The 72,089-nt window shown below is 43.8% G+C and overlaps 1 protein-coding gene across 1 annotated transcript; it reads left to right on the top strand.

Annotated features, from left to right (window-relative positions):
* The first annotated feature begins 32,377 nt into the window (after positions 1-32,377).
* LOC120034033 (protein shisa-9B-like) lies at positions 32,378-61,668 on the top strand. Its single transcript, XM_038980425.1, has 4 exons — positions 32,378-32,895; positions 35,508-35,623; positions 54,773-54,931; positions 61,250-61,668. The coding sequence occupies exons 1-4, from the start codon at positions 32,378-32,380 to the stop codon at positions 61,666-61,668; spliced, it is 1,212 nt and encodes a 403-aa protein (XP_038836353.1).
* The last annotated feature ends 10,421 nt before the right edge of the window (positions 61,669-72,089 follow it).

The following is a 72,089-nucleotide window of genomic DNA, read 5'->3' as shown; positions in this document are numbered from 1 at the left end:
ATCAATGCATCAGCAGGGAACAGAGCAGGGAAACTGACAAATATAGGTAAGGTAATAAACAGATGATAAGTGAGTCCAGGTGAGTCCAATATCGTTGAAGCACGTGACGAGGTAAGGCAGGTGTGCATAATTAATGACAAGAGTTCCTGATGCAGGGCAGCCTGGCGCCCTCAAGCGCCAGGGGAGGGAACAGCGGGAGAAGATGTGACAGTACCCCCCCTCTAGGGGCGCCACTCGGCGTCTCACCTGGGCGAACCGGCCGAGACATGGGCACTGGGCAAGCCGGTTGTGGTGTGGGAGCCCAACGACCCGGCAGGAGCATGAGAGTCTGGCGAGCCGGCTGAGGCATGGAAGCCAGACAATCCGACTGAGGCAAGACGCCTGCCGATTCTACTGCAGCGAGAGAGCCCGATAATCCGGTGGAGTGTGACGTGGGATGGGAAGCCACAGAGACAACCGAGGCAATGAAACCTCTCGAGCCAGCCAGGGCGTGAAAGCTCGACGGGCTGGCTTAGGCACCCCCGGTTCCATCGGCGGCGGAATCCACCCCGATGTCACCGACAAAACAAAAAACGAACAAACAAAAAACTCCTGGACCGGCTGGGCGGACAAGAACTGACGATCCAGCTGAGGCCCGACGTGGGATGGGCGCCATCCGAGCCAACCGGGGCAAGGAAACCTCTCGAGCCTGCTAGGGCGTGGAAGCCCGACGAGCAGGCTAGGCACCCCCGGTTCCATCGGTGGCGACCCAGAGCCGATGCCACTATACCAACCAGAACGCCAGTGCTTCGTGTGATGGCTGATGCATTCTGTCACATGAGTTGACGCTGGAGAGGCGAAGCAGGTAAGGGGAGTTAAACATTTAATATAGAACGGACATGGAACGAGACAGTAACAGCGTCAGCAAACAGGTAACACAGACAAAAAACAATTAATGCAAAAGCGGGGAACAGAGCTGGGGAACTGACAAATATAGGGGAGGTAATAAACAGATGATAAGTGAGTACAGGTGAGTCCAATATCGCTGAAGCGCATGACGAGGGAATGCAGGTGTGCGTAATTGATGGCAGGAGTGCGTGATGCAGGGCAGCCTGGCGCCCTCAAGCGCCAGTGGAGGGAAGAGTGGGAGCAGACGTGACATGTACAGTGCCTTGACTTATTACACATTTTGTTGTGTTACATCCTGAATTCATTTTTTTTTTAAATATAGATTTTTCTCACCCATCTTCACACAACACCTCATAACGAAAACGTGAAAACATGTTTTTAGAATTTTTTGCAAATGTATTGAAAATTAAATACAGAAATATCTAATTTGCATAAGTATTCACATCTTTGGTTAGCACTTACAGATGTGAGTCTTTCTGGGTAAGTCTGCCATAGATTTTCAAGTATATTTAAGATTTAAAGACACTGAAGCAAAATTGTAACTCGGCCACTCAGGAACATTCACTGCCTTCTTGGTAAGCAACCCGTGTAGATTTAGCCTTGTGTTTTAGGTTATTGTCCTGCTGAAAGGTGAATTCATCTCCCAGTGTCTGGTGGAAAGCAGACCGAACCAGGTTTTTTACTAGGATTTTGCCTGTGCTTAGTTCCATTTCATTTCTGATTGTTTCCTGAAACACTCCCCAGTCTTTAAAGATTACAAGCATACCCATAACATAATGCAGCCACAACTATGCTTGAAAATATGTAGAGTGGTACTCAGTAATGTGTTGTAGTTGATTTGTTCCAAACCTAACACGTTGTATTGAGGACAAAAAGTGAATTGCTTTGCCTCATTTTTTGCAGTATTAATTTAGTAGTGGCTTGTTGCAAATAGGACACATTTTTTTGAATATTTTTTATTCTGTGCTGGCTTCCTTTTTTTCACTCTGTCAATTAGGTTAGTATTGTAGAGTAACTACAATGTCGTTGATCCATCCTCAGTTTTCTCCTATCACAGCCATTCAATACTGTTTTAAAGTCACCATTGGCCTCATGAAATCGCTGAGCGGTCTCCTTCCTCTCCGGCAACTGCAAGGACGCCTGTATCTTTGTTGTGACTGGGTGTATTGATACACCATCCAAAGTGTAATTAATAACTTCACAATGCTAAAAGGGATATTCAATGTCTGCTTTTTTTTTACCCATCTACCAATAGATGCCCTTCTTCGCAAGGCACTGGAAAATCTCCCTGTGGTTGAATCTGTGTTTGAAATTCACTGCTCGATTGAGGTACGTTACAGATAATTGTATGTGTGGGGTTACAGAGATGAGGTAGTCATTCAAAAATCATGTTAAACACTATTATTGCACACAGAGTGAGTCCATGCAACTTGTGACTTGATAAGAATTGAACTTATTCAGACTTGCCATATCAAAGGGGTTGAATAATTATTGACTTCATTTTTGATTAATTTGTACACATTTCCAAAAACAGAAAAGTCTTAAAAGGCATTAGTAATACAGTACATCAAAACACAATAATGAAGTACAGACTCCTGCCAACTAATATCAACACTTATATTTAGTTTAGAATAATTTTTCTGCCTTCTGTAAGTTTAAGAAACATTACCTTGTGCCTTGTAATTCCGTTACCAAAACCCCATATATGTCACGTTCCTGACCTGTTTTCTGTTGTTTGGTATGTGTTTATTGGTCAGGGCGTGAGTTTTGGGTGGGTAGTCTATGTTATGTGTTTTCTATGTTGGGTTAATGGGTTGCCTGGTATGGCTCTCAATTAGAGGCAGGTGTTTGGCGTTTCCTCTGATTGAGAGTCATATTAAGGTAGGTTGGTTCACATTGTTTGTTGTGGGTGGTTGTCTTCCGTGTCAGTACATGTTACCACACGGGACTGTTTTCGGTTTGTCTGTTCCTGTTCGTGTGTTCTTCGTTTCATGTAAGTTCGTAAGTTTAGGTCTGTTTAGTTCGTTTTGTTATTTTGTTTTTCTAAAGTGTTATTTTGTGTTTCGTCGTTTGTCTAATAAATCATTATGTCCACATACCTCGCTGCGTGTTGGTCTGATCCATGCTCCTCCTCATCCGAGGAGGAGGAATATGACGACGATCGTTACAATATATCTTTAAGATATTTTCTAATTTCTCTCCCTCATGGGGAGGTTCACAGAAGTAACAAGGTAGACCTATCAATTAGTTAGTGTTTTTACTGATATACAGTTTGTTAATTAATTATTAATTGTTATCAAATTGGTAAGATCATTTATGCAATTTTATTGGCTACAATGGGAAATCCTAGTAGTCACAAACCAGAGTTGGCTCACCTGCTACTGTCTTACCTTCACTGACATACTGTTATGTTCAGATCATTACTGTTTTCTTTCTCTTTCTGTTATCTGGTGGTCAAAGCAAGAATGTGAAAAGTCTGGACAACCCCCCCCCTCTCTCTTCTCTTCTCTCTCCAATTAATGTCACCTCTTCTGGCTCTTACTGACACCTACCCATGAGCCCCCTCTCTTTCTATTTGCTGTAACCAGCATCCTCGCCCACTGAGCAGCACCGACCATCATCTACAGATGATAAATCCGTACTATGCAAATAAAGTGTGACCAAAAACCTGGATAAAAAAACGTTAACTGACATGGGCTAGTTGATCTGGATAATTCTGACAAGCTATCAATAGCTCTCGAAGGTCTGCAATGACTGATTTGACAAGAGGAACACTGCTGATGCACTACCTAACTTCGAAATGGCACCTTTGCTTTCTGCTATTACAACTTTCAAGAGTAAGTTGAAAGCCTGACTGAGTTTGGGAACCACTTGTCACGATCGTTGGAATAAATATCGGACCAAGGCGCAGCGGATGTTGAGTTCCACATAATTTAATGATAAAGTGAAACTTAGCAAAGACAAAAAAACAAATAAACAATAAACAAACAACGAACCGTGACTACAGAGGTGCTACGTGCACTAACTCAAAACAATATCCCATAAACACAGGTGGGAAAAACAGCTACTTAAATATGATCCCCAATTAGAGACAACGATTACCAGCTGCCTCTAATTGGGAATAATACAAATCACCAACATAGAAAATAAACTACAACACCACATAGAAATGAATAAACTAGATCACCCCCAGTCACGCCCTGACCTACTTCACCATAGAGAAACAATGGCTCTCTATGGTCAGGGCATGACACCACTGCAGTACAGAAAGAAAAGTAGAGTATAGTATAGTACTGAACTCTACTGTACTATAATCTACTTGACTATACTCTACTATACTGAACTCTACTGTACTGTACTCCACTGTACGCTACTGACCTCTACTGTGCTGTGCTTCAATGTCCATACTTGTGAAACATAGACGTCTATGATTGGTTTAAATTTGGTCTGGTTTGGACCAACCAAATATAAGTTTTGTTTGGAGGTTGAGCTCATAAAAATAATAGCCAGTGTGTAAATAATACCCAAATATGCAAAGGAGGATATTGCATATTTCTACTTTTGTGTACCTATTTAGGATACCTCACCATGAAGAGAATGACATTCATATCCATAATTATGCATATCTGTGTAGTACTGATCATAGACCCATGATGAAATTCCTTTATCGCAATTCTGTTGCCGGGTGTAAAAACTTAGCATCTGCACAGTTCTCCCAGTAAATATGTTTTTGTAAAATGTTCTGAGTAAATTCTTAAAGCTGCTATTTTTTGGGGCGACCTGACCAAATTCACATAGAAATTGGAATTATAGATCTGTCATTCTCATTGAAAGCAAGTCTATGAAGCGGTAGATCTGTTCTCTCTGCGTTATTTCTATGCTTCCCGTTCTTAAGTTTCGTTTTTGCGTATTTTACTTTCAGTTTTATACACCAGCTTCAAACAGCTGAAAACACTATATTTTTGGATATAGAAAATATATTTCACAGCGTTTTAGATGGTACAATGATTCTCTACACTATACTTTCTTGTTTTGTCACAGAAACTATTAGACTATTTCTGCATAGTGCATCTTTAAAAGTATAGTGTGCATAGAGTTGTATGGTTTGTTAAACATTGAAATCAATGGTTTTTGTTCGGCAAACATTTTAAGTGAGAAATCTGAGTCTCAGCGTCACCGTGGAATTGTCCATTCACAACAATCTACCAGCATGACCTATTTCACACTGTCTTTGAACCTGTATGCATAACGGGTTCGCTCCCTGAGTGTGTGATGGTGTGCCTCTATAGGATTCTACCTCAAGTAACATCCACACAGGGAATATCCTGATATCTTTATTAGTCCTGGACTAGTCAATAGTGAGCCCCATCAGGTGGATTCCTTGCAGACCACGAATCACATTTCATTTCCTTTTTCAATTACCCAGCAGGCAGCAGTCAAGCAGGCAGGTCAGCCCTGGTGAGTGGAGGGCCAGTTCTGATGATGTTGGTTTCCAGCTCAATCACAGACTGTTTGTAGGAGGGGAGGGAGCTCAGGCTGCCTGCATGCCAGATCAAACACATCGTAATGGCTGCCCTAATGTTATCTGCGGTTATGCTGGGGGAACGGAAAGCAAAACAATAACTATCCTTGGTAACTTTGTAACAGAGTAGAGGAAGAGAGAGAGAGAGAGAGAAAGAGAAAGAGAAAGAGAGAGCGAGAGAGAGAGAGAGAGAGAGAGAGAGAGAGAGAGAAAGAGCGAGAGCGAGAGAGAGAGAGAGAGAGAGAGAGAGAGAGAGAGAGAGAGAGATAGAGGTGAGATAATGTGACTCATGGAACTCCCTCTTCCTGATTCATATGGGGAGCACCTGAAATTGAATTGAATTGAATTGTCATCACTTCAACTGCATTGTGCTGCCAATCACCCATGGCTGTACTACAAGTACTGGGAAAGCATTCACACCAAGCGAGGTTAGGTATTACTAACGTACAGCATTTATAACATGCATTGTTATTGTTAATTGGTGCATTGTCTTAGGGTGTTAGTTGCTTTGTGTAGTACTCTACCCACCATCAGACATGGTTAATCTCTCCATCCTTCAGACATGCAGCAGTCAAGGCCACTGTCCTTCTGCTCTCTGTAAAACATTTTTTTGTCAGGTTCCCGCCTCACAAAGGGCGATCGAAAAGAACATGGCATAATCAAACAATGAGCAGAATGATAATTCTGACTGAGAGATGAAGGTAAAGGTCAAAGCCAAAGCCCGGGTGGGAACTATACCATGCTGGGGTCAGTTCGCTTACAGCATAATTTCACTCATGGAATATTTATCGAGGCAGATGCTTAAATCCAAAAACTTGTGTATGCTCCCTGCATCTGTGTTTGCTCTGTGTGCCATTCTCCATCCTCAAGGTAATGCAAATAGATATTAACACACAACACAGGCATTGTTGGAATTCCAATGTTGTACAAAGCGCTGGTAGCCTGTGAGGAGGAATGGCTAGGTGATGTTACTGAAGTCCTGGAAGTGTATCCGAAGCTCTTTGAAATCACATAATATTGTTTGTTTTATCTTGAAACACCAGATGGTATAGCAACGGTGCATAGGGGAATTGAGGAACAAATGCAATTTGCAGATTTATTTCCCTTCACAAAATCCGCCCACTTTTGAATGAGACGGGCACATGCATGGTGCACTCACCATAGAAATTATTAATTTAAAAACAACATTTGAATGCATGTCACTAGTTCCACAGCTTTGCCAGGTTAACCATAAAAAACATTCAAGATTGTGTGTACTGCAATATAAAAACGCAATCAAAATCAGGGAGATGGCATCAGACATGGATGGAAGGAACCCACTGGGCACAGTTCAACGTCTAGTTTTGATTTTCTGATTTACATTTGGTTCAGTTGTCAACTAATGTAAATTCAATGAGAAATCAAATAATAATGTCACCATGTCATTGGATTTAGGTTAAAAGTTGGGTGAAAAAGATATGAAATGGCCTTACTTTGATTACTTTTTGCAAATCCAATCAGTTTTTCACGTTGATTGAACGTCATCACATTGATTTCTTTGGTTGAAATGACATGGAAAGAACGTTATGTCAACCAGTTTTTGCCCAGTGTGGAAGCTTGAGCAGAGAAGCCTTGAAATTAGGTGGAACCGACAAGATCTCTTACTGTAAATGGGAAAACGTAGCCATGGGAATACAGTGTAGGCTATGGTATGTATTTTTTATTCGACATTTGTAAAACTAGTTTCATACATCAAATTTTACCATCCATTTTTGTGGAGTTTATCTGCTGTCACATTTTGCATTGTTTCTCATGAGTTCTATGCTGTTGCTCTACTCTCTTCTCTACACCAGAAGGCTCTTACCTGACATGTGTCCAACCTAACAACTCTCTGTGCTTCACTTCCTCTACGCTATCTTAAATACCTGCCCTTTGAGTGTTTCTGGGAAAAAATACTCAAATTGCTTTGTTAGGCTTGATGGCATGTAACGGTGTTCCTCCTCCTCTTCATCCGAAGAGGAGGAGCATGGATTGAACCAAGGCGCAGCGTTGTGAAATGACATGATTTATTAAACAAGACGAAAAAACGAACTACACTTGAATAATAAACAAAACAAATAAACGATGTAGACAGACCTGGACGACGAACTTACATGAAACACGAAGAACGCAATAACAGGAAAACTGACTACACAAAACCCGAACGAACAAACATACCGAGAACAGTCCCGTGTGGCGTAACATACAGACACTGACACAGGAGACAACCACCCACAACAAACAGTGTGAAAACACCTACCTTAATATGACTCTCAATCAGAGGAAACGACACACACCTGCCTCTAATTGAGAGCCATATTAGGTACCCATTAACCAACATAGAAACAGAAAACATAGACTGCCCACCCAAACTCACGTCCTGACCAACTAACACATACAAAAACTAACAGAAAACAGGTCAGGAACGTGACATAACCCCCCCCTTAAGGTGCGAACTCCGGGCGCACCAGCACAAAGTCTAGGGGAGGGTCTGGGTGGGCATCTGACCACGGTGGTGGCTCAGGCTCAGGGCGAGGTCCCCACCCCACCATAGTCAATCCCAGCTTACATCTCCCCCTTAGAATGACCACCCTCTCTCTCCACCCACCTAATATAAGGGGCAACACCAAGACAAGGTAGCTCAGGACAGCGAGGTAGGTCGAGATAGAGAGGTAGCTCAGGATAGAGAGGTAGCTCAGGATAGAGAGATAGCTCAGGATAGAGGGGCAACTCCGGACTGAAAGGCAGCTCCGGACAGAGAGACAGCTCTGGACTGAGGGGCAGTTCCGGATTACTGGCAGCTCCGGGCTGGCTGACGGCTCTGGACGCTCATGGCTGGCTGACGGCTCTGGACGCTCATGGCTGGCTGACGGCTCTGGACGCTCATGGCTGGCTGACGGCTCTGGACGCTCATGGCTGGCTGACGGCTCTGGACGCTCATGGCTGGCTGACGGCTCTGGACGCTCATGGCTCACTGGCGGCTCTTGACGCTCATGGCTCACTGGCGGCTCTTGACGCTCATGGCTCACTGACGGCTCTGGCAGATCCTGTCTGGTTGGCGGCTCTGGCAGATCCTGTCTGGTTGGCGGCTCTGGCAGATCCTGTCTGGTTGGCGGCTCTGGCAGATCCTGTCTGGTTGGCGGCTCTGGCAGATCCTGACTGACGAATGGCTCTAGCGGCTCCTGACTGACTAACGGCTCTGACGGCTCGGGACAGACGGGCGGCTCTAATGGCTCGGGACAGACGGATGGCTCAGACGGCGCTGGGGAGACGGATGGCTCAGACGGCGCTGGGGAGACGGATGGCTCAGATGGCGCTGCGGAGACGGATGGCTCAGATGGCGCTGCGGAGACGGATGGCTCAGATGGCGCTGCGGAGACGGATGGCTCAGACTGATCCTGTCTGGCGGAAGGCTTTGGCGGCTCCTGTCTGGCGGAAGGCTCTAGCGGCTCCTGTCTGGCGGAAGGCTCTAGCGGCTCCTGTCTGGCGGAAGGCTCTGTAGGCTCATGGCAGACGGGCGGCTTTGAAGGCTCAATACAGACGGGCAGTTCATGCGGCACTTGGCAGACGGACAGTTCAGGCGCCGTTGGGCAGACGGCAGACTCTGGCCGGCTGAGACGCACTGTAGGCCTGGTGCGTGGTGCCGGAACTGGAGGCACCGGACTGGAGACACGCACTTCAAGCCTAGTGCGGGGAGCAGGGACAGGGCACACTGGACTCTCAAAGCGTACTATTTGCCTGGTGCGTGGTACCGGCACTGGTGGCACCGGGCTGAGGGCACGCACATCAGCACGAGTACGGGGAGAAGGAACAGTGTGTACAGGGCTCTGGAGACGCACAGGTGGCTTAGTGCGTGGTGCCGGAACTGGAGGCACTGGGCTGGAGACACGCACCATAGGGAGAGTGCGTGGAGGAGGAACAGGGCTCTGGAGACGCACTGGAAGCCTGGTGCGTAGTGTAGGCACTGGTAGTACTGGGCTGGGGCGGGGAGGTAGCTCCGGAAATACCGGACCGTGCAAGCCTACTGGCTCCCTTGAGCATTGAGCCTGCCCAACCTTACCTGGTTGAATGCTCCCCGTCGCCCGACCAGTGCGGGGAGGTGGAATAACCCGCACCGGGCTATGTAGGCGAACCGGGGACACCATGCGTAAGGCTGGTGCCATGTAAGCTGGCCCAAGGAGACGTACTGGTGGCCAGATATGTAGAGCCGGCTTCATGACACCTGGCTCAATGCCCAATCTAGCCCTACCAGTGCGGGGAGGTGGAATAACCCGCACCGGGCTATGCACACGTACAGGAGACACCGTGCGCTCTACTGCGTAACACAGCGTCTGCCCGTACTCCCGCTCTCCACGGTTAGCCTGAAAAGTGGGCGCAGGTCTCCTACCTGCCCTTGGCCCACTACCTCTTAGCCCCCCCCCCAAGAAATTTTTGGGGTTTCTTCACGGGCTTCCGTGCTAGCCGTGTACCTTCATAAATCCGGTTTTGAGCTTCATTCTCCGGTTTCCAGCCACGTCTCTTTGCTGCCTCCTCATACCACCGCTCCTGGGCTCGCGCTGCTTCCATCTCCTCACGAGCGCGGCGATATTCCCCAATGTGCGCCCAGTGTCCTTTTCCCTCTAATACTTCCTCCCAAGTCCATGAGTCCTGATCTCTTGGCCGCTGCTCGAACTCACGCTGCTTGGTTCTGGATCGGTGGGTGGTTCTGTAACGGTGTTCCTCCTCCTCTTCATCCGAAGAGGAGGAGCATGGATTGAACCAAGGCGCAGCGTTGTGAAACGACATGATTTATTAAACCAGACGAAAAAACGAACTACACTTGAATAATAAACAAAACAAATAAACGATGTAGACAGACCTGGACGACGAACTTACATGAAACACGAAGAACGCAATAACAGGAAAACTGACTACACAAAACCAGAACGAACAAACATACCGAGAACAGTCCCGTGTGGCGTAACATACTGACACAGGAGACAACCACCCACAACAAACAGTGTGAAAACACCTACCTTAATATGACTCTCAATCAGAGGAAACGACACACACCTGCCTCTAATTGAGAGCCATATTAGGTACCCATTAACCAACATAGAAACAGAAAACATAGACTGCCCACCCAAACTCACGTCCTGACCAACTAACACATACAAAAACTAACAGAAAACAGGTCAGGAACGTGACATGGCAACAAGTACAGTGGGCGGCTTCCGCCTCATACTCTGCATGCATATTAGAGGACATTCTAGAAGGATGCTCTGATTTAGGCATGAGTAATAGCAGAGCTCAGTGGGCATAAACTGGTTGAATCTATAAAAATCAACGTTGTTTCATCGTAATTTGTCAACGTATTCAGGAGCGTTAGGTAACCTATTGCGCTGGGCCAGTAACCGATAGGTCGCTGGTTCAAATCCTGGAGCCGACTAGGTGAAAAATCGGTCGATGTGCCCTTGAGCAAGGCACTTAACCCTAATTGCTCCTGCAAGTCGGTCTGGATATGAGTGTCTGATAAATGGCTAAACTGTACGTGCAAACTGTAGTGTGATGTGGAAATTTTAACCACAGGGTAATTTGATAGATTTTCAGCATAGACAAACCTTGTATAAAATATGTTACATTTGTACCCTTGAAACATCGTCAGATCTTTAACGTTTCATCTATTATCAGAAAAAATAACATTCTGGGCAACACCTCCTACTGGAGAGTTGATTTCTCTACAGCCATTCATTTAGTCTCCCATCCAGGGTTTTAACCAAGCCCAGCTTAGCTTTGATATTTGTCACTGACTACTACCAATGTGCTATCGTGAGAATGATTATTGAGCGATCTCTTATATTCACTGTTGCTATCGAAGTCATTCCAAAGGGTAGGTTTAACAGAGCAAATTAAATGTAACCATACTTTATAGTCAAATATAATCAATGATACTATTTAGGCCTACACTCTTAGAAAAAAGGGTTCCAAAAGGGTTCTTTGGCTGTCCCCATAGGAGAACACTTTTTGCTTCCAGGGGGCTACATTTTGGGAATTGGAATTATATTGAATTTAGCTTATCATGCTATACCAAAATAAACATACATTTAAAATGCAGAGACTCTGAGACCATGTTGAAGTGACAGGTTGGCGCTGTATCAGCGCGATGGACACTAAAGCAAGGCCGTTTTGGTAATGAATATAGGCTACAAGATAGATAGGGTAATTCACCTATTACAAACAACCTATGTGAATGTACCCGTACACACAGTTGTCTTACCAAAATAATGCAAACTAAATGGTGAAAGTATTAGCTTAGTTATTCATGCATGCAAACAAAAATACTGAATAGCATTTTGGCTTATAATAGCGACACAACTGCAAATGCAGAAGAATGAATGCGAACAGAACAAAACAGCGATACAAAGTAGGCTTAAATATCAGATCGATAAAGGCATGACACAATCTATATTTAGGCTAGTTACATTAACAGTAAACAAACGCAGTAAACAAAAGGTGAATGGAGATCCAAATAACCAAAACAGCCATGCAAAGCAAACCAAACAAATAGGCCTATAGGCCCACTTCAAATATTGAAAACCATGCTGCTCATGAGTACAGCAACAAGTTGTGATTTGGCACAATCCACTTCTGTGGATCAAATTCGACCCACGTAATCAATTAAGCAATGTCAGCCTACCATAAACACGTGTCCAATACGTACAGTTCAATTTACAACCACGAAAACCAATAGGCTACCGAGAAAACCATAATAGATTGAAACTACACTCACCGGTCTGATTTATTGGGTAATCACAAAAACGGATCGCTCCTACAGAAAGTGAGTCACGTGACCATGGCATTAAAGCATTCAGTTACTGTTCGATTGAATGTTAGAATGGGCAAAATTTGACTTAAGTGACTTTGAGCGTGGTATGATACTCTGCACCAGGCGCGCTGGAGCCAGTATCTCAGAAACCGCCGCCCTGCTGGGCTTTTCACACTCGACAGTGTCTAGGGTTTCCCGAGAATGGTGTGTCGAACAAAAAACATCCAGTCAGCGGCAGTCCTGTGCGCGTTGATGAGAAATGTCGAAGGAGAATGGCAAGAATTGTGCAAGCTAACAGGCAGGCCCACTTCAAATATTGAAAACCATGCTGCTCATGAGTACAGCAACAAGTTGTGATTTGGCACACAAGAGTACAACATGTTGATTTCTGCACTGCTAGAGCTGCCCCGGTCAACCGTAAGTGCTGTTATTGTGAAAAATAACAGCGCAGTACAAGAATTGTGTGTAGAGTACAACATGTTGATCCTTGTCCCGAACTTGGGAAGCACTTGACACAACTGTGGGAAGCATTGGAGTCAAAATGGGCCAGCATCCACCTGGAACGCTTTCAACACCTTGTAAAAAGTCTATGCCCCGATGAATTGAGGCTGTTCTGAGGGCAAAAGGGGTGCAACTCAATATTAGGAAGGTGTTGCTAATGTTCTGTACACTCAGTGTATGTTTGATTCACGTCTCCATCTCAACCAAAAGTTAAAGAATAAGACTAAATCAGACTTTAAATGCATTTTAAATAGAGTTTGATTTGATTTAGTCCTATTCTTTAACTTAGATTTTTGGTTGAGATGGAGACGTGAATCCAACATATAAATTATTAATTTTTAGACTAACTGGAATTAAAGCCACTTTTGTAATACAGTAAAGCTAACAAATTATACACTATATACATATACAAAAGTATGTGGACACCCCTTCAAATGAGTTTATTCGGCTATTACAGCCACGCCCGTTGCTGGTATGTGTATAAAATCAAGCACTCAGCCATGCAATCTCCATAGACAAACATTGGCAGTAGAATGGCCTTACTGAAGAGCTCAGTGACTTTCAACGTGGCACCATCATATGATGGTGCTTTTCCAACAAGTCAGTTCGTGAAATTTCTGCCCTGCTATAGCTGCCCCAGTCAACTGTAAGTGTTGTTATTGTGAAGTAGAAACGTCTAGGAGCAACAACGGCTCAGCTGCAAAGTAGTAGGACACACAAGCTCCCAGAACGGGACCGCCGAGATCTGAAGCGCGTATCACATAAAAATTCACTGTCCTCGGTTGCAACACTCACTACCGAGTTCCAAACTGCCTCTGGAGGCAACGTCAGCACAAGAACTGTTCGTCGGGAGCTTCATGAAATGGGTTTCCATGGCCGAGCAGCCGCACACAAGCCTAAGCTCACCATGCGCAATGCCAAGCGTCGGCTGAAGTGGTGTAAAGCTTGCCGCCATTGGACTCTGGAGCAGTGGAAACAAATTCTCTGGAGTGATAAATCGAGCTTCACCATCTGTCCGTATGACAGAACATTCTGGGTTTGGCGGATGCCAGGAGAATGCTACCTGACCGAATGCATAGTGCCAACTGAATTTTTGGTGGAGGAGGAATAATTGTCTGGGGCAAAGGTTTCCTGTTTCAGCATGACAATGTCCCAGTGCAAAAAGCGAGGTCCATACAGAAATGGTTTGTCGAGATCGGTGTGGAAGAACTTGACTGGCTTGCACAGAGACCCCATCAAATACTTTTGGGATGAATTGAAACTCTGACTGCGAGCCAGGCCTAATCGTCCAACGTCAGTGCCCGACCTCACTAATGTTCTTGTGGCTGAATGGAAGCAAGTCCCCGCAGCAATGTCCCAACATCTAGTGGAAAGCCTTCCCAGAAGAGTGGAGGCTGTTATTGCAGCAAAGGGGGGACCCTCCATATTAATGCCCATGATTTTGGAATGAGATGTTCACTGAGCAGGTGTCCACATACACTACATGACCAAAAGTATGTTGGATTCACGTCTCTAACTCAACCAAAAATTCAAATGTGGCTCAGATGAAACTACCCAAGCATTAGATATATCCTTTAAGTGTTAATATTTGGTTGCATTGTGAACCAAACACATTTCAATACTTTTGTAATACAGTAAATAGCCTAAAGTTAAGGCTCTTACAAACTAACGTAACAGTATTTATTCAACCTTAAAATGAGTAACACATCCTTGGCCACATGTTGAGGTTAGCCTACTGTAACTATAAACGTCTTCTTATGTAATCATAGAAAGCGTGCATGTTCAAGATAGTATGCAAAGGCCGCAGGTCTGTGGAGACCTTCATAAACTCTATAATAATCTGAGCAGCATCTGGAACAGCATTGATCACTTGTACTGTATACTTGTAATGTTATCTCAACTGCAATCCAGGTCATTTGGTTGTGCTATTAGTGATAACACATTAAGTTGTTGTATAAATTCAAAATATCTGACATTGTGTACACATTTGAACTTTGTTGTGTTTTTAAATGGATGAACGTGTGGTGATAACCCATTTAGACGACAACTTAACCAAAAATGTGACATTGTTTTTCCATCGTAATTTGGTTGTGCTTTTAGACGGTTGAAAGTATACTGATAACACATTGGGAATTGAACAAACGTCTGTCTGTCTTTTTGAGTGGATGAATAAAGGTTGAAATCTCATTGATGAAAGTCTCAACCAAATACGACCCAATTTTCCACCTTGAAATGTCGTGGTGTGCCCAGTGGGGGGGCACTAAGACTGGTGGAGGAAGACGCTAACGGAGAAACATTTATACGTTCTATTATGGTGCTTTTGACGAGGGTAAAGATGTGTCTTGGCTTTGTATGTTCATGTGAGGGTGGAGGTTTGTAAATGGATTCGATAGGGTGGAGATTTGTGTTGTGTTTTCTAATATCCTGTATTTTCAAACATTGTACTTGTAAAGTTGAAGTTGATGTAGCGACAGGTATTTGCACCGTTCAGTCCATCCAAGGAATGAATTTTTCACAACTTCATTCTAATTCTGAACTAAATATTCCAGTATACAGACTGTGTTTCTGTAATCCTGCATCTGTCACAGTGTCTTGTCGGGAATTTTCCATTACAATGTGATCTGACTACATTTCCCTGGCTGTTTACTACTGGGCCCCTAGTGCTACTCTCATTTGAGTTTGGAGAAACAGAGAGTGGATGGAGCAAGCAGCATACGGAATTACTCATTCCTTCCTCAGGCTCGATGATGACACTGCCTTTACGTTCTCCCCAGGGAGCCCCTTCATCATCCGCCTCTTGAATGTTAAACATCAACCAAAGCCTTTTCTGAATAAAATGGTGTATGGTAGATCTCTCCATCACACGGAGATAAAGAAATGAGAGGTGGCACAGAGGGAAGACAGACACTGATGGTTGTTAAAAAGTACCAAATTCTGTGCTATGGAAATAGAAGACTGCACTACTTGCCATTTACTACATAATTAATTTGTAAATGCTTTTTACTGTTCAGTGTAAGGTTAATTAATGAACCACCTATCGACAAGTGTGGGCCCATGAAAGATGTGTAATGAACTTGTATCCAGATTGAATCACTAGAGTACAGTGTTATTCCGAACATTGCAGTCACATGTCCTGTTACTTAACAATCTGTGGTTGTGATGAGGAGACGCCAGCTGTGTCTATGAGGCTCTAATAAAGATGCAGTTTGTTACTCTAAACAAACTTGAAAAGTAACATCCCTGGGGAGAGGCTGAACTATTTACAGGGAACTTTAATCATATGAATAGACAAGAGCAGCAGCCATATTCCCATGACAGCCAATTGTAAATAAAAGTAGGTTTTCGGTGCCTTGGACGAACTGACTTCAAACACCAAATGAGTGAGATTTCTCAGGTGGCAGATGGTACTTTCAAACAAGGCTGATCATAATCTTAGATAAAAGCAGCCTCACTAAAAATAAATTATTAAATCCATAACTTTTTCGCAAATACATGCTTGACAAGACCCCTTCATTATAATTTCTTGGTAATAAAAGACTAAAGAGAGGAGTAATTAGTTGTTAAGGATGCATATATTATATTTACCACACATAGAGAGGAAAAACAGCAGTTCAAGCTGCTCTGAATATGATTACCAAAAACTTAAGGGGAAACTTTTAATGCTATTCAAAGCATTTTCTGAGTTTGAAGCAATTAAGTTATCGACACTACACGCCAGGGACCTAATTTATAACCGTTGCTTAAATTTCCCACTAAATATCTGCGCGTGCCATTTTTGAAAATGAATAGCCTGCGTTAGAATGCACATAATGAGAATGATAAACTTGGCGCATACTACACACACGTATGTTTCCCGTTATAAATCAGACCTGTCGTAAAACTGTGTGCATGTGAACAAGCATCATCACTCCTCCTGGAAAACGCCCTCCATTCACCTTTTATGGTGACAATAACGCTGTATAATTTGGAACTATTGGAATTAGGCCACAGCAGTTTCTAAAAGAAAGAGCAATGGCAAATTTTATCAAATGTTTTTGGAGATGTTGGCAGAATCTTTTAATATTTTGCATTAACTTATGCTGTATTTGGCAAAGGACTGTGACAAGTAAAAACAATGGCAAATTCTTGTGGACCTGTCAGCAGAACGTTTGAATTCAACGATTTATATTGACTGCTCGCAAATTCTGAAACATTGTCTCGGCTCCTCAATTTTTTTTAAATGACAGTACTTATAGTAGTAGCTAGCTGCAGCCTACATACTTCAATGTAAAATATCAACTGTCTGTTCACCTGTTAAATCCGACTGTGTATTATAAGCGTTTCTCTATGGGATTGCATACAGCAAAACCTTAAATACATAGCCTATTTACTAGGCTACTATGCCCAGTTAAATGAGAGATGCGCATAGAAATGTGTTATGTGGCTACTTCAGGAATATTAACTAATCACGGCCAGAAAAGGTGAGGAATTTATTCTGCAATGGCTATGAAAATAAATAGGAAAAAGATTCCCATGTCTAATTATTTTAGATTCCAAAAATAATACACATCGGCCTAGATTTTCACTCTTCTCAATAATGGCAAATAGCTGCATCTTTATATGTGTTCTGTTTTTGTTGTGTTTTTTAATGAATAAGTGTGTCATCAAATCCCCCATTTGCACAAAATACTTACTTGCCTGGTAAGCTGGTAATCAGTGGCAGCTCGTAATTGACTGAATACGGGGCAGGGGGGTTGTCATATTGTCAACAAAGCACAACATAATAATTATGCCAAGTTTTCAAATTACCGGTTGTTTTTTGGAAGATATATAAAGTGATCTGTGCAATTGAACAACAGAAAAAATACACCCATACGCTACATGACCAAAAGTATGTGGACACTGCTCGTCAAACATCTCATTCCAAAATCATGGGCATTAATATGGAGTTGGTCCCGCCGTTGCTGCTATAACAGCCTCCACTCTTCTGGGAAGGATTTAGACTAGATGTTGGAACATTGCTGCGGGGACTTGCTTCCATTCAGCTACAAGAGCATTAGTGAGGTTGGGCACTGATTTTGGGTTGATTTGGCCTGGCTCGCAGTCGGCATTCCAATTCATCCCAAAGGTGTTCGATAGGGTTGAGGTCAGGGCTCTGTGCAGGCCAGTCAAGTTCTTCCACACCGATCTCGACAAACCATTTCTGTATGGACCTCACTTTGTGCCTGGGGGCATTGTCTTGATGAAACAAACTGTTGCCACAAAGTTGGAAGCAGAGAATCGTCTAGAATATCATTGTATGCTGTAGCATTAAGACTTCACTTCACTTGAACTAAGGGGCCTAGCCCGAACCATGAAAAACAGCCCAAGACATTATTCCTTCTCCACCAAACTTCACAGTTGGCACTATGCATTGGGGCAGGTAGCGTTCTCCTGGTATCCACCAAACCCAGATTTGTCCGTCGGACTGCCAGACGGTGAAGAGTGATTCATCACTCCAGAGAACGTGTTTCCACTGCTCCAGAGTCCAATGCCAGCAAGCTTTACACCACTCCAGCCGATGCGTGGCATTGCACATGGTGATCTTAGGCTTGTGTGTGGCTGCTCGGCCATGGAAACCCATTTCATGAAGCTCCCGGCCCAATTCTGTGAGCTTGTGTGGCCAACCACTTCGCGGCTGAGCTGTTGTTGCTCCTCGACGTTTCCACTTCATAATAACAGCACTTACAGTTGACCGGGGCAGCTCTAGCAGGGCATAAGTTTGACAAACTGACTTGTTGGAAAGGCAGCACCCTATGACGGTGCCACGTTGAAAGTCACTGAGCTCTTCAGTACTGGCCAATCTACTGCCAAAGTTGGTCTATGGAGATTGCTTGCCGGTGTGATCGATTTTATACACCTGTCAGAAACGGGTGTGGCTGAAATGGCCAAATCCACTAATTTGAAGGGTTGTCCACATACTTTGTATATACTGTATAGTGTATATAAAATAACAATAACAAGGCTATGTACAAGGAGTACCGGCACCGAGTCAATGTCTGGGGATACGAGGTAATTGAGGTAACATGTACATGTAGGTAGGGGTAAAAGTGTCTAGGCAATCAGAATAGATAATAAACAGAGTACCAGCAGCATATGTGAAGAGTGTGAAACAGTGTGAAAGTGTGTGTATGTGTGAGTGTGTGTATGGTGTCAATATGCATGTATGTGTATGTGTTTTGTGTGTGTGTGAGCGTATGTAGTGTGTGTATGTGTGTGTTGGAGTGTCAGTGTCTGGGTAGAGTCCAGTGAGTATGCATAGAGCCAGTGCAAAACAGTCAGTACAAAAAAAGGGGGTCAATGCAAATAGTTCAGGAAGCCGTTTGATAAACTAACTGTTCAGCAGTCTTATGGCGTGTTGGTAGAAGCTGTTCTGAAGCCTTTTGGTCCCAGACTTGGCGCTCCGGTACTGCTTGCCATGCGGTAGCAGAGAGAACAGTTTATGATTTGGTTGGCTGGAATCGTTGGCAATTTTCAGGGCCTTCCTCTGACACCCCCTGGTATAAAGGTCCTGGATGGCAGGGAGCTCGACCCCAGTGATGTACTGGGCCGTACACACTACCCTTTGTAACGGCTTATGGTCGGATGCAAAGCAGTTGCCATACCAAGCGGTGATGCAGCCAGCTCTCAATGCTGCAGCTGTTGAACTTTTTGAGGATTTGAAGGCCAATGCCAAATATTTTCGGCCTCCTGAGGGGGAAGAGGCATTGTCGTGCCCTCTTTGCGACAGTGTTCTTAGTGATTTGGACACCGAGGAAGCTCTCAACTGCCTCCACTACAGACCCGTCGATGTGACAAGAACAGATGCGACAAGTGAAAACCAATTAACGGGGGATAGCTGGCATAATGTCACGCATGCTGAGCTCACCAGTAACGTTTGTTCGACTTGAAATTGGCATGCCGATGCAGTCGTGGCCAAAAATATTGGCACCCTTGAACTTTTTTCTAATAATGCACATTTCTTCCAGAAAACTGTTGAAATAAAAATATATTTTGGTATCCATGTATGTATATGTATGTTTTTGGTTTGCAGTTGAACCCCACAAAAACATCTGAATAATTTACTAAATGTTAGCTTATTCCACAAAGAAATATTAAAATGGCCCGGACAATTTTATTGGCACCTTCTAGAAGTAGTTAGTGTCATGTGTGCTCCCTCTCCGGCCTCTAAGTCATCAGGCTGCTCGTTTATGGCGCACACCTATCACCAGCGTTACGCACATTTGCGCATAATGACACTCACCTGGGCTCCATCACCTCCTTGATTACCTGTCCTTTATTCATTTATTTATTTATTTTTTATTTCACCTTTATTTAACCAGGTATGCCAGTTGAGAACAAGTTCTCATTTACAACTGCGACCTGGCCAAGATAAAGCAAAGCAGTGCGACAAAAACAACAACACAGAGTTACACATGGGATAAACAAACGTACAGTCAATAACACAATAGAAAATCTGTATACAGTGTGTGCAAATGAAGTAAGGAGGTAAGGCAATAAATAGGCCATAGTGGCGAAGTAATTACAATTTAGCAATTAACACTGGAGTGATAGATGTGTAGATTAGGATGTGCAAGTAGAAATACTGGTGTGCAAAAGAGCAGAAAAAAAAACAAAGAAAAACAAATATGGGGATGACGTAGGTAGTTGGTTCGATGGGCTATTTACAGATGGGCTGTGTACAGCTGCAGCGATCGGTAAGCTGCTCTGACAGCCGATGCTTGAAGTTAGTGAGGGAGATATAAGTCTCCAACTTCAGTGATTTTTGCAATTCGTTCCAGTCATTGGCAGCAGAGAACTGGAAGGAAAGGAGGCCAAAGGAGGTGTTGGATTTGGGGATGACCAGTGAAATATAACTGCTGGAGCGCGTGCTATGGGTGGGTGTTGCTATGGTGACCAGTGAGCTGAGATAAGGCGGAGCTTTACCTTACAAAGACTTATAGATGACCTGGAGCCAATGGGTTTGGCGATAAATATGTAACGAGGACCAGCCAACGAAAGCATACAGGTCGCAATGGTGGGTAGTATGTTTATATGTCACTGCCTTTGGTTTCTTCCCCAGTCATCATTGTTTCTGTTCCTGTGTCATGTCTGTGCGTTGTCCGTGTTTCTTATTTTGTATTATGTTATTTTGTACATTCACTCCCTGAGCTTCCCGACTCTCAGCGCACATTGTTACAGAATGACGACTCAACAAAGGGAAGCATCAGTTTTTATTTTATTTTTTGTGTTGGGGTGATGTCGGGTCCGGGTGTTGGAGCGTAGCTACCTACGAGGCCTCATCCGGTTTGTAGGATCCCATGCCTCAGCGGGTTGGATAGGCTCTCATGCCTAAGCTGGATGAACTGGTTCCCGTGCATCAGCCAAGGCAACCGGGGAAGTCTCAGCCGGCTCATCAGGCTCTTACTCCTCAGCCGGTTCATCAGGTTTCTGCGCTTCAGCGGAGGCGACCGGTCTGCTCCGGATCCCCAGGATTGTTCCTGTGGATGGCGCACAGCAGCTGGAGCTGAACGCGCCGGGGAGGGGCTACTGTCATGTGTGCTCTCTCTCCGGCCTCTAGGTCACCAGGCTGCTCGTTTATGGCACACACCTGTCACGCGCATTTGCGTATAATGACACTCACCTGGGCTCCATCACCTCCTTGATTACCTGCCCTTTATACTCCCTTTGGTTTCTTCCCCAGTCGTCATTGTTTCTGTTCCTGTGTCATGTCTGTGCGTTGTCCGCGTTTCTTGTTTTGTATTATGTTGTGTTTATTTATTAAAACACTCACTCCCTGAACTTGCTTCCCGACTCTCAACGCACGTGGTTACAGTTAGAAATAATTCGATTTTGAGCCGGTGATTCTCCTTTACTTTGGAATTGAACTCACCTGTGGTGAGTTGAAGGTAACTGCAATATAAAAATTACTAATTCAACCAGTTTGAATAGGGAAAAGGACTCATTCTCCTGTTTTGTGTCACTACAATGAGCATGGAGAAAATAAACAAAACAAGAGAATTATATGAGGTCAGACACAAGACTGTAGCCAAACATAGACAATCTCAAGGCTACAAGTCCATCACCAGAGACCTTAATGTTCTTGTTTCCACCGTACGTAATGTTATCAAGAAGTTTAAGGCCCGTGCCACTGTAGCCAAACTCACTGGATGTGGACGCAAGAGAAAACTTGATGGAAGATTGCAGAGAAGGATTGTTCGGTTGTTGGAGAAAGAACCTTGATCAACTGCTACACAGATTCAAGCTGACCTTCGGACACAAGGTATGACGGTTTCAACTCGCAGCATCCGTTGCTAACTCAATGAAAGGGGGAAAAATGGTGAGAGACCCAGGAGGACGCCACTGCTGAGAGAGAGACATAAGAAAGCCTAACAGCAATTTGCCAAAACACACCTGAACATGCCAAAATCCTTCTGGGAGAATGTCCTCTGGACCCAGTGTCAGAAAGCCAGGTCTCCGTCGAAGGTCATGGGTCTTTCAGCAGGACAATGACCCAAAACACACTTAAAAAAGCACTCAGGAATGGTTCAAGACAAAACACTGGACTGTTCTGAAGTGGCCTGCAATGAGTCCAGATCTAACTCCCATTGAAAACTTGTGGAGAGATCTGAAAACAGCAGTTAGGAGAAGGCACCCTTCAAATATGGGAGGACTGGAGCAGTTTGCACAAGAGGAGAGTGCCAAACTGCCAGTACCGAGGGGCACAAAGCTCATCGATGGCTACAGGAAGCGCTTGATTGCAGTTATTTTGACCAAAGGCTGTGCTACCAAACATTAAGTCTTGGATGTCAATAATTTTCTCAATGCCATTTCTGATTTAAATGGATATATTAAGTTCTAAATCAAAAACAAAGGTTTTGTAATATTAACAGTGAAATAAAGAATTATGGAGACCAAATACTTAGGTCAATTTCAACTTATTTTTAGGGAAAATTGTGAGTTACTTGAAAAAAGTGCAAGGGTGCCAATATTTCTGGCCACAACTGTAGTGTCCACTAACTAGGATCTAATGGCAGGGGAAACAAAAAACAGCGGTGTGAATTGGGCACAGCCAAAGAGACATGTTTTTTGTCCTACCAGATCCACAAGGAGGTTCTAGATAGTGTACCCCTCTGTCCTTCAACTGTTTATGGATGTGGATATCCGGTTCAAGTCCCAGGCTCCCAATGACTGTCATGATTATTTATTTATAAGTTCATTGCAATTTGCTCTTTAGCACCATCTGTTCAGTATCTGATAGAACAGACCCAGAACCTGGGCATTCATTTCAACGACCGAAGACGGTCCATTTACTTAGTGCTATGAAAACCATGTCATGAAATCCTGCAATATCATTGCTGCAGTCCCCCCCCCTCCCGTCCAATAGCAAGGAATGTATACTGTAGTTGGCAATACAGTCCAAGCGCTGGCGGAAGGCCAAATGCCCGAAGCTGCTGTCTGATAGCGGAGCAGTAGGTAACTAAGCAGCTTGTTTTGAACTATATATTTTTGAAACATTAAAATGTACAGAAATTAACCACACTTTTATGGATATTTTAAACATAATCCTTGAATTATATAATATATATTTTGTTGAAAAATATATGTAAAACTTTTTTTGACCAATCTCAAGTGGGGCACTGCCCTTAATACCCTAATGGACGAGTCGCCAATGCTTGCAATACAATACGTTAACCACTACAAAATGTATGCACACATGGTCTAAAGTTTGCGTGGAGCTAAGGACATTCTCACTCTAAGTTCAGTTTTTATAATTGCCAGCTTTTGAGGGAAAGTGGCGCACGCATGATTTGGGGTATATTTTCTACGTACGCAATGTTTATAAATGAGGCCCCTGATCACTCATAGTTCAGGTTGTGCCCTTGTTGTTCAATGAGTTGCAAAACATAATGGATTTGTAACATGCTGCATAAGAAAGATTAATTTAACCTGAAATTTGGAACGTAGTACTTTGAAATATTAATAGAAATAACAACTAGCAACAGGAAATGGTCTAATCTTAAAAGCCTGTTATTTTTATCAGCCATTATGAAACATTTTATTAAATGCTTTTTCAATTATTATTTGATGTTTAAATTTGCATGTCATTAATTACATTGACTACTGTTACTACATTAGCTCAAGACTGTACAACAGATGGTTCAGTGAACACATGAGATGAGCCTGAGAGCTGAAGCCTTGTTCTAGCTCCCCAAGCCCAACAGCAAAGTGTATTGTGGTAAGACCAGGATGTGAACCCAGATTGTCACATTTGCAACTGATCTTCTATCAATGTCCTTTATACAAATGGGGAATTAGAGTACATTGACGATTGAACTCACAATAAGTAGTAGGTTCGGTGTTACAACCTTACATCAGCCATATCGTCAAGTTGAAGAAAAATACAGTGGTGAACCGTGACTATAGGACAGGAACAAGGCCTTCAGAGGAACCAGAAATCTTCCAATACCTTGTATCAAGAAAATAACAGAAAACATAGCATCACTGAATGCGTCCCACATTATATATTCTGTAGTCGGACCCTTCTAGTTCTAGCGAAAAAAGAGCAATGCTTTTTGATGACATTATGAATGAATCGAACAGGCCTGGCTATGCCTCGGGCTGCCGCGCACACAGAGACAGAACCAGCATGGACACAAAGCATAAAATAGTGTGACCAGCAAAACAAAGAACACACTGTTTTAACAACCTGTGAATCACATTAACACCAATAGCAACAACAACCGTGTCACCTCAAAGGCTCATGGTGCTGAAAGGACAACGACCGTAAAACCTGTGCACTCCATGGCGCTGAAGGAGAGAGAGTTTTGGTCAAACACATAGACCGGGCTGATAGACAGGCAACAGCAGTCACACACAGCATCAAATACTGTCAAAGAATAAGCAGCCCATTCACTCGAGTAGTCCAAAATGAAATGAACAAATCAGCTGTTACTTCCCATTGCAAATATATTTTATAATGTTCATTCCACTAAACTGTGATCTAACGTTTAAATGCAACAATATTTCAGTCATTACTTTCAAAGGGATAGCGAGCGCCACTCACCAGATGATGATCATTTGTAAACTACATTTGAAAGAAGTTTGAAAGTTAATCTTGAAAAGGGTGATGCTAACAAATTAGCAACAGCATCCACCTTGAAGTTGATAACAGCTGCTGCAGCCGCCATCACCACTGTTACACTACTACAACACAAGCTAACTCACATTGTCACACTACTACAACACAAGCTAACTCACATTGTCACACTACTACAACACAAGCTAACTCACATTGTCACACTACTACAACACAAGCTAACTCACATTGTCACACTACTACAACACAAGCTAACTCACATTGTCACACTACTACAACACAAGCTAACTCACATTGTCACACTACTACAACACAAGCTAACTCACATTGTCACACTACTACAACACAAGCTAACTCACATTGTCACACTACAACACAAGCTAACTCACATTGTCACACTACTACAACACAAGCTAACTCACATTGTCACACTACAACACAAGCTAACTCACATTGTCACACTACAACACAAGCTAACTCACATTGTCACACTACAACACAAGCTTGCTAAAGTTACTAGCTCAGGAAATCTACCGCTTGCGCCACTGATTCTTTTATCTTGCGCTGTCAGTGTTGAATGGCAGAGGCCTTCTTTCCAGCTTCTGAAGGCCTAGTCAATGGCTGGCTGAACTAGCTAGATTTTTCTACTGAAAGACCACCAAAGAAAATCCTGATTGGATATTTTTTTCTCTTCAGTATTAACCCTTCTCTTTCCAACACAAACTGAAGAAACGAAATCAGAAGATCATAACAATTATTGTAAAGATGAAATAGAAATACAAAAAATATATCTTTTTAATTATAAATCCTTAGACCCCTGAAGGCCTAGAAGGCCCTCACGGTTCCCCGCTGGAAAAATGTAGTAATGGAGAGAGCCTGGAGAAAAACTCTTGCTAAGGTAATGGAAGTGGAAGATAATAATTGTTATCTTATTATGCACCTGGTTTCTATGGCAATATATGTACTCAATGATCTCCCATAGTGACTCTCAAGTACCACTTGAAGTGTCTCATTGACCCGGCCATTTCCCATGACAACCCTCAATCCAACCTGAATTATAAGGTGCTATATAAGCCTACTGTTATCTTGGGAAGTCACGTCACAGCTCCACAGCAGTTGTTTACAAATCAATTACAAAGTAATGAAACCTTCCTAAAATATCCTTTAGTGTTCAACTGCTATGAGGATGATACACCCAAAGCCCTAGTAATGATAGTTACACTCAAAAGTCCTAGATTCTGATAGTTACACAATGATAGTGTAACTATCAGAATCCCATCGGAATCCTATTGGACTACTTTTTCTTATTGGAAATCAAAAGCGATCCTATTGGATCCTATAGGATTCTCGCAGTCCTATAGGTAAACTTAAGTTATCTGATTTGATTCTTGTTCAGGCAACTTCTTGTCTTTGATTTAGACATTACAATATAACATACAATACTACATACAATGTTATAATAACACAACATTCTGAATGCACAGTATCTATACAGTGCTTATATGCAAATAAAAACTAGAAGGAAATTACATTTTTAGGTACAGTAACACAAAGATAATAGCATTTCTGTCATTTAATGTATAATAGTCAGCTTTGCATACAAAAAACAGAATGTTCCCTTTACCTTCTTTATGTTGGGATAAGTAGAGGAAAAGAAAAACTTGAAGATAATGAGACCACCCAACTCCTTCCTCCCAGGGTTGTACCACCCCCTCTCCCTCCCTACCTGCCTCCCTCCCTCCCCTACATCCCTCCCTCTCTCCCTTCCTCCCAGGGTTGTACCCCTCCCCGCATCCTTCCCTCCCCCCAGAACTGTCCCCCCCATCCTCCCTCCATCCCTAGAAGGTGCTCCCTCCATAGCTTCCCTATCTCCCTCCTGGATGTAACTACCAGTTCCAATCTAGTGACCTCTTGTCACACCTGATCCAGATATTGTGAACAATGTAAATATGATGACCTGTGCCACATTAAGATTACATCAAATTGTTAATCAAGTTCTATGCTGTTTGGCTGTAATCCCACATAGGTACACCATTCTGAGACAAATGTAAAGAACCTTGCAGACAATCTCAGTAGGTTTCACAGCTATTGTTGTTACTGGTTGGCACAATAACTTGAATGTGTGATGCAGATGCACCAGATGCAAATGTTTACTCAAGTTATGTCCCTTGGACCATGGGGGATGGGGCTGCACGAGACAGCTACTGGGTAGAGGGGACATTACTGGCGGTTCCCCACTATAAGGTCACCATCTAAAGTTGCAATGGTGGTAGTTCAATATTCGTTGATTATGATGTTATTATATAGTAGTTTACATGTGTTACTGTCTACATTCATACTGTATGTACTTTTATAAAAGGTTTGGAGGGTGGGTGCTCCTTATATTAAGCAGTGAAGTTAACTATAGTGTATAGCCAAGATTTGAGGATAAATCCTTTAGAATATAATGTAAATATCTATACAATTGCGATCAATAAAATTAATAGAAATCCTATAGGATAAAAAAACAAAAAACATCTTCACTAAACGCCTAAAATAATGCAGCTTGATTGAATTTTAAACCCCAAATCTATTTTACATAAACAAACAACCTGTCATTCATCACAAACTTTGTGAATATCTGGGTTTTCCCTCTTCACAATGCAGAAAGTGCATTTAATCAGTGGACACCACTAATTTTTATTACAACACACCTGTCATAATTGTTTAATTTACTAAAGTACAGGTTTATTATTATTATTATTGCTAAAGGTACTGCATAGGTGTAAACACAATTTTTTTTAGCAAAAGATAGCACTTCTATAGCCTAAGAAAGTAGCAGAAATGTGCAGAAAGTAGTTTTGAATGAATTTTATTGAAGGGAAACTTTTTGGGCAACATAGTAATATGTTCTTATATACTGTACAATGTGGAATTCAACTACAAAATACGAGTCTTCTCCTATTTTTTGAACCATTGCCCCCACCGACAAGGTGTATAAACAGCAACAATAAATAAGAATAAAATAAGATAATTGATCCCCCAAAAAATGTGAAGAACATAAATCAATCAACTCTAATTAGCACATGTAGGACAGTATGCAAGTGTGTGTGCATGGACTTTGCAGATGTATTTGTCACATGTGCAGCACATAGTATTTGTTTTACATTCCTTCTTTGGCGGCATAATTGGCATCTCCTCCTCTTGCCTGCCCCAGCTGCAGCCTCAGGTGGATCAGGACAAGATTCAGCCCCCTGAACAGCTTTCACAAGTGCTGCAGAGGCTGCTGTGCGGGGTCGGCGCTCCCTTCTTTGAATATGTGGGGTTACAAGTGCCATTCCCAGCTGCTCCAGGAACACCCTCCTCTTGTTCCGCTTATCAGGCATCCAGGTAGGATTGATCTTATTCCATATCACGAAGGCATTGTAAGAGGACACATCAATGATGTTTTGGAAGATGACCAGGGGCCAGCGGGCAGTCATCCTCCTGCAGCTGAAAGTTCCAATCACCTTGTCCAGGTTGTCCTTGCCTCCTATGTTGTGGTTGTAGTCCAGGATGATGGCTGGCTTCCTGTCCTCACGATCACTGATCTCAGCCGTTTTGTGCAGTGTGCTCAGGAGGACCACATTCTTGTTCCTCTTTGGGAGGTAAGAAACTAGAGTGGTGGTGGGGGTGAATGCAAACTTTGATGAGAAGTCCTCTCTCCCCCTTGTTGCGAGGAGTGCAGGGGGGAGCTCAGGCTTGTTCTTTCTAACTGTGCCAACCATGGTGATCTTCCTCTTTAGGAGCTGTTGGCTGAGTTCATAAGAGGTGAAGAAATTGTCACGTGACATTGTGCCCCCTCAATTCATCTGTCACATCAAGCACAACCCTCATCCCCTGGTTCTTCTCCGGGCCTCCACTGGTCGGCTTCCCTGTGTAGACTTGCATCTTCCAAGCGTAGCAGGATTGTGCGTCACAGGCCACCCATATCTTGATGCCATACTTTGCTGGCTTGCTGAGCATATACTGCCGGAAAGGAAAGCAACCTTTTGACAAAAGAGATCAGTAATTGGTATCAGTGTCACAGAAAACAATCACATAAATCAATGATATTACAGCAATACATAATAAAATTAACAGTGAAAATCACTTACATTACAGATATGAAAATAAAAATGTACCTCTGAATGGAACCAGTTGTTCATCCACTGTTACTTCAGGCCCAGGGTTGTAGAGGTATGGCAGACGCTCCACCCACTTCTCCCAGACCTCTCTTATGGCCGCCAGTTTGTCTCTCACATGTCTTTCAGGTCTTGACTCACGGTTATCAAATTGTAGCATTCTTGAGAAAGTGTGAAAGACTTTCAGTGGCATCGTGGCACGAAAAATCGCCCTTCCACTCTCTGCATCCCAGAGACTACATGTAGCCTCGCCTCGGGACCTATACACACCCGCTAAGATTAGCAGCCCTGTGTAGGCACGCAGGTTAATCTCATCTATCCTTTTCCAGTTGTCTCCATATTTACGGAAACCCTCCAAATTTGTCATCTCCAGGATGATTTTTTCGATGGCTGGTGTGATGAACATGTAGAATGTTGAGGCGATGTGCTGGGCATGGGCAACTGCATGTCTTGTGGGCCCTGGGGTCATCCTTATGACATTTTGTGCTGCCATCTTGCCCTGTTTGTCATATGGTGACAAGGACCATATTATTTTGCTGTTCTTTGACAAAATGTCTCTTTCAGCTTGGGGGATTTCTTCTTCATCTGAAGATGATGCATCGTCCTCTGGGTTGTATTCTTCCCCATCTTCTTTTTCAGATACCTCCTTCTTCTCTTCTAAATAATTGTTCTCTTGTTCCTCCTGGACAACTGAAAAAATCTGATCTACGACCTGTTGGGCACTGAAACGTGCACTCATGGCTTCAGCAAAGAGAGAACTGGGGGGGACTGTCATCTGCAGCACCTTTATAGCGTCTGACTGCATTCCCCATTAGTTAACAACACTTTGAAGAAATTGTTATTTTGTCTGAAAGTGTTTTTATTTTGTCTGAAATTGTTTTTATTTTGTCTGTGAACTTGAGTCATGTGTGGGGTCATGGAGGGGAGATGCTGCACATGCACAAGAACGTTTTAGTTTTGTCTGAGTTCAATCAGTAGCACACATCATCTCAATTTCTCATTGTGTGTGTGTGTGTGTGTGTGTGTGTGTGTATGGGTGTGTGTGTGTGTATGTGGTTTTTGTGGCGTGTAAATGATTTTATAACTGCTGGGTCAAAAATTACCCTAAGACAATCTTTGTATCCTGGTGGTGTACAGCTTTCATGGAAATATGAACAAAGGCAATGTTTCACTTTTTCCCATGTTGGGGTCACTCTAGGAAAAGTCATCAAATTTCCAGTTAAAAAATATCCTTTAGGTGTAACGGTCGTCTGTTGAAGAGTAGTTGGACCAAAGCGCAGCGTGGTAAGTGTTCATGTTATTTTTATTTAAACTGAACACTTAACAAAATAACAAAGAGAATGAATGAAAACGAAACAGTCCTGTCAGGTGCAGAAACACAAAACAGAAAACAACTACCCACAAAGCATGGGTGGGGAAAAGCTACCTAAGTATGGTTCTCAATCAGAGACAGCTGCCTCTGATTGAGAACCACACCCGGCCAAACACACAGAAATAGAAATCATAGAAAAAGGAACATAGAATGCCCACCCAAATCACACCCTGACCAAACCAAAATAGAGACATAAAAAGCTCTCTATGGTCAGGGCGTGACATTAGGGGGTTTTCTCTGCTGTTAAACATAGTGGTGGGTCATTTTTTACCCTTAAGACAACACAAGAGTTAAGCAAACCAGACAGCACCATTTTCTAGTATTTTTTTTTCAATTTACGGTTAGCCAGGGGCACACTCCAACACTCAGACATCATTTACAAATTAAGCTTGTGTTTAGTGAGTTCGCCAGATCAGAGGCAGTTCTCTTAATAAGTCCGTGAATTTGACCATTTTCCTGTCCTGCTAAGCATGCAAAATGTAACAAATACTTTTGCGTGTCAGGGAAAATGTATGAAGTAAAAAGTGCATTATTTTCTTTAGGAATGAAGTGAAGTAAAAGTAAAAGTTGTCCAAAATATAAATAGTAAAGTAAAGTACAGATACCAGCAAAAACAACGAAAGTATTTAAAGTATTTTTACTTAAGTACTTTACACCACTGGATTTTGAAATGCTGAATGTACTGTCTCCCCTGATTGTACCACACACAAAATAGCGTGATCATGCAATTATTTATTTAGGACTTTTACTGTGAGTGTTGAGACCTCTGAAGCACTTTAATGTTGAGGACATCTCCCTAGTCAACAACTCCTATTGGATTCCAATAAAATAACAACTATTGGAACCACTCCAAATGGACCCCTATAGGATTCTATAGGAATCAAATCCTATAGGATAGGTTCTACATTTTTCTATTGGAATCCTATAGGATTTTTTGACTAGGGAGTTGTCCTCAATAATCAAGCGCTAGAGCGTTAGAGGTTTCAACACCCACAGTAAAAGTCTTACAGCAATAATGATATGTACCACACCCTTTTGTGTGTGGTGCAATCAAGGGATATACATTCAAAATTCCAAAATGTACAGGTATACAAATCAAATGCATTAGTCAGACGAATTGTATTGATTATGCATATTTTAGCACCTCAAATGACAATACAGTTACAGCACTGCAATGACAACGGTCACATCCAATACTAATCACACCTTGTTTGCTTGGGCTATAGGCTCTTTTCATAGCTGTGGCCTATTGAACAATACATAATGATACAAATAAGGTGCAATATATTGGCCACAAATAGCAGTCAAATACAACATGCATGAAATCACATTTGACTTGACAGACAACAGCAACGTTGCAACTCTATCATTTCAATGCACCCTGCGACTTTATAGGCATATAAAGAAAAAACAATTCGGACAGTATTGTATTGTCTGAATACAGTATATCTTTTTCTGTAGCCTGCAGTAGGCTACTATGGGAAAAAAATGAAATCTGAGCATGAGTATGTTGTTCTGTATAAAAACAACAGATTGCATACACCAGATCTCTCTCTTTCTGCCTGTCTCTCTCCCACCTACCACAAGTGTCTCCACCTCCTCTTTCTTCCCCACTCTCCCACTCTGTCGGTAATCGGTTCGGTAATATTCCCACTGCCTGGAGTGAACTACCAACAAGGGCTCCGACTGTCAACGGAGGATGTCTGTGGCGCAGCGCAGAGAAATGATTTAAACCTATTCAAGATACATGTAGCAACTGTAAAATAGTTGTTGTCGCATCAGTGTAAAGAGCTCATCAGTTTGTTTGTTATAAGCAATTGGAACAGATATAACATTTACACAAATTGCCATACAACATCACCGTGCGCTGACGGACAATTACGCACAGAAGTTGCGTTGCGTAATCATGATAATCATCGCGGATGGCTGTGTTTCATGTTCTTGGATTATGCGTACAAGCTTGTAATGATACCTGGTCATCGCCTTTCCTTCGTCTACAGTGGAGAAGAAAAGTAACAAAGGGACGCACATGATGAGAAGCGCGGGGTTGTTGCTTGGCTACTTTTTGGTGAAAGTTCTTGTATGCGACGCGGAGGGGGAGCCAGGGCAGAAGCTGGACGGCTTTATTATGGTACCAACGGGTACCAACGAGTCAAAATTGAACAGAGAGAATAGTGTTTCGGAGAGTCCGCATACAGAGGACAGGTGCCGGGGTTATTACGATGTGATGGGCCAGTGGGATCCGCCGTTTGTGTGCCAGACGGGCAGTTACCTGTACTGCTGCGGGACCTGTGGCTTCAGATTCTGCTGTGAGTTTACAAGCTCGCGGCTGGACCAGACAACCTGCAAAAACTATGACACCCCGCCGTGGATGATGACAGGCAGACCCCCGCCTAAGAAAAAAGACCCCACTCACGACCCCACAAAGGATAAGACAAACTTAATTGTGTATATAATATGTGGAGTTGTTGCCATAATGGCCCTCGTTGGGATTTTCACAAAACTTGGACTTGAAAAGGCGCACCGTCCACACAGAGAAAACATGTCAAGGTGTGTGAACAGTGAACAACATCAGCAGTCCCTGTGCGCAATGCAGTAACAACTTTGGATAGCCTAAATGAATGCAGGAATTTAACTTGTATTTGGGTGTCAGAAGTTTCCTTAAAATATTTCGATGCATTAAAGATGCTGTTTTGTTAAAATAGGTGATAACCCACTGGACACAGACGTCAGTTCAATTTCTAGTTTCGATGTACATTTGGTTGAAATCAACAACAAAAATCAACAAAACATTTCGGGTTAAAAGTTGGGTGAAATAAATACGAAGTTTCCTTACCTTGATGACCTTTTTCAAATCCAGTCATTTTCCCACATCACATAGATTTGTTGGTTGAAATCAAATCAAATTGTATTGGTCACATACACATGGAAACAACATTGATTCATGATCCAATCAGTTTTTGCCTAGTGGGAAGTGTTAAAATATAGAATAAATATACATGCTCAGTCAGTTCTACTGACCACAATTTGATTGGCAATCATAGGCAATACCTATGCAGCCTACTATATTTTATTTGTGAGGGACTGTGAATACCTGTCCAATTGCGTTGATGTCTTGAGCCATGCTCACTATGTCCTGGTAAAACCAGATGTGCTGGAGATAGTAGTGTGTGATGAGCCATGCTCACTATGTCCTAGTAAAACCAGATGTGCTGGAGGTAGTAGTGTGTGATGAGCCATGCTCACTATGTCCTAGTAAAACCAGATGAGCTGGAGGTAGTAGTGTGTGATGAGCCATGCTCACTATGTCCTGGTAAAACCAGATGTGCTGGAGGTAGTAGTGTGTGATGAGCCATGCTCACTATGTCCTGGTAAAACCAGATGTGCTGGAGGTAGTAGTGTGTGATGAGCCATGCTCACTATGTCCTAGTAAAACCAGATGTGCTGGAGGTAGTAGTGTGTGATGAGCCATGCTCACTATGTCCTAGTAAAACCAGATGTGCTGGAGATAGTAGTGTGTGATGAGCCATGCTCACTATGTCCTAGTAAAACCAGATGTGCTGGAGATAGTAGTGTGTGATGAGCCATGCTCACTATGTCCTGGTAAAACCAGATGAGCTGGAGGTAGTAGTGTGTGATGAGCCATGCTCACTATGTCCTAGTAAAACCAGATGTGCTGGAGATAGTAGTGTGTGATGAGCCATGCTCACTATGTCCTAGTAAAACCAGATGTGCTGGAGATAGTAGTGTGTGATGAGCCATGCTCACTATGTCCTAGTAAAACCAGATGTGCTGGAGATAGTAGTGTGTGATGAGCCATGCTCACTATGTCCTAGTAAAACCAGATGTGCTGGAGATAGTAGTGTGTGATGAGCCATGCTCACTATGTCCTAGTAAAACCAGATGTGCTGGAGATAGTAGTGTGTGATGAGCCATGCTCACTATGTCCTGGTAAAACCAGATGTGCTGGAGATAGTAGTGTGTGATGAGCCATGCTCACTATGTCCTAGTAAAACCAGATGTGCTGGAGGTAGTAGTGTGTGATGAGCCATGCTCACTATGTCCTGGTAAAACCAGATGTGCTGGAGGTAGTAGTGTGTGATGAGCCATGCTCACTATGTCCTGGTAAAACCAGATGTGCTGGAGGTAGTAGTGTGTGATGAGCCATGCTCACTATGTCCTAGTAAAACCAGATGTGCTGGAGATAGTAGTGTGTGATGAGCCATGCTCACTATGTCCTAGTAAAACCAGATGTGCTGGAGGTAGTAGTGTGTGATGAGCCATGCTCACTATGTCCTAGTAAAACCAGATGTGCTGGAGATAGTAGTGTGTGATGAGCCATGCTCACTATGTCCTGGTAAAACCAGATGTGCTGGAGGTAGTAGTGTGTGATGAGCCATGCTCACTATGTCCTAGTAAAACCAGATGAGCTGGAGGTAGTAGTGTGTGATGAGCCATGCTCTCATCTCCCTTGATGTCATCTACCAACATGGTGCCATTAAAAGCCACTTTTTTACTCCATTACACCTGCAATTGTTTTTAATTCTCACTGCCCTAGATTTCATCATTTTAATTAGATTCGTTGTTCTTTTTGGGGGGAAGCGAACTTAAGGTTCACTTCCCCCAAAAACTGGTTGATTCAATGTTGTTTCCATGTCATTTCAACAAAAAGATTCAATGTGATGACTTTAATTTCACGTTGAACTTATGTTAGTTGACAACTCAACCAAAAGTAAATCAAAACTAGACGTTGAACTGACGTCTGTGCTCAGTGGGCTGCCTTTGTCTCAACATGCCTTGTGATCCCTATTGTGATTTGTCATATTTCTCAACTATATTATCAATGCACAAAGGAAGGTGATCCCACTAACCCAATATAGCATAAATGGTACTGTGCATATCAAACGAAAACCCTTTTAAGCATATGCTAATTGGTAATTCGTAGTTCATCTACAAGCATGAGAGTAATTGATTTGATTTAATCTACATTATTCAGACATTATTAAGACCTGTAAGGATTTCCGATAAATGTCAGATAAATATCGAGGTTTACAGCGTTTGAGCTACTGTAAATTTGCTCGATTTCATAGCCATTTTGATTTCCATGTCATGCTTTATTATTGAGTGAACCAGCTGATTGAGGTGTTTGTGTTTTTTGTCAGGGCTCTAGCCCAGGTGATGCGCCAGCCCGGTCCAGGAGAACACTCAGAAGACATTGGTGTGCATGGACAGCACTATGACAACATGCAAGCCAACAGGGTACCTGCTAACAGTCTCCGTAAGTAGGCCTCTTCCATCCAATGTCTCATTTCATAGAGAATAGCCACTACAACAATAGTTTGATACACATTGGAAAGTACAACCAATGGTAAGATGCATAGTCTATTATGTGAAGGTCTGCAATGCATTGGGTATGGTCATGATTGAGATACAGAGATGGTATAAACAGGATGCCATCTGCAGAATCCTGAGGGTCTGACTGCTGTGATCAGACGAATCATGCACAATCTTTAACTCTGTACACACATACACACAATGTTTCAAAACAGCCACTAACAGTAAACCTTATCACGCAAGAGAACGTTGACATTTTCATTTTCATCAATTCTATGCTGGAGTCCTATTGAAGTGCCCAACAGTCTCCGATTGGTCTTTGTGGTTGTAGTGAGGCAGCTGTGAAATTCAAAAGGCTTATTCACCACCACCCTTTGCCTTCCTGGCTCGCCTGATTTAGCTGCTCCAGATAAGAGAGTTGTGAAAGAAGTCCATTTTGGAGAGTCCTGTGAGCTGCTGAAGCAATTACTCACAGCCTCAGTAATCATTTAACACACTGGGATAATTATCATCATCAACCGCCGCTGACTAATAGTAGTATAAGGCTTTCGCTGCTCTCCATCTCTTACAACTGGCTCTTTCTTTCTCATCCCTCTCTTTTTAGTCTCTCTCAAACAGGCAGGCACACATCTACACAGACCAGCAAGAATTCACTCACTCATTCACTCACTCGCTCACTCACTCGCTCACTCACACTCATGAATGATGCAGGATGTATTATTTTATTATGCATTGCATGTCTCAGACTGCCGGTTGCAATCACACAGGCTAGGCTTTAGTCACTAATGGCAATGGACAGACTTTTCCCCATTTGCTTGTTTGGAAGTGATTGTAATGCATGCTGTCTGTTGTTGGAGAGAAGTAAAATGACATGTTTACTTATGGTAGTGCATTTTTCCTGCTGAAAAGGAGTGTCAATGTTTGACATGAAAAACAAGCTGTTTGTTTGTGTGTGACAGACAAATTCAACTTGGAGAGAATGATAATGGGAATACTAGATTTATGTTGACGGCATAAGCAAATGGCAACAGTGTGTTTTTTTGTTTTTGTCAAAAACTGAAGTAGATCAGGCAGCTCTGGGTCAAGAGCCTCCACTTTGATTCTTGAGTGTAGCTGAGTGTAGCTTCCACCGATAATTGAAGCTTGTAGCTTGTATTCGCGTGAAGAGCTGGCATTTTTGTCCCATCCCTTGGGTAGGAATTACCAAAGGGATTGGAGACCCAGTTCTGCAATCAGGTGGGCTGCATGGACACACATTGGCATTGTCTCTCCTCACAGTATTGGGAAGGATCCATACGTTTTCACACAATAGCACTGTGGATTGGAGAGTGTAGATGAGTGGAGAGGTGGGTTCTGGGTAATCTCTTCCTTTGTCAGTGGCCCTCCCACCTCCTCCAAGCACAACACTATCTCTCTTAGTCCGTCACATCAAGTTGAAGCAACAAGGACCTCTTCAATCTCCACTGTGTCGGCTCACAAAAGGGATGTGTAATTTAGTGTGACATAGCTTTTCAGGTGTCCTTAGAAGGCCAGGGATTGGGTGAAAGCAGTGTGTGATTCCACTAGAATTCAACACACTGTTTTTTATTGGTTTGGTATAATGTGGGCATTATAGAATCAGAAGGAGCAGTTTGTCACTATTAAGGTGTGTGCTGTATTGTAATAGAGGTAGTGTTGTTTAGTTATGCTAACTGGAACCCTTATTCAATAAAGTGGGATGACAGCACAGGTTTCTTTGAGCAGGTATTCACACTCATTCCCACACTGACTGTTCTCTTGTAAAAAGTCTCACAGGCAGAGAAGTATCTTGCTGTTTCATGAGAAGATGTGACGGGTTATTGTATCAGTGTGAACAGCTTCACCCAGTGAGCTCCCTGTTGAAGATGTGGAGAGGCGCAGGGAGGTGTGTGAGGGGAGACACCCAGGTGTTGTGCTGCTAAAGAGCTGACCCCATCTCCATGCAGGCTGAGGGGTAATAACCCAGAGAGTGGGGTGTGTAACTGTGCTGGGAGCAGGGCCATTCCATAGAGCACTGGGACTAAAACAACCTTTACATTACTGAGGTTCTCCAGTCTGAAATGCCATTAAAGTGCTTAAAGCCGCAAGTGCTGAGACTGACTGGCAGGCACATACTCTCAGTCAGCAACACAGTGTGTGATTGTTTGGAATTAGGTAACCCACTGGGTACAGCTTAGTAGACAGACATCAAGTCAGGAAATTGACAGGGCTTTTTATGGTAGCATGGTACCTCAGCAAGAATAGTAAGAAACCTCAGCCACGAGACTAGAGAGCATAATCAGGGTTGCTATAGTGGTGTAAAAAAAAGAAAAGACACAATCAGAACAAGGGAAATAGTTTAATTCAAATAGATTTTCAAATTTACCTAATACAGCATCAATAGAATGGGAATGGAATGAAACCCTTTGGGCTGAGGCGCCTGAAGAGTGTTGTTCTGGTGAATGAATCTCATTATCACACATGTAAAGCAAGCACACTACGCTAGCAGAAGCTCTCACTTAGACAGGCTATTCCACTGGATGTGAATTATGCAGGGTATCTAATCTAGTGAGGCTGATGTCCATGTATGACACCCCATGGCATACATTGACTGCCAAAGAGGACTGTCTGTGTGTGAACTGTGTCTTGTGAGAGAGTAGCGCTCTGAAGAGGTGGCAGCACAAGTAATTAGGTTAATGTGTTGAGTAACATCTCCTCCTGGGTTTTCAATCTGATGTTATATTACACTGAACACTTGCTGCATTGAGGATTCAATTGAAAGAGACTCATTAGCATGGTGAAAGGCTTACTTGTGTCAATATCAAGGTATCTATTAAAAATAATATGTTTTTTCTTGATGTTTTTCTCTGCATATTGTGCTTTTTTGTAATTGTACAATATGATTTTAAGCAACCAACTTAGCAAAAACAGGTTGATTCAACGTTGTTTCCAAGTCACTTCAACCCCAAAACTCAAATGTGATGACATTGAATCAACGTGGAAAACTGATTGGATTTGCAAAAAGTCATCAACGAAAGGGAATTTAGTATTTTTTTCACTTAACTTTTAACCTAAATCCAATGACAGGATGACATTTTTGGTTTATTTCACGTTGAATTCAAGTTAGTCGATAACTCAACCAAATGTAAATCAAAATTAGACGTCGCACTGATGTCTGTGCCCAGTGGGAAAGCTTTCTCCCATTGTTATGGCCGTAGACTTCAAGTACATTCAAGTAATGAGGCCTTTGTTTCAAAGACCAATTTTGAAATGTTCATTAACCCTCGTCAGACCTTTAATTGATTATGAAAGAACTGTGTTATGATTAGACCACGGCTATGAATTTTTTTCGAAGGGCTTTGACATTCACAATACAAAGTCCCCTCTTTTATACAAGAAGAGTCCGTGGTTTCCAGTGCTTCAGATCATGCATGCTATACAGTGCCTTCAGAAAGTATTCATGGCCCTTGACATATTCCACATTTTGTTGTGTTACAGCCTAAATTCAAAATGGATTAAATATATTTTTTCTTACCCATCTACATACAATACCCCATAATGACAAACTGAAAACATGTTTTTAGACATTTTTGCAAATGTATTTCAAATGATATACAGAAATATCTAATTTACATAGGTATTCACACCCCTGAGACAAAACATGTTAGAATGACCTTTGGCAGCGATTACAGCTGTCAGTCTTTCTGGGTAAGTCTCTAAGAACTATGCACACCAGGATTGTACAATATTTGCACATGATTCTTTTTTAAATTCTACAAGCTCTGTTGAGTTGGTTGTTGAACATGGCTCGACAGCAATCTTCAAGTCTTGCCATAGATTTTCAAGCCGATTAAAGTCAAAACTGTAACTAGGCCACTCAGGAACATTCAATCTCATATTGGTAAGTAACTCCAGTGTATATTTGGCCTTGTGTTTTAGGTTATTGTCCTGCTCAAAGGTGAATTTGTCTCCCAGTGTCTTTTGGAAAGCAGACTGAACCAGGTTTTCCTCTAGGACTTTGCCTGTGCTTAGTTCTATTCGATTTATTTATTTTTATCCCAAAAAACTCCCTTGTCTTTACCGATTACAAGCATACTGTCACGTTCCTGACCTGTTTTCCTTTGTCATGTATTTGTTTTAGTTGGTCAGGGCGTGAGTTGGGTGGGTTGGTCTAGGTTTGATTTTCTATGTTGGGATTTTGTGTTCGGCCTGGTATGATTCTCAATCAGAGACAGCTGTGAATCGTTGTCCCTGATTGAGAATCATACTAAGGCAGCCAGGGTTTCACTTGTGTTTTGTGGGTGTTTGTTCCTGTGTCAGTGTTTGGGCCACACAGGACTGTTTCAGGTTAGTCACGTTTGTTGGTTGTTGTATTTTGTAGTGTTTGTTGTTTTCCCATTAAAATATGAATACTTACCAATCCGCATCTTGGTCCGATCCATGCTCCTCCTCGTCTGAGGAGGAGAACGACTACGACAGCCGTTACAGAAACACCCACCAAAACAGGACCAAGCGGATTGGAGAAGGAAGGCAAGAACAACAGCAATGGAAAGAAGAGGAATGGACATGGGAGGAAATCCTAGAGGGGAGAGGACCCTGGGCAAAGGTTGGAGAGAATCGCCGCTCTCGGGAGGAGAAGGAGGCAGCCACAGCCCAGGAGCGGTGGATTGAGGAGGCAGCACGTAAGAGAGGCTGGAAGCCCGAGAGGCTCACCCAAAAATTTCTTGGGGGGGGGCTAAAGGGGAGTGTGGCGAAGCCGGGTTGGATACCCGAGCCAACTCCCCGGGCTTACCGTGGAGTGAGAGGGCGTCGTACTGGTCAGACACCGTGTTATGCGGTGGAGCGCACGGTGTCCCCAGTACGCGTGCTTAGCCCAGTGCGGGCTATTCCACCTTGCCGCACTGGGAGGGCTAGGTTGGGCATCGAGCCGGGTGCCATGAAGCCGGCCCAACGTATCTGGCCTCCAGTACGTCTCCTCGGGCCGGCGTACATGGCACCAGCCTTACAGGTGGTGTCCCCGGTTCGCCTGCATAGCCCAGTGCGGGCTATTCCACCTCGCCGCACTGGCAGGGCTACGGGGACCATTCAACCTGGTAGGGTTGGGGAGGCTCGGTGCTCAAGAGCGCGTGTACTCCTTCACGGTACGGTATATCCGGCGCCACCTTCCCACCCCAGCCCTGTACCATCAGTGCCGACACCACGCACCAGGCTTCCAGTGCGTTTCCAGAGCCCTGTTCCTCCTCCACGCACTCTCCCTGTGGTGCGTGTCTCCAGCCCAGTGCCTCCAGTTCCGGCACCACGCACCAAGCCTCCTGTGCGTCCTCAGAGCCCTGTACGCACTGTTCCTTCTCCCCGCACTCGCCCTGAGGTGCGTGCCCTCAGCCCGGTACCACCAGTGCCGGTACCACGCACCAGGCCTATAGTGCGCATCGAGAGTCCAGTGTGCCCTGTTCCTGCTCCCCGCACTAGCCTTGAGGTGCGTGTCTCCAGTCCGGTACCACCAGTTCCGGCACCACGCACCAGGCCTACTGTGCGCCTCAGCGGGTCAGAGTCGTCCGTCTGCCCAACGCCGCCTGCACTGCTCGTCTGTCCAGCGCCGTCTGAGCTGCCTGCCTGCCCAGTGCCGTCTGAACTGCCTGCACTGCTCGTCTGCTCAACGCCGCCTGCACTGCGCGTCTGTCCAACGGCGCCTGAACTGCCCGTCTGCCCAACGCTGTCTGAACTGTCCGTCTGCCAAGCGCCGCATGAACTGCCCGTCTGTATTGAGCCTTCAAAGCCGCCCGTCTGCCATGAGCCTGCAAAGCCGCCCGTCTGCCATGAGCCTATAGAGCCATCCGCCAGACAGGAGCCGCTAGAGCCTTCCGCCAGACAGGAGCCGCTAGAGCCTTCCGCCAGACAGGAGCAGCCAAAGCCTTCCGCCAGACCGGATCAGCCAGAGCCTTCCGCCAGACAGGATCAGCCAGAGCCTTCCGCCAGACAGGATCAGCCAGAGCCTTCCGCCAGACAGGATCAGCCAGAGCCTTCCGCCAGACAGGATCAGCCAGAGCCTTCCGCCAGCCATGAGCAGCCAGATCCGTCAGCCAGCCATGAGCAGCCAGATCCGTCAGCCAGCCATGAGCCGTCCAGCCAGGATCCGCCAGAGCCGTCCAGCCAGGATCCGCCAGAGCCGTCATCCAGCCAGGATCCGCCGGAGCCAGCCAGCCAGGATCCGCCGGAGCCTTCCGCCAGCCAGGATCCGCCAGAGCCTTCCGCCAGCCAGGATCCGCCAGAGCCTTCCGCCAGCCAGGATCCGCCAGAGCCTTCCGCCAGCCAGGATCCGCCAGAGCCTTCCGCCAGCCAGGATCCGCCAGAGCCTTCCGCCAGCCAGGATCCGCCAGAGCCTTCCGCCAGCCAGGATCCGCCAGAGTCATCCAGCCAGGATCCGTCCCTCAGTCCGGAGCTGCCGTCCCTCAGTCCGGAGCTGCCCCTTATCCTGGTGCTGCCCCTTATCCTGGTGCTGCCCCTTATCCTGGTGCTGCCCCTTATCCTGGTGCTGCCCCTTATCCTGGTGCTGCCCCTTAGTCCGGTGCTGCCCCTTAGTCCGGTGCTGCCCCTTAGTCCGGTGCTACCCCTCAGTCAGGTGCTACCCCTCAGTCTGTTACTGCCCTTTGGAATAGTGGGATTGACATGGAGGGTGAATATTGGGAGGAGGCCACGGAAGCAGGGGTTGACTATGGTGGGGTGGGGACCACGACCAGCGCCAGAGCCGCCACCGTGGACAGACGCCCACCCAGACCCTCCCCTAGACTTTGTGCTGGTGCGCCCGGAGTTCGCACCTTAAGGGGGGGGTTCTGTCACTTTCCTGACCTGTTTTCCTTTGTCATGTATTTGTTTTAGTTGGTCAGGGCGTGAGTTGGGTGGGTTGGTCTAGGTTTGATTTTCTATGTTGGGATTTTGTGTTCGGCCTGGTATGATTCTCAATCAGAGACAGCTGTGAATCGTTGTCCCTGATTGAGAATCATACTAAGGCAGCCAGGGTTTCACTTGTGTTTTGTGGGTGTTTGTTCCTGTGTCAGTGTTTGGGCCACACAGGACTGTTTCAGGTTAGTCACGTTTGTTGGTTGTTGTATTTTGTAGTGTTTGTTGTTTTCCCATTAAAATATGAATACTTACCAATCCGCATCTTGGTCCGATCCATGCTCCTCCTCGTCTGAGGAGGAGAACGACTACGACAGCCGTTACACATACTCATAACATAATGCAGCCTCCACCACGCTTGAAAATATGAAGAGTGGTACTCAGTGATGTGTTGGATTTGCCCTAAGCATAACGCTTTGTATTCAGGACATAAAGTACATTTCATAGTGAAATCCCTGAGCGGTTTCTTTCCTCTTTGTCAACTGAGTTAGGAAGGACACCTGTATCTTTGTAGTGACTGGGTGTATTGATACACCATACAAAGTGTAATTAATATATCAAATAAAATATAAATGTAATCCATTTTAAATTCAGGCTGTAACACAACAACATGTGGAAAAAGTCAAGGGGTGTGAACGCTTTCTGAAGGCTCTGTATATGGCTCAGATGGTTTCCATTCTGATGCCCTTATGTCACATGATGGAACTAATACATATGGTGCCAATATGCATGACATCTCCATGGAAACGAAGGTATGACGACCATGTGGCCTGTCCATGGATTTTTGCTGTTGTAGATAAAATAGATAGGAGCATAAAAAAGGGATTGTTGTAATTTAAGAGGCAGAATACATTATATCTGACTGAATTAATTTCCCCACAGTGGCAAAAGGACCTGATTATACACTTGCAGTTTGCTGTTACACTGTCAACTCCTATAGGATTGTGCATGCCTGTATCCATGGCAATCTCACACAATTGTGCTGACACTGATTTCTTTCTGCCCCTTTCAACTTCAGACTGAACTGATAAAAAAAGACTAATCTAGGGAAATTCCCCCGAGGAAAACTATACATAAAGACATTTGAGGCACCCTTAAATATCATAATAATCATGCTTTGAGGGAAATACTAATAATGAATGAACATTCCTAATAGGCAGCTTAGTTTTTTGTTTTCAACACATCAACTGTAGAATAAGCATTTTCTTTGGTTAATGCTTCCACTTTCTCCTCTTCATATCGAAACCCACCAAAGTAGAGTACGGAAATGTATGGACAAGGTAGTATCTTTCAGGAAACGGCTGCCTGGTTGTCACAGGCATATGGTACCCTGAACATCAAGGCTACTGTACCTCAAGGTATGCCTACGAGATGAGTTTTCTCCTACAGCTGAAATTATTATTATTCACTTTAATGAATTCAGGCGTTCTTGGTGCTGCCATGACAGGCGAATAATTAATCATTCTTTAAACAGAGACCCCTTTTTTTCTTCCGTGCCCCCTCCTGGAATAATGATCCGTTCATTACCAGCCAGCCGACATGTTGACAGGTAGGTGGAAATCAGGGGCTCAGGAGCAGCTAGCGATGGGATGGGAGCTTCAGCGCTGTGGCCTATGGCTGCCTCACTGATGGGTCATAGTACAGCTATTAGTAAGCTACATTTAAACCTACAGCAAAATGTAATCCGAAAAAGATGAACATGAATCCCTCCCTATACAGTACATTAAAACAACACACCATGTTCAACAATGTATTTAAACCTACAGCAAAATGGGACTGCCGATCAGACCCCAATACCCAATGCCCTCATGTATGACCAATGACAAGGATTTATTTTAGGACTGCCTAATGGCATTTTTGAGTAGTTCAATAACATGGGGGTTACTGCAGATACCTTAGACTTGTTCTGAACATCCTCACACTATTCAGGATACTCTGCCTCCATGCTGGCTGGTGATTGGGAAATTACACAGAGGGCCTGTTGGGGGTTCTAACACATCTAATGTAATGTAATATTAATGTCCACTGAGAATGGTCACAGCTTCAAAGGGGGCTTTCTTCACTTACTCTTTAAAGAGGTGTCTTTGGTCATCTTTTCTTTGTCGGCTAGTGTTGGCAAGCCCCTCTTAAGTGGTAAGTGTTTAAGTTTACTCCCAGCTAAATGATGAATATCTACATTTATAAACAGATTTAAAATGTAGATGAAGCACAGCCCATGTTAGATCATGAGCATTATTAGTGCATCCTTGGCATCACACTATCCACGATCTACAATACCATAGGAAACACATCCCTCTGAAAAATATATTGCTGTTTTTTACCATACAATGCTTGTCATAGTGTTTGTGAAAATTACTGTTCTTCCATTACTCTTTTGTAATTATTACTAGGTCAGCAAAGACAGAGGTAGTTCATGTCAACAGACGACCAGACCTTTCTTGTAACAAATGGATGCTTTGGTGGGAAAAAATGGTCATTGTCAGAATAGAAACCCAAACAATCACAACCATGCATCTTACAACCTCAAAACCACCAGACTTTATTAGTCCAGGAGACCATGAGTTCAGGAGCAGCACTTTGAGTTCAGGAGCAGCACTTTGAGTTCAGGAGCAGCACTTTGAGTTCAGGAGCAGCACTTTGAGTTCAGGAGCAGCACCTTGAGTTCAGGAGCAGCACCTTGAGTTCAGGAGCAGCACCTTGAGTTCAGGAGCAGCACCTTGAGTTCAGGAGCAGCACTTTGAGTTCAGGAGCAGCACCTTGAGTTCAGGAGCAGCACCTTGAGTTCAGGAGCAGCACCTTGAGTTCAGGAGCAGCACCTTAAGTTCAGGAGCAGGACCTTGAGTTCAGGAGCAGCACCTTGAGTTCAGGAGCAGCACTTTGAGTTCAGGAGCAGCACTTTGAGTTCAGGAGCAGCACCTTAAGTTCAGGAGCAGCACCTTGAGTTCAGGAGCAGCACCTTGAGTTCAGGAGCAGCACCTTGAGTTCAGGAGCAGCACCTTGAGTTCAGGAGCAGCACCTTGAGTTCAGGAGCAGCACTTTGAGTTCAGGAGCAGCACTTTGAGTTCAGGAGCAGCACCTTGAGTTCAGGAGCAGCACCTTGAGTTCAGGAGCAGCACTTTGAGTTCAGGAGCAGCACTTTGAGTTCAGGAGCAGCACCTTGAGTTCAGGAGCAGCACCTTGAGTTCAGGAGCAGCATCTTGAGTTCAGGAGCAGCACTTTGAGTTCAGGAGCAGCACTTTGAGTTCAGGAGCAGCACCTTGAGTTCAGGAGCAGCACCTTGAGTTCAAGAGCAGCACCTTGAGTTCAGGAGCAGCACTTTGAGTTCAGGAGCAGCACCTTGAGTTCAGGAGCAGCACTTTGAGTTCAGGAGCAGCACCTTGAGTTCAGGAGCAGCACCTTGAGTTCAGGAGCAGCACTTGAGTTCAGGAGCAGCACCTTGAGTTCAGGAGCAGCACCTTGAGTTCAGGAGCAGCACCTTGAGTCCAGGAGCAGCACTTTGAGTTCAGGAGCAGCACCTTGAGTTCAGGAGCAGCATAGTAATACCCAGTCAACGTTCAGTCATTGTAGTACACTAGCATTAAATCTCTACTGGGTCTGGTAGTTCTCTCTTTGTAGATAATGCCTCAGTTGTACAACAACATACCTCCCATGTTATTTACATTTTCATGCCAGGTTTGCATCTGGTTGCAACAAAATGGGCTGTGCCCTGTTTGCGCCCACAGGAAAATCTATCACCGTCACTGTCGTTTTGATGTATTTGAGGACACCAAGGTGTGGCTTTCATATACACACGCGCACACACACGCACGCACACACACACACACACACACACACACACACACACACACACACACACACACACACACACACACACACACACACACACACACACACACACACACACACACACACACACACACACACACACACACACAGACTATATTGTTACGAGATAAACAAAGACACAAGGATCTAATTTTGTCAACTGGAGATGAGAGGTAAATAATTGCACCGGCAGGAACAGCAGCACTAGCTATGTGACTGAGCCCTCTTCAGTTGGTTGGTAAGAGTTCAGCAAATTAATCCACTTGTTCGGGTGCAGTAGTATGTGAGATTCAAGAAAACAGGGCAGCACAGATGGATTTGTAACATTAGATCAACTAGCTACAATGGACAGATATTACAATAGAACAACAAAGCCTGTTAGCATACAAAGTGTCCTTTCTCCCAATCAACAGAAAAAGCCTTCAGAAACACATGACAAAATCCTGTACCCTGTATACAAAATATAGTCTGCTATATCCCTGAGATTATAGCCTTGAGAATACATTGTCGGGAGACAACGCTTTGTGCTTCCTTCCCATATGTGTTGAGGACTGCTGTTGTTTTGACTGCACAACAGCTCCACTAAAATGGTTATTTTCTCCCTGGCGTTTTGCTTCTGTCTCGTTGACTCACTTCTGGGCAGGGGGTAGAGTGGTGTGTCTATAGGGCACAGTCCTGCGCCTGTTCCCCTCCTCGTCCCCTAGCCATGTCTGGCACTGTCAAGTGTACCCATGCCAGGGCTGCCTCCCTAGGATGGATACTGCCTCTATGGCAGGGGTTGTGGGTGCCTGGTTGGCACTGAGTGAAATGGTCCAGAGGGAGTTCTCACACGTGTCAGCCGTCACAGATGACACAATCCTCTCAGACAGACAGGGCTTTGTTCTAGTTCCCTCTCCTCTCCTCTAGTTGCCTCTCCTCTGGGTGGGTGGCTGGCTGGCTGGCTGGCGGCTAGGCTACACTCCACTTCTGTCCTGTGTGCTGCTGGGGCCATCTTGGCCACACGCACTGTCCTATCCCTCTCCTCCAGGCCTGCCTGTGTGAGCAAGGGGCACCTGTGGCCACTTGGCCTCTTTTCTCTCTAGGCAGCCAGCCGAAGAGAAGAAAGTTCCCTTGCTGCCAACACACACGGCCGGACGGTCTGGCAGGCCCTTTCCCCACAAGACAGTGTCACAGGAAACTGTATTTAAATGGGTTACTACTACCTACAATGACGAATGGAAAACGGTTACACATAATCACCTTTATTTCCAGTTACATGCCTGTTTTTTAACAGGGCATTTTGTATCTCCTCTTCCTTTTTATATCTGCCTTGTTGAATGGTACTAGACAAAAGAATTCTGTGATCATTTTGAGACACTTTAGTTAAGCTTCCGCCTAAGGGCCAAACCTTGGTGCTGCATACTAATACTGTAGTTCTATATCTTTGTTGGTACCTGACATGAATGATAACACCTTGTCAGGCTCGCAGGCTGAGAAGAGAAGCTTGATACAACAAGGTTGAAAAGTGAGATGAGGGTTTACTCCCACTAATGGAATACAAATTACGTTCTCTCTTGTATAAACGAAATTATTTAATGTACCATAAGTAGCACATGGCAATATGCAAGCACTTGGATGAGCAGATAGTGATTAGCTTTTGCATTGCTGTGGGCATATTATTTATTTTGTAGAAGTCACGTTTGTGTCTGTACTATAGACGAATGAAACGCACACTTCCATGCACTGACACCTTTGACCCAACTGGTGGCATGGAGAGTACCATTATCGCAAATAGTGCACACAAACCCACCATCATGCATGGTTTTAAGTAGTTCACCCAGACCACAGCACACACATCTTAATGCACAAAATAGTGAATATGTTTTATCTATATTTAATGTACCTTTTGCAAATCGTTATTCTGTGCTTGTATTTTTACCTAACTGTTTACTGAATTATCCATTCATAAAGCACATACAATGGTGTCACTGTAATGAATAAGTTTGACAAAATAACTGTGTTGTCCATCCAATATACTCTTAGCATAGGGGAACGTCAATTTCATTCAGTAATACAAAAAGACAAAGCTTATACATTAGATTTACATAGCATATGAGTTCATTAAATGTTAATTTCATGCAGGCTTTTTGTGAGCGCAGCAGAGCCTGTTCTCCCTCAGCAGATAAATAATGGGAGTATGAACTGTTGCTCATGTGGGTGTTGCCAACTGGTTAATGTATGAACTATGGAGACAGGCCATTGTAAGTTGGAGTTTCCATTACTTAGTTGGCGTAGTCAAACTTGCCTCTGGAGAGAAACCTGTTCACCTAGTTTGCCAATCGAGCCAATAAACATCAACATTTACAAAGTGAAGTGTCGCCCTCAATAACACTCAGAGTCTGGAAGCGTAGGATACATTTCAGAGGTGAGCTGATGAATGCGTATGAATTTAAGGTAATGGAAGCAGGTAGAGCACAGAGAAGGAGTGAACAATGCTCTGAGAGAGGATAAGAGAGGAGGCGTTATTGATTCTTCTGCTGCTTTTATCTCACAGTGAGCTCTAACTGTCAGATTGGATTACACAGACAATGGCTTTCCTCAGTCTGTAGGAATTCAGATACTCTTTTTATGCCATCATCTGCACCCAGATCGGTTATGTTCCCCCCCCTGCATATGCCTATTTTATGTAAATTACAACTGAGGAAATTCAACCTATAAAATGACCTGTCAAGTCATGATTTACCCGGTGAGTCAAAGGTTTTTTTCATCAATCTTCAAGGCCTGACTATTAATCTCTCAGCTTGTCCAACCTTTATGAGTATAAAGAAGAAAAGCCAGGGGCTGGACACACGTTTACATGGAATATAGACTCCTTCCATCAGGGCAAATAAGAGTGACTGACTGACTTTCTTCTTGCGCACTGTCTAATACCCTGTAAATCCGTCTAGCAGAAGTAGCTTTCTGCGAGAGGCTCAGTGTTAAATGTCACACTGACTATTCTAGACAAATTAGTTTGTGAAAATCAACATCAAATACTGACAAGCTGTGCAAAGTATTGAAATCACATTCCTTGCAGTAGGTATATTGGAAGTATGCATATATTAGGTTATTTTCTGTACATGCTTATTGAATCTGAAATATTTCAATGCAACAAAGCAATGCCAAATCATCTGATGAAATTACAAGCGTGCATCAAATATTATGAAATATTGCTAATAAATTATACAGTACATGTTATTGGAGGTCTTAGGACTAATCCTTCTGCAGACTTTCACTCCCCAATTGGAAATAACCTGTGAATGAGAGTGCCCTTCCCATTGTACCATCCATCCCTTTGGGGCATCCAGCTCCCAAAATACACTCTTGCATTTTTTATGAGTTCTTGGAAGGTATCTGTGTCTGTAGTGTTGATTCACTTACTCCTGCAACAACCTTTGAGTCTTTAACCTTACAAAAGTTTTCACAAATGGACCACTTTTAACCAGTGGCAGACAGATGGAAAGTGAATTGAAGTGGGACTCCAGTAATTTAGAAGAAACGGTGTGTTAAGAGGACAAATGTCTGGCAGATGAAATGGGATTTTATCCATTGTACACAGACAATGGAGGGACGGATGTATTACTCCTTAAATTAGCAGCTCAATGCCAAAGTAACAGTTTGTACTTCAGATTTCCAGAGGTGAGGTAATTTCAGAGAACAATGATTCTTGAAAACCACTCATTGTTTTCACCTAGTCACAGAGCTATTAGCAGGTGTAGTGAAATAGTTGTAAAGCTTGCCTGTATCTCTTTTAATGAGACAACACGGATCATTTCATGGCCCTTTACAAAGTAATTAGCACAGCACGGAAACATCTATTTGACCGGTGGGAAATTAGGTTCTAATTAGCCTATTTCACTATTATTATATTTTTTATTATCATGGAGAGGCTGCACCATGGCATAGTGGACTCTAAAAGTTGATACTTGTTAAAAAAGTTAGAATGTTAAACTTGTACCATCTTTTATTTTTCAGTGGCAGAGGAGAGTACAGTAGTCCTTTTGAAGTGGTGCTGACAGTTGTTTCATGTTTGGTTCACGCCTCCTGTCCCTGACCTTATTCTCCCACTGCCCTCCTCCCACTTTTTAGCTCTTGCTACACTATCCTCTTTCATATTAATTGGACTCGCTACGGAAAATAAACACCTTCCCTATTCTTCATTCAAAAGCATTTTCTCCTCTCTTTAAAGTATATTGTAGTTCTGTGCAATGGTCTCTTCCTCTTTAAACCCTCGTCTTTTTCCACAGAAAACACTGGAACGTTTCAACAATCATCATTCATTCATGCTGGGGTCCCTCCAGACCTCTGTTGAATGCTCTCCTCCCCTGTTGTTCCTGAACCGTCTCCTGTTGGAGCGTATCTATTGGGACCACTGTGCAGCAGGGGGAATATGTTTCCAGGAGGCAGTGCAGTGTTTCATAAGAATTTCCAAAGTTTCTGATTATCATAGTCAGTAGCCCTAATGGAACCTTTAGGTACAAATCTGGTGGGCAAGTTGCTAGGGTAGTTTCTATGAACTTTTCCCGTTCTTCATATTTATTCCCCTGTGGATAAGCATGAAATAAACATAGAGAATCAACTTCATAATTAATTTTTATGAAAACAAAAGTTGATTTTGAACAGCAATTTTTTTGCAGTTCATGCTGTTTTTTTCTGGGGATACGCTGATTTCATGCCGTCCATTCCTACATTTTGGTTCTGAACTTCTGAAAGATCAGGCAACTTTTCTTATCATGAAACATATTTTTCTTTCCTCTCCAACCAAAATGGATTAATGCACCTGCTGTTGGCTACAGCACTCTTGGCCCGGCTGTCAGACTAGTCAGACTAGACATCTTTGCTTACATCGCTGCTGCCTTCAGCCTTTCGGACCTGTAGATCCAGCGATGATTGTGTTCATCATCTGGAGAAGAGAAACCTTCCAGTGGCTGCTGCTGAGTCATGAGCCAGGAAGCGTAACTAAAGCTGGCATATTCATTAAGTAACTGTCTGGGAAAAATAGACTAGAATCCAATCAAATCGCCTGCCAGCCGGGAAGACGAGGAGAACAAAAGCTCTGGTGACATTTCAGCGATAGCTGACATCTCTTCCCTGACGAATGGTCATTGCTACTAAGACCCGGTTTCAAATCAGAACATCTATTTCAGTCCACTTGGCATCAGTCTTTTTCCAGACAGAACCATTTTAGCCTAGATTTGATTTGATTTGATCCATTTCTTTCACGGCTCATTGTCCGCTGTCCAAAGCAGATGATAGTGTTCAGCTAAATGTGCAAATGCAAATGTATTTAGTATATTAGTTGTGTGGCTAATTAGAATGGAATATTGTGTACTAGTTGCAGCACTGACAAACAGGGTTCCACATCCACTGACCTCCTTATCGACTAACTAACATGAGACCGAGCAAAAGAGGCTCTTTGCTTTTCACACTGTGGTGTGTGTGCCTGATTAGATGTTGCATGGCAACAATAAAATGAGGTATTATAATGCAACAGATCTTACAGATAAGACATTTTATTTGACTTAACCTGTATTTTATCATCACAATCATTACAAACATTGATGTTGACCACTCAGTGATCGTCATGTCTGTATTCTCCCCTCATACCATCAGCGCAGCAGAGAGATGTATGTGTACAGTAGCATACAGTTAAAACAAGATGTGAGTCCTATTATGCAAGCTGCTTGGTAAGATTTGGGGCATAAGTAATGGAGATTGTATGTCCGTTCACCTTTTATCCTCCCTTTGGCAATCTACTGAAGTGTAAACTTGCCAGAGAAATCTGCTCTCAGAACATGTTGACCTGTTGACTTGCAAAAGAGTCGTTAAGTTGTTAATTGGCCTCAGTGTGCCTCCGCAAATATGCCATTAATCACGGCCAGTTATTATGTGTAACATACAAGTTGACAGCCTGTTTTGATCATCATGATTGGGGACGCAAAGGAGGATGGTCACACTGTAGATATGATTGAATTCTGGCCATAATTATTGTTAAGTACGATATAATGTGATACTATTATACAGCTTTTATCATAGGCACTACTGTATGTTGTTATTGTGGAACCTAGAGCATTGATACTAACTGAGTACTGCGCCTGCGCATGAACATACTGTGCTTGAACTTGAGTTTGAACGAGAAAGTCGTGTCAACGTTATCTCTGTTTCAAGTATCATTTATTACTGTTTGTGTCGTAGTAAGAACACAACAGTTATATATTCAAAAAGCATTCACACTGGAGTAAATGTTGCCAGGTCTTCTACTACTGAACGTTCACATCTGTGAGATGAGTAATGAACTGGAGGTTCTCATCTCTATTTTCTAAAGCAGACGTTTATAGTTCTTCATTTATCTCAGTCTCAAAAAGGTACAGTCAAGGTAACTCCTTTTCATGTACTCTTTTTAATAAAGACTTGTTCACTATAAATAATATCTGAATGACCTTTGTCTATTGATCAATCATAATAATAATAAACAGTTACTTAATATTGATTTTATATTACGCAGTTACTTATTGATGGTGCTGTGAAAATCAAAAAGATTGTAGACTTGAATGAATATCTAATGTAGAACAGGGCCCATAAGAAGTCAGATCATTATTTTCCATTTTTCTAACAAATGATATTTATAATTTGTAGTCGCCTTCAAATGAATCCAGACCTTCAAGCAGTTATATTTTACTTGTTGAATATGTGGTCATACATAGGAAGCTATTGTTACTAACAGCATTTCGTGCCATAGTTTCAATCTGCTGCTCAACAGATTGCTTGTACTTTGAAAACTCATTATTGTTCTCAACATGCCCAAGCAGCAGTTTATGGGCACTTACAATGTCTACTACAATGACTCTACTTTCTCAAGGTTCTGGTATTGTTCCTCACATTGGGCTGTGGACATCAGTAATGGAAGAGAGTTATGTTTACATGTGCAACATGAATACAGATACAACAACAACATGGGCTGAATGGATGTACAGTATTACCTTGACCAATCAGTAACTGCTACAGCCAAACTGGCGGAATGCATTTTATGGAACTCTGCTATTACACACAATATCAATATTGAGCTATTAGTTAACTTTATGTTATTGATATTCTACTGTAGATAGCTACTGTAGTATGGTTGGAGTTATTAAGGTGGCATTCACCGTCCCCCAAACTGCCACCTGGGCGTGGGTGCAGTCTGCTGTCTCCTGACCTCCTTTGGGTCCTACGGGGCCAGTTGAAAATGATGCCCACAACATCTGGTTGCTCTGCCATGCCAGCAGGCAGGTGGCCAGTCAATTTGCCATGGTTCCATGCACTCCTCAATTAAGCAGATGTCTGCATGCTGGATGCTGGATTAGTACCATCTTATAAAGAGCAGTCATCACACTCTCTCTCCAGCTGCGTCCCCAGGGAGGGCCAACCAGCACGGGGTGCAATGTTACCAAGGATCTGAAACAATTACCTCTGTCCATTCTTATCCATCCGTCAAATTGATTTCTATCAGGCCTATTGAGAGACATATCAGCTGAGGGCTGAGCTACGCTGCTGTTGGTTTTGGCTGAGGCTTGTTTGGAGGAAACCAAAGAGATTCGATTGGAAGAGGATTAGCACAGTGAGCTGGCTAGAGGAGCCATCTAGCTCGGAGCGATGGACGGTTAATGATTTGTATCCCGGGGCTAACATGAAGAGACTATAACAATTGTGTTGGCAGGTCAATGAGATAGTGTAAGCTGCCTACGTGAGGTCTATCAGGTCTCGACTTCCACAGCTTTCCTGGGTGACACCAGCTCTTACATCTCACCACTGACAGGAAGGAAGAAACACTGATTTCAAAAATACTGCTGATAGCCCTTTCATGCAGCCAAATGACCTAGTGGCCTCGTGGATAGAATGTTATTCATATTTTTCATAATTTCAAAATCTATAAACTTTTTTTTTTTTTTATAAGTCACCGAAAATCCGGTGTTTCTATGTCAAATGGTCTTACGTGATGTATGTAAAGTGTAATATTGGGATGGAAACTCAAAATGTAGTACATTTCAACTATATCTGACATGGTACAGGTGTTTTATTTTTTTTTGCCATGTGAGTGAGGTTTCAAAGTAGATATGTTTAAAACTACCAAGAAACACTGTGTGACCCTGGTTTTAGCCTACTGCAGTAAAAGGTAAAAAATATTGCCTCACTTAAGTGGTAAAACAATACAATAGTGCACAATCGAACTTGCTAACTTGCAAATACATTGTAGCATTTATATGGACCCATAATCTCAATCACTCAGATGGAACATCAATATTTAATGACATGTTTTACTTTTATCTGCCAGACTGACACCTCTTTCTCTGCCATCTTTCTCTTTCTCTCCCTACAGAGGCTAACCAGATGAACAGTGTGGGTCCAGGATCATCACTAATGCCAGGCTTAGGGTCTCCTCCCCACCCTTACCCTTCCATGGGACAGATCACTAGCCCTTATGAGCAACAGCAACCTGGGAAAGAGCTCAATAAGTACGCCTCCCTCAAGGCTGTCGGTAAGAGACCCTTATTGCTCATTCTAAGATCTGCGGATATGGGGATACAGGAATAAGCGCTGAGCAGCTTCTCTGATTAACTTCATAAAAAGAATAGCTAATCAGATTTCATCAGCTAATCAAAAGGGGTAATATATAATTTAATCATAATTTCAAATCTAACGAAATGCATATATTTCACAGTACACTATAAGTACCAGTCAAAAGTTTGGAGACACCTACTGATTTAAGGATTTTTCTTTATTTGCACTATTTTCTATATTATCAAAACTAGGAAGTAACACATTTTATATTTTATATTTGAGATTCTTCAAAGTAGCCACCATTTGCCTTGATGACAGCTTTTCACACTCTTGACATTCTCTCAACCAGCTTCATGAGGTAGTCACCTGGAATGCATTTCAATTAACAGGTTTTCCTTGTTAAAAGTTCATTTGTGGAATTTCTTTCCTTCTTAATGCGTTTGAGCCAATCAGTTGTGTTGTGACAAGGTAGGGGTGGTATACAGATGATAGCCCTATTTGGTAAAATACCATATTATGGCAAGAACAGCTCAAGTAAGCAAAGAGAAATGACAGTCCATCATTACTTTTTAAGACATGAAGTTAAGTCAATCCGGAAAATTTCAAGAACTTTGAAAGTTTCTTCAAGTGCAGTCGCAAAAACCATTAAGCGGTATGATGAAACTGGCTCTCATGAGGACCGCCACAGGAAAGGAAGACCCAGAGTTACCTCTGTTGCAGAGCATAAGTTCATTAGACTTAACTGCACCTCAGATTGCAGCCCAAATAAATGCTTCACAGAGTTCAAGTAACAGACATGTCTCAACATCAACTGTTCAGAGGAGACTGCGTGAATCAGGCCTTCATGGTCGAATTGCTGCAAAGAAACCACTACTAAAGGACACCAATAAGAAGAAGAGACTTGCTTGGGCCAAGAAACACGAGCAATGGACATTAGACAAGTGGAAATCTGTCCTTTGGTCTGATGAGTCCAAATGTGAGATTTTTGGTTCCAACCGCCATGTCTTTGTGAGACGCAGAGTAGGTGATGATCTCCGCCTGTGTGGTTCCCACCGTGAAGCATGGAGGAGGAGGTGTGATGGTGTCGGGTGCTTTACTGGTGATACTGTCTGTGATTTATTTAGAATTCAAGGCCTCCCGGGTGGCGCAGTGGTCTAGGGCACTGCATCGCAGTGCTAGCTGCGCCACCAGAGTCTCTGGGTTCGCGCCCAGGCTCTGTCGCAGCCGGCCGCAACCGGGAGGTCCGTGGGGCGACGCACAATTGGCATAGCGTCGTCCGGGTTAGGGAGGGTTTGGCCGGTAGGGATATCCTTGTCTCAGTATGTAAAATGTAATAAAATGTATGCACTCTACTGTAAGTCGCTCTGGATAAGAGCGTCTGCTAAATGACTAAAATGTAAATGTAAGGCACACAACCAGCATGGCTACCACAGAATTCTGCAGCAATACGCCATCCCATCTGGTTTGCGCTTTTCAACAGGACAATGACCCAAAACAGACCTCCAGGCTGTGTAAGGGCTATTTGACCGATGGAGTGCTGCATCAGATGACCTGGCCTCCACAATCACCCGACCTCAACCCAATTTATACGGTTTGGGATGACTTGGACCGCAGAGTGAAGGAAAAGCAGAGAGCAAGTGCTCAGCATATGTGGGAACTTCTTCAAGACGGTTGGAAAAGCATTCCTCATGAAGCTGGTTGAGAGAATGCCAAGCGTGTGCAAAGCTGTCATCAAGGCAAAGGGTGGTTACTTTGAAGAATCTAAAATCTACAATCTATTTTGATTTGTTTGACACTTTTCAAATCAAATCAAATTAATTTTATTTGTCACAAGTGAAATGCTTAAAAACAAACAAAATAGCACGGTTGGTTAAGAGCCAATCAAACGACAGCCATCCTCTCCGGCACCATTCTTATTTTTTGGTTACTACATGATTCCATGTATGTTTTTTCATAGTTTTGATGTCTTCACTATTATTCTACAATGTAGAAAATAGTAAAAATAAAGAAAAACCCTTGAATGAATAGGTGTGTCCAAACTTCTAACTGGTACTGCACATGCCATGCATACCTATAGCATGTGAGAAAGGGAAACCATTCCACTGAAATGGATGGGAATGGTAGAGTATTTATTTGGCCATCTGTTAAATTGAAGGCATCTCTTCTCATAAAAGAGGACGTGATGATTAGAATATCAGCCGAGATCGCAAATGAGCATATGCCTCTGAAGTGTCGAACTTCCATGTAATCACACTCAAATGACATGATTAAATGTGGGCTAATTAACACAATGGAGATCTCGAATGATGAGCAAAAACACCAAGCAGCTAGTGTAGATATGTTCTGCTGCCTGCTGTAATTATCAGTTAGCCTGGTCTCTGTCTCCATCCTAGCATGCTGTATGGTTACTTACTGAGAGACACAATGTTTATGTGACACTTTCCGTTTAAAGAAAAACCTCAAAGAAAGAGAGGCTCTCAACAAAAATATTTACACTGTGTAAACGGTTTATTTCAATTAGACAGGATAACAGATGTAGAATTTAGCCTTTCAGAAAGGGAGGAAAATAGCCTAGCTTTTAGGAAAATGAATGTCATTGATTTGTCTTTCAAATTTCATGTCTCAAGGCTATCCATTGTTTTGCCTTTGTTGCTCTTAGGTGCCAATGATAACCGTAAATAACATGTTCTATATCACCTATAGTTTTGCTGCTGCACATCATATATGAAGAACCCTGTGAAATGTTGGACAGTCACTGTTATAGTACCAAAATCAACTAGTCAAGGTCTACATTGAGAGTCAGATCTTATTGACCACAGAACTGATATTAGGATCATGAAACCATGTCTCTTCAGTTATCCTTCAACATTATATTGGAAAATCGATTTTTTTATAACATTTTGAGATGGCAAGTATAATAAATTAAACATCACAGCTTGACCCACCCCCTGCACTAGGGAAACGCATGATTTACTGCAACCTCACCTCTCAATTCCCTGAGTGCTAAATCCAAGGTTTGGGAAATGATCAACCAAAATCTAGCAATCAATTATTCTCTCTTGCTGTCCCCCCAGTGATTTTGTAAGGTCACAGAATTGGATTTCTCACAGACATTTACAATCTGAACTGGCTAATTTATAAAGGAGCGGGAGCCCCATCAGGGAGGTGTCTGAAGACATTTTGGATCTGCCTGCCGCTCTTCTGGCTGTAAACACTAGGCTAATTATTTCTCATGCCATTCTCCAAAAAGCTGTAATTATAATTGAGTTGAACATGACAATTCTGCAAGCAGCCTTCTCTTTGATGCATTCATTTAGGATACCAGTCTACATGAAGATCTCTGCAAGTTCAGTATTGTGTGTATGCCATAGACAGTGAATTAGATTGGGATTCTAATTTATGTATGGCTGTCATGTGCCAGGGGATATTGTTGATTTCCTCGTCATGTAGTTATGTCAGAGACTTTCCCTGTTATCTTTGCCTCTCCATTTGAAGCAAAATGCCATGGTGCTGAACTAATGCCTCTGAAATTTTGAAAAGGGGAATGATTAATTAGGCTCACAGGAAAGCAATGACTAAGCATGTTGACTTTATCTCTGAGTTTTTTCTTTTACACTGATTGATGCTCAAACAGTCAGTCGTTTTCTCCATAGACCAATAAGAGAAACAGGCGAGTGAGCTAGCAGAGCTGATAAACGCTCTGATTAATAAACCAGAGAGACAGGCATCAGAAACCAGCTCTGCTTCTGATGGGGAATTAAAAGAAGTGATGGAGACATATTTGATAGTGTTTATCACCCTAATTAAACAGGGGTCTCTTTATGGATTCTGCCCGATTCAACTAAAGGAACTTCAAAGCCCCTCACCATAAATGGGGCTGGATGAGATGGCAGCTGTCAGAGTTGCAGAGGCACAATCCCACAGAGGATGATGTGGCGGCAGGCATGTGGAACATTCACCAGATTCTCTCTGTGACATCATAGACAATCAGATGAAACTTATCTGACTGCTGCTAATCTAGTGAAGAGGCGTCAAGCTGCAGACGGATCATTAGGGGATATAAAGACTGTGGTGAAACGTACACTACCGTTCAAAAGTTTGGGGTCACTTAGAAATGTCTTTGTTCTTGAAAGAAAAGCACATAATTGGTCATTAGGAAACCCTTTTGCAATTATGTTAGCACAGCTGAAAACTGTTGTCCTGATTAAATAAGCAATAAAACTGGCCTTCTTTAGACTAGTTGAGTATATCTGTGAGTTCGATTACAGGCTCAAAATGGCAGCATCATTAAATAGTACCCGCAAAACACCTGTCTCAACGTCAACAGTGAAGAGGTGACTCCGGGATGCTGGCCTTCTAGGCAGAGTAGCAAAGAAAAAGCCATATTTCAGACTGGCTGAAAATAAAAGATTAAGATGGGCAAAAGAACATAGACACTGCACAGAGGAACTCTGCCTAGAAGGCCAGCATCCCGGAGTCACCTCTTCACTGTTGACGTTGAGACTGGTGTTTTGCGGGTACTATTTAATGGAGCTACCAGTTGAGGACTTGTAAGTCGTCTGTTTCTCAAACTAGACACTCTAATGTACTTGTCCTCTTGCTCAGTTGTGCACCGGGGCCTCCCACTCCTCTTTCTATTCTGGTTAGGGCCAGTGTGCGCTGTTCTGTGAAGGGAGTAGTACACAGCGTTGTACGAGATCTTCAGTTTCTTGGCAATTTCTCGCATGGAATAGCCTTCATTTCTTAGAACAAGAATAGACTGACGAGTTTCAGAAGAAAGTTCTTTGTTTCTGGCCATTTTGAGCCTGTAATCGAACCCATAAATGCTGATGCTCCAGATACTCAACTAGTCTAAATAAGGCCAGTTTTATTGCTTCTTTAATCATAATTGCAAAAGGGTTTCCTGATGATCAATTCGCCTTTTAAAATGATAAACTTGGATTAGCTAACACAACGTGCCATTGGAACACAGGAGTGATGGTTGCTGATAATGGGCCTCGGTATACCTATGTAGATATTCCATAAAAAATCTGCCGTTTCCAGCTACAATAGTCATTTACAACATTAGCAATGTCTACTGTATTTCTGATCTATTTGATGTTATTTTAATGGACAGAAAATGTGCTTTTCTTTCAAAAACAAGGACATTTCTAAGTGACCCCAAACTTTTGAACGGTAGTGTATCTAATGAGAGCTGTCCGGTGACTAGGGGATAGGAGGGAGAACAGAGGGATGAGTGCCGGTGGAGACACTTATTTAACTGTTTGGGTTGAGTCTATATGAACCAATGTGGTTCTCTCCCTCCTCTCTGATTCTCTGATGTGTATTAAGCTGTGGGCCATTGATGTGTACGCTATGAAAGCATTTTGTTCAGAGGGAGCTCTGCACTGCTAGAGTCTCACTGCTAGAGTCTCACTCTAATATGGCGGTGTCCGATCCAGAACATTGAGGCTGAGGCCGTCTGCCTCTCCCTCCGCCCACCAGGGTATCATAACAGATTAAAGGTCACCGGCAGGACATTTAATTAGAAAGTCTGAAATGTCACACAGGGAAATGACTAACGCTGTAGAGTATGGCGTTGCTCCACAATTAGTGAGGAGATAATGTTTTCAGAACAGGTCTGCACCAGATTGGACATGTCAAATGACACCATGTAACAATGTCAGTGGCTTTTATGGGCAAATTATGTCCGATAGTTAAAGGATATATTGAACACATAGCATAAAATATACTATAGAAATCAAGTAAACATTCCAGAATGCTCAGGGACATATTCATTTGCATATTACAATACAACTGTGCACACAGCCAGCTTAGAAAAGAGCAAACTCCCCAACCAGTCTGGAGGGGGTTGTTTACTATTAGCTAAAGCCTGCATGTTTCCAGATGATAATGGCATTGTTGGGAAAATCATTTACATTTATACTCAAATGGCATGATGATATACAGGACATATCAACAACATTCAACACGGCTCAGGCAAAATGTATTATTCACCTCGGTATCCTTTAAAAAACCTTTAGCTACCATTTTCTCAACTGTTCCTCACCCCACATGACAATATGTAATCTACCCCAGTTTAGGATTATTATGGCATGTACATAAATATAGATTTGGAAACAGTCCAAAATCCTCAAATACATCAATATCTCAACTAATCTAAATAAATCTCACCAAAGCAAAGACCTGAACATTTGCTATTGTCTGTGCATGACATTAACAAAATGGCTGTCATTCCAATATTTTTTCATTTATGTTTTTTTGCTCTTGTGTATGTGTGTACGTCTGTTTCCAGCGGAGAAGGTTAATGACAACTTCTACACCAACCGGCGGCACATGGTAGAGATGGCAGCCAAGGGCAGTCTCCCTATGCACCCGATGCACCGCATAGAGCAGGAGCCCAGCAACCCCTACAGCCCTCCCTTACAGCCTTCCCTAAAGCAGAACGGACACAAGTCCAAAAGCACCAAGGGCCACAGCAGCCACAGCAGCAGCTCCCATACCCTGGCCTATGGCTCCAACACCATCGCCAACCCGGGCATGCAGAAGAACTGGGACGGCTCAGAGACGGTGGGCCGCCGGCAGAGCCACGGCACTAAGAAACACTGCACCATAGAGCAGGTGAACGAGATGCACAGCACCTCGCGCAGCCAGCACTACATGCCTCCACAGCCCTACTTTGTCAGCAACAGCAAGACAGAAGTGACTGTCTGATCTGAGAGCCCACTCCACCACCATAACCACTATAACCCCAGCTGCAAGAGAGAGAGAGAGAGAGAGAGAGAGAGAGAGAGAGAGAGAGAGAGAGAGAGAGAGAGAGAGAGAGAGAGAGAGAGAGAGAGAGAGAGAGAGAGAGAGAGAGAGAGAGAGAGAGAGAGAGAGAGAGAGAGATGGTCAGAAGGTTGCTGTACAGGCTGAAGTAGAACAGCGGTCCTGGATTGAGTGCCCCTCTCTAGGGGTGCTATGTGTCAACTAATGCGTGTGGCTGACTGTGCATGTGACAGGCATGTGTGGGGAGAGTGACCACAACAACATACTCCAACCTCCAAGGTTTCGGTCATCACTGTATTGATGATTATATTGCAACTAATACAAACAAATCATATACTGCAAGTCAGACTAATAACATCAACGAGCAGAGCATAGCAATGATTGACCTCTGATGGACAGGTTAGCCAGGATGAGCCTGGAGCCATGCAGTGGTGGAAGAGACTGGAACTGTACAAAAGCCCAGTGGCAATAGACTTTTCCTATTGTCAGTATTAACTGAGATCTCAAAGGGCCTGAAAATGTGTATCATCTCATGTAGTTTCCATTGAATCCGCCTCGGATAAGCCAGTAGGTTTAGATCTAGATCGCAGTGGAGCAGAGCAGCCGTTAGTAAAGGGATACATTGTTCTCCTCAACATTGATTGACATTTCCTCAGATGTTGTGTACTGTATATACTGTGGGGGAACTTGTTGGTAATGCTCATGCTCGGAACCTCGGGGTCATGATTACATCTATAGGGAAACAGTGACAATTTCAGATATGTACTGTATATTCTCCTTCAGAAACTACAGAGCATGAGGTGGATGAGACTGCACCAAACCAGTTCTGTAGCCACAGCGTTATACACACCCTACTCTGCTCTCTCTGGTGTTAGGGCTGTGCCTTTCTCTGAGAAAACTGTTCAAATCAAAGAGCTCGTCTTATAAACCATTGTCTAAGGTGTGGAATTTACTTAAATGTCTTCATCTTGCAAACAGGTCCACAACTGTCATTTCACATTCTTTATTTCTGTTTCCATTCGACAATGCATTGTGTGTGTGTGTGTGTGTGTTAACCTTGGTACCTTAGAACAATGATAGAGAAAACACAGAAGGAATTGTGTCCTTTCCATACATGTAACGTCACTGCCAAAACATTTGTGAATATATTGCCCATATATTTATGATAATTCCCAAATTGATTAGCATGGGATTCATTTTGTGCAGGGGTGCCTGTTTCTCACCCACCTCCATCAATACTACCAAATCATTACATGGCCTAGAGCCATGCCCCCAGCTCAGACTGTTGTGGCAGTAGAAAACTACTGAGGGCTCCTTTACGGCTACCCAGAGAGATGTTAAAGGGTAGTGGATGTTCCTGAAACAGCCATAAAAGGTACAGCCTGGGTAAATAGAGTGGATGGATTTCATTTAGTATGAGATCAAGCCCTGGATTAAGACAGAGAAGGTCCTCTGAAATCACCATGAGTTGATGTCATTGCATGCACAAATCAAACTTTAACTATCTGTAAAAGAGAAATTGCAATACGTTATGTACTAATTATTGTTAAAAACTTTTTTTTCTCTCCTATTTTTCTTATTATTATTTTTAAAAATAAAATCTATAGTTTCATCAACTTTATAAGATATACACATGAAAATAAAATGTGTTAATTTTGAATATCTGGAGTAGCCTACTAAAACATCTGAGAGAACCTATGTACAAACACACAGGTCAAGATGTGCCTGTCTTTTCCATTGGGCTAAATGTAGTACATTAGTACATTTTTCCCCCAACACTCCATTCTTGGGAGCCCACACGAGCGGCACAGTGCATTAGCATGCCATACTTACCAAAAAAAGCGTTTTAAATAAAGGGCTTCTGATGCAATTTGCCATGTGTTGCGTTTGTCACTGCCCACTGATTCAAGAGCAGCCCACACATTGTCCGCATGTCTTAATCATGCCTCTCAACTGTCCATGGCATTCAACTGCCCATTAGTCTGTCTGCCAGTGACAAAGTGGCTCTAATGGCTGGAGGAGTGACAGCCAGCAGCTTGTCATTCATTCTCTTACTCACCACATGAAATCTGGTAAGAATAGCCGTGAGTCACATTCCCTACTTTTAGAACTTTGGAAAGCATTAGAGATGGACAAAAAGTATTTTTATTTTGTGGTTGGTACGAAAAAGTACGAAAAAACACAATTCGACATTTTCGGATTAGACTAAGGGAACAATCATCAATACTGATTTGCTAAGGCCTACTATACAATAAGTGCTTGTATTTTAAACCACATTTGAACCAGATATGTATTGTATAGTCAGGCACACAACTATATGTTTTGAGTGTGTTATCACGTTGTCAGTGAAACGTAATGCACCAATACTGTAGATTGCCGCAATATGCTAACAACCAAGGCACCATCTCACATTTCTCATAATAAATATGTTCAAATCTTCATTTTGCTATTGCATGACGTAACTCACAGTCACACAAACTGCAACACGTTGTATTGTTGTTTCATCACACAAGTCACTTGTATGTAGAATTTTCTAGACTAGACTAGTCATATATGCAGTTTTTGGCATATATACAATGCATATCAGTTCAACATTTGCGCCAATAAGACAGAAGACTTCAGAATACCAATGATGTGATGCAAAAAAATGGATGCATATTTGTGTATTACATTTGTCTATACAAAACAATGTCCAACAATGAAAATGGTAAGGAAAAGTACTGCAAATTTGCATTGACTGCAAAAGGGCTGATTCTTTAGGTCATAAATATAGAGACATATTTAGTATGGCTGTACAGTACATAGTTAAGGTGATGTTTTTGTAGGGCCATAGAATAAGTCTGTGCCTTGTGTCCAAATGAAATGTGCACCTGATTTAATTGTCCAAATACTGACTGGTCTATGAACAGATTGATGCATAATATTATACCGTATAGCATGATATACAATATCATATCCAACAAGAGTTCATTTTTTAAAACTATAATCACCAGAAAATGTATCTGGTTTCTCAGTGTTAAAACATGTGCAAAAGTCCACAGCTCCATTGATTGTAGATAGAGTGCACCTATTATACTGTTTCAGTCATGGAGGGAACCTACAGTAACACTTCTATGTGTAGTAGTGAAGTATAACTCCCTCACTAAAATAGCTTCCACTGATATAATAGCATAACACATGTACATGACGTGTAGATTAACATTCCAGTTGACTGGTCATCATGCTACATAATGGCATAATGTAAAGTAATAACACAATGGCCATTGATTCTAAATCATGTCCTATGAAATTATTTAACTATTTACGTCCAAACTTTGCTCATTTCTAAATCTAAATAAAAACATTATTTACCTAATCGTCATTGAACTAAATTGTGCCCCTGGCTGAGGCTGAATTGCATTCATGATGCAGCTAGTGGTCTTGGTTCCAACCTTTAGGAGTGGGAAGACGATGGTGCTCTTTGTCAGTGGATCATGTTATTCGTGAAGCACAACTGATTTTGTATTCTAACAAAATGAAATATTACTTGTCATATATGTATGTGCAAGTTGGGAAGTGGAAACTCCATTGTATTGTACACATCTAAAATCATATTTACAATAAATCTGTTTCTTCTCAAGATTTTTGTGGTGAGGTACAGTATATCCATGGTTGCATTATTTGAATGTTGCATTTCTTTTGATCTTACTATGATTAGGTTTTAGCTTAGAGGGCTAACACTTGTGTCACACGACGCAAAGGAGACCCAGGTTAGAACCCAATCGGTCATTCATCCAGTTAACGTTTCTAGTGAACATACTGCATAGATCATCGTAAACTTGCAGAAATTCCTTTGAACAGCATCCACTTGCAGCCATTCAGTGTAGACTGATTGTGTTCCCATGCATTCAACTTAGCTAATAAAACCCCAGTCGTCCTACGCCACGCCTTGTTCCCTGTAATGAGAGTTAACCTGGCTGTCTAGCGTGATCATTTAGCAGCCCTGTTAGCTCATCTATCAGCAGGAGAAGAGCCCTGCCTTTCTCTTCATGTTGAGATGGCTCTTCATTAAAGCCCAATCTGTCCCTGGACGTTTTTATTAACACACAACTCTGCTGACCTTTCTATGGAGATTGTTCTCCTTCGACACCATCCATCAGCAGCAAGGCTACGGTGTCAGCGCCACATTACATGTTTGCTCAAACAGAAGGTCTTTACATGTACTTTAGAGGTACTATTGGGACACTTAGCTTCATTCTTTTCAATCTGAAATTTGGCCATTGAGTGGGGTAAGTTAAGATGCAGATAATTTTTTTTCTTCTACCGATTTTAGCCCAATTTATCTAGCTAATCAGATTAAATTAGACTTTTTACAATAAGTTTGAGTAAAGTTTAGATTTTTTTTTAAATTTTCTAAGACATTTTGAGACGTTTGATGATTTTCAAAACTGAGTCATTACCATTTTGGCTAAAACTGTCGGAGCCTCTTAAATTCTCCACCTTCCAGCCAGTCGTATAGGAGATTAGCCAATATTGATGTGCTGACTGCGGTCTTATTACAGATGGAGATGGCAGCTGTTGAAGTGCCTATGTCACGCTCATGTGAAGTGGTCAGTACGAGCTAATCTCCTGCTTCAGCTTGGATAAATATAGAACTGGAATCGTTCCTGTGGCTCCCAGCAGACAATGAGCCTGTGGATGTCACGATGTAGTTGTTTAAATGGCTGGATCCGAGTGTGACTGACTAGCGCAAGAGAACTTCAGACTTGAGTAGTCGGCACCTGGACAGCAATTAGTCAAATTAGTCAAAGAACATCTTTCCATGTCTTATCTTTAATGGGATACAATTGTGCAGGACAGGACTCCCAGTAACTATTAGCAGTTGGTGGCAGTGGCTAGGTAAACAAACCCATAGCGTGGATTCGTTTGCAGTCCCTCTTTGTCCGTAGACTGCTTTCAAAGTAAGGAAACAAATATGAAATTTCATAATTTGGCTGGAATATCCCTTTAACATCCATATGTTGGAAGAGGCTCGCTGAGACTAGCAAGTGGTTGCACAGTCATTCTAATGCTATGAGTGGTTGTGTTCCGAGACCATCTGGAATACCTTGTTTTGCTATCTGTGCTTATGAAACAAGGCCATCTGCTCAAGAAGCATTATCTGGTCTCAGCAAGACCACAGATGCTGCCAACAGAGACCCGACTCAGACTAATACAGACTGCTCATCTGATTAATCATGTCGCAATGAAACTTCACTGTTCACAGAACTACTTTGGCATCCATGACTCATGTCCATACATCTATGCTCAATTTTTGAGTTTGGCACATTTGTTTGTCATCCCTTTTAGTTTAAATGTCTGCTGCTGACAAACGTCACTCTAAGGTCAGGTGTAATTCGCTGAGAGGTGTTAAGGGTAATAAAGGGTAATGAGGCTGTGTCATTGATTCTTATTAGGTGAATGAACTACATTCAACGAACCGACCTCGCTCAAAAGCTAAGCAAATGAAACAGAACTGGATGACTCTCTATCCTCAATTATGGTTTTCAATATGTAAAGGATATTTTTGTCCTAAAGCCATGCTATTTTCGTTTCATTTTGCAGAACACTTGAGTATTAACCTAGAAACCCAGTAAGACATTGTATATCAACAGTGTGACAGCCTGTTATCATTTTTAAACGAACCCTCTTTAATGACAATGACTGTCACGACTTCTGCCGAAGTCGGTTCCTCTCTTTGTTCGGGCGGTGTTCGGCGGTCGACGTCACCGGTCTTCTAGCCATCGCCGATTCATTTTTCATGTTCCATTTGTTTTGTCTGGTTGTCGCACTCACCTGGTTTCAATTCCCTAATTACATGTTGTATATGTTCCCTCTGTTTCCCCCATGTCCTTGTCGGGAATTGTTTATTGTAAGTATGTGTGCTTTATGTGACTGGCGCGATGCGGGTTTTGTTGCCCATGTGTTTTGTTATTTTTGTATGCCGGTAGTTATGTACATTAAACGGCTCCGGCTATTTACCAAGTTCTGCGCTCCTGCGTTTGACTTCCATGCCACCAGTTACGCACCGCATGACAGAATTCCCGACCGACTATGGAGTCAGCAGGAGCAGGTGCCCCTGGTATAGGGATCGAGGAGCGCATCCAGGAGCAAGCGAACATAATCCACCATCTCGGCGCCATCATGGATCAAGTTATCCAGACCCTGGACCGTTGGGAGAGACGGGGAGGTCCACCAGCGCTTTCAACAACGCAACCCGAACCTCCACTACTCACTCCTTCTGCAACTGGTCCAAGTGGGATGCGTCTAGCCCTTCCCGGGGAGTATGATGGGACGGCGGCACAGTGCCAGGGTTTCCTGTTACAGCTGGACCTATACCTGGGCACCGTTTACCCAGCTCCCTCAGGAAGGGAGAGGGTGTCCGCCCTCATCTCGTGCCTCACAGGGAGAGCTCTGGAGTGGGCCAACGCCATGTGGGGAGAAGGAGAAGCGGCGTTGGAGAACTTCAATGAGTTCACCCGCCGTTTCCGGGCGGTCTTCGACCACCCGCCCGAGGATAGAGCGGCGGGTAAGCGCCTCTTCCAGCTGAGGCAGGAGACGAGGAGCGCCCAGGAGATTACCCTAGAGTTTAGGACCCTGGCTGCCGGCACGGGATGGAACGACAGGGCCCTGATCGACCACTACCGTTGCAGTCTGCGCGAGGACGTCCGTCGGGAGTTGGCCTGCAGAGAGACCACCCTCACGTTGGATCAGCTGGTGGACTTGTCCATCCGGCTGGACAACCTGCTGGCTACCCGCGGACGTTCAGATCGGGGTCTGGTGGTTCCATCCCCTCGCACCCCCTCTCCTGAACCTATGGAGCTGGAAGGGGCGGTGTGTAGGAAGACCGGAGAGGGTTCCAGTTCGTGCACCATCTGTGGCCGCAGAGGACACACTGCCGGTCGGTGCCGGGTTGGTCCCTCTGGGAGTCAAGGCAGCAGGCAGGGCACTCTGGCGTCACCCCAGGTGAGTCTGCACCACTCTCATCCAGAGTTCTCTGTTGTCCAACTGTTTGTACCTGTTTGTTTTCCTGATATTTCCCCGCATTCCCAGCATAAGGCGCTCAGCGATTCAGACGCAGCTGGGAATTTTATTGACAGAGCGCTCGCTCGTAGTCTTATGATCCCCATTATCCCTGTGGCTAGACCTTTCCCAGTTCACGCTCTGGATAGTCGACCATTGGTGTCCGGGCTAAATCAGGGAAGCCACTATCTCCCTGGCCATGGTGACACAGGGGAGTCACGAGGAGAGAATCAGTCTCTTTCTCATTGACTCTCCTGCACTTCCCGTGGTATTGGGACTTCCCTGGTTAGCTCATCATAACCCCTCTATTTCATGGCAACAGAGGGCTCTCACGGGGTGGTCACGAGAGTGCTCGGGGAGGTGTGTAGGGGTTTCCGTTGGTGCTACCACGGTGGAGACCTGGTCTGGACTTTCCACCGTGGTAGCACATCCCTCCAGAATATGCCGATTTGGCTCTCGCCTTCTGTAAGAAGAAGGCGACTCAATTACCCCATCGACGGGGGGATTGTGTGATAAATCCCCTGGTAGACGCTGCACTTCCCAGGAGTCACATGTATCCCCTGTCGCAAGCGGAGACGGTGGCTATGGAGACATATGTCTTCGAATCCCCGCGTCAGGGGTACATTCAGTCATCCACTTCACCCGTCTCCTCTAGTTTATTTTTTGTGAAGAAGAAGGATGGAGGTTTGCGCCCGTGCATTGATTATCGAGGTCTCAATCAAATTACGGTGAGGTACAGTTACCCGCTACCTCTTATCGCCACGGCGATTGAGTCAATGCACGGGGTGCGCTTCTTCACAAAACTGGATCTCAGGAGCGCATACCACCTGGTGCGTATCCAAGAGGGAGACGAGTGGAAGACGGCGTTTAGTACAACCTCATGGCATTATGAGTACCTCGTCATGCCGTACGGGTTGATGAATGCTCCATCAGTCTTCCAATCCTTTGTCGATGAGATTTTCAGGGACCTGCACGGGCAGGGTGTAGTGGTGTATATCGATGACATTCTGGTATACTCCGCTACACGCGCCGAGCATGTGTCTTTGGTGCGCAAGGTACTTGGACGACTGTTAAAGCATGACCTGTACGTCAAGGCTGAGAAATGCCTGTTCTTTCAGCAAGCCGTCTCCTTCCTAGGGTATCACATTTCGTCGTCAGGGGTGGAGATGGAGAGTGACCGCATTTCAGCCATGCGTAATTGGCCGACTCCCACCACGGTAAAGGAGGTGCAGCGATTTTTAGGGTTTGCCAATTACTGCCGGAGATTTATGCCTTCTTCTCGAAGAAGCTCAGCCCGGCGGAGCAAAACTATGACGTGGGGGACCGGGAGCTGTTGGCTGTAGTCAAGGCCTGGAAGGCGTGGAGACATTGGCTTGAGGGGGCTAAACACCCTTTTCTCATCTGGACTGACCACCGGAATCTGGAGTACATCCGGTCAGCGAGGAGACTGAACCCTCGCCAGGCAAGGTGGGCCATATTTTTCACCCATTTTGTTTTCACCTTGTCCCAGAATGTTAAGGCAGATGCATTGTCCCGGCAGTATGACACAGAGGAGAGGTCCATGGATCCCACTCCCATACTCCCCGCCTCTTGTTTGGTGGCGCCGGTAGTGTGGGAGCTGGACGAGGACATTGAGCGGGCGTTACGTGCAGAGCCCACTCCCCCTCACTGTCCAGCTGGGCGTCTGTACGTTCTGTCTGCTGTCCGCGACCGGTTGATCTATTGGGCTCACACGTCACCCTCCTCTGGTCATCCTAGGATTGGTCAGACAGTGCGCTGTCTTAGTGGGAAGTACTGGCTCAGGATGTGAGGGTTTATGTTTCCTCCTGTTCGGTGTGCGCCCAGTGTAAGGCTCCTAGACACCTGCTCTTACCCGTTCCACAAGGCCGTGGTTGCACCTGTCAGTGGATTTCATAACCGATCTTCCACCTTCACAGGGAAACACCACGATCCTAGTCATTGTGGATCGTTTTTCTAAGTCCTGTCGTCTCCTCCCTTTGCCCGGTCTCCCTACGGCCCTACAGACTGCGGAGGCCCTGTTTACTCACGTCTTCCGGCACTATGGGGTGCCTGAGGATATAGTGTCTGATCGGGGCCCCCAGTTCACTTCGAGGGTCTGGAGGGCGTTCGTGGAATGTCTGGGGGTCTCGGTCAGCCTTACCTCAGGTTTTCACCCTGAGAGTAACGGGCAGGTGGAAAGAGTTAACCAGGATGTGGGTAGGTTTCTGAGGTCTTATTGCCAGGACCGGCCAGGGGAGTGGGCAGCGTTCGTGCCTTGGGCAGAGATTGCCCAGAACTCGCTCCGCCACTCCTCCACTAACCTCTCTCCCTTTCAGTGTGTGTTAGGGTATCAGCCGGTTTTGGCTCCTTGGCATCAGAGGAGGAGACATGGGATGCCGCCCATGTTCATCTTCAGCGCGCCAAGCTGCGCCAGAAAGTGGGCGCAGACCGCCACCGCAGTGAGGCCCCGGTGTTCGCACCGGGGGACCGGGTCTGGCTCTCGACCCAGAAACTGCCCCTCCGCCTGCCCTGTTGGAAGCTGGGTCCATGGTTTGTGAGACCATTTAAAGTCCTGAGGAGAGTGAATGAGGTATGTTATAGGTTACAGCTTCCTCTTGATTACCACATTAACCCCTCGTTCCATGTGTCTTTCCTCAGGCTGGTGGTGGCTGGTCTGCTCCGGGAAGCTGAGGTGCGGGAGGTTCCTCCGCCCCCTCTGGACATCGAGGGGGCCCCGGCGTACTCCGTTCGATCCATCCTGGATTCGAGACGTCAGGCGAGGGGCCTTCAATACCTCGTGGACTGGGAGGGGTACGGTCCGGAGGAGAGATGCTGGGTTCCGGAGGAGGACGTGTTGGACCATTCTATGCTGCGGGATTTTCACCGTCTCCGTCCGGATCGCCCTGCGCCTCGTCCTCTGGGTTGTCCCCGAGGCCAGTGTCGGCGCGCTGCTGGAGCCGTGTGTCAAGGGAGGGGGGTACTGTCACGACTTCTGCCGAAGTCCGTTCCTCTCCTTGTTCGGGCGGTGTTCGGCGGTCGACGTCACCGGTCTTCTAGCCATCGTCGATCCATTTTTCATGTTCCATTTGTTTTGTCTGGTTCCAACTGCCACTGTTCACGTTGAATTCACATTAGTTGACAACTCAACCAAATGTAAATCAAAACTAGATGTTGAACTTTGGATTAACCTGTCTGGCCCAGGCGTTCCGCTAGCGGAACTCCTCCCACATTCCACTGAAAAGGCAGAGCGCGAAATTCAAAAAATATTTTTTAGAAATATTTAACTTTCACACATTAACAAGTCCAATACAGCAAATGAAAGA

The sequence above is a fragment of the Salvelinus namaycush genome, chromosome 41 (assembly GCF_016432855.1).
Source record: "Salvelinus namaycush isolate Seneca chromosome 41, SaNama_1.0, whole genome shotgun sequence".
Lineage (NCBI taxonomy): Eukaryota > Metazoa > Chordata > Actinopteri > Salmoniformes > Salmonidae > Salvelinus > Salvelinus namaycush.
Note: the sequence above shows the minus strand (reverse complement) of the source record. Positions and strands in the feature narration are given on the sequence as shown.

What these genes read in the sequence shown, in the direction of transcription:
- LOC120034033 (XM_038980425.1), top strand. Translation starts at nt 32,378, where the DNA reads ATGAGAAGCGCGGGGTTGTTGCTTGGCTACTTTTTGGTGAAAGTTCTT. An exon ending in CACAGAGAAAACATGTCAAG is followed by an intron (nt 32,896 to 35,507) that starts GTGTGTGAACAG and finishes GTTTTTTGTCAG; the next exon opens with GGCTCTAGCCCAGGTGATGC. An exon ending in CGCCTCCCTCAAGGCTGTCG is followed by an intron (nt 54,932 to 61,249) that starts GTAAGAGACCCT and finishes GTCTGTTTCCAG; the next exon opens with CGGAGAAGGTTAATGACAAC.